This window comes from Neopsephotus bourkii, unplaced genomic scaffold (assembly GCF_033783945.1).
Source record: "Neopsephotus bourkii isolate Nb327-2 ecotype Australia unplaced genomic scaffold, CSIRO-AGI_Nbou_v1 NB_994, whole genome shotgun sequence".
NCBI classification, from domain to species: Eukaryota; Metazoa; Chordata; class Aves; order Psittaciformes; family Psittacidae; genus Neopsephotus; species Neopsephotus bourkii.
Window position 1 is genome coordinate 1,729,702 of NW_026901486.1, and position 60,948 is coordinate 1,790,649.

General features: G+C 36.7%; 3 protein-coding genes across 3 annotated transcripts; all 3 read right to left on the reverse strand.

The window, feature by feature from the left end:
* Positions 1 to 18,740: 18,740 nt before the first annotated feature.
* Positions 18,741 to 36,146, reverse strand: RNF212 (ring finger protein 212). Its single transcript, XM_061359850.1, has 11 exons — positions 35,808 to 36,146; positions 34,008 to 34,069; positions 29,896 to 29,970; positions 27,099 to 27,155; positions 25,063 to 25,121; positions 23,934 to 23,998; positions 23,775 to 23,844; positions 22,898 to 22,943; positions 21,708 to 21,771; positions 19,854 to 19,926; positions 18,741 to 19,104 (listed from the first exon to the last, which is right to left on the reverse strand). The coding sequence occupies exons 1-11, from the start codon at positions 35,917 to 35,919 to the stop codon at positions 18,900 to 18,902; spliced, it is 888 nt and encodes a 295-aa protein (XP_061215834.1). The 5' UTR covers positions 35,920 to 36,146; the 3' UTR covers positions 18,741 to 18,899.
* Positions 36,147 to 38,904: 2,758 nt separating this feature from the next.
* LOC133215658 (transmembrane emp24 domain-containing protein 11-like) lies at positions 38,905 to 44,818 on the reverse strand. Its single transcript, XM_061359777.1, has 5 exons — positions 44,581 to 44,818; positions 43,665 to 43,765; positions 42,722 to 42,847; positions 40,855 to 41,001; positions 38,905 to 39,380 (listed from the first exon to the last, which is right to left on the reverse strand). Exons 1-5 carry the CDS (start codon positions 44,708 to 44,710, stop codon positions 39,231 to 39,233), a joined length of 654 nt encoding a protein of 217 aa, XP_061215761.1. The 5' UTR covers positions 44,711 to 44,818; the 3' UTR covers positions 38,905 to 39,230.
* Positions 44,819 to 49,689: 4,871 nt separating this feature from the next.
* Positions 49,690 to 56,769, reverse strand: SPON2 (spondin 2). Its single transcript, XM_061359792.1, has 6 exons — positions 56,202 to 56,769; positions 55,181 to 55,406; positions 54,600 to 54,823; positions 54,128 to 54,319; positions 52,898 to 53,072; positions 49,690 to 50,717 (listed from the first exon to the last, which is right to left on the reverse strand). The coding sequence occupies exons 1-6, from the start codon at positions 56,367 to 56,369 to the stop codon at positions 50,539 to 50,541; spliced, it is 1,164 nt and encodes a 387-aa protein (XP_061215776.1). The 5' UTR covers positions 56,370 to 56,769; the 3' UTR covers positions 49,690 to 50,538.
* Between the last annotated feature and the right edge of the window lie 4,179 nt (positions 56,770 to 60,948).

Sequence of the window (60,948 nt, forward strand, 5' to 3'; positions counted from 1 at the left end):
TCCCCCAACATGTATAAGGACCCTTGCACGAACAAGGACTTTAATCTGCACGTTACTGCAAAGTTGCAAAGATGCCCTCTCACCTGCATAGAAATAAATGGAAGTGAACCTGGAAAAAATGTTTTCACTTCCTATGAAAGTCAATCCACCAAGAAAAGAATCCTCATAAAGAGGAATACTGCTCAAGGCAGGGGTTTCTCTGAATAAAGTAAGTGTCTAGATGCTCTGGAGGTGGATTTCCTATTCGTTGGTGCACACTAGTGGCTTTATAATGCTATGGTGATGCAAAGCACCTATTCTAACTTAAAAATACAAGGTTTAGGATCACTGAAGCAGCAGTGCAAAGCAGCTGCGTTAGACCAATATAACTGGCAGTGCTATATTGGTTGTAGAACCTAATTTAGACCATCTGTGGCTTCCTTACATTGGTCACTGCTCACCTCTTGCATGTTTTTAAGCTTGGGTGAGGAGAAATTGCACCACTATACCCCTCCAAAAGCAGGATTTTGTTTAATGACCACTTTTCCTCAGAGGCCCACAGTGCCAAAAGAAAATCTTCAGGTCTCTGATATAATTACAGAATGGGGGGTATTGGATAGAGTGAGGTTGTTTCTTCTTTAGCAGAAAACAGCAAGTTGCTGGAGGATGGCATTTCCAGACAAAAAATATCCCCCCTGTCTCTTTGACCTGGCACACTGTCACACCAGGAGAGTGATGCATTAAAGCCTTTATACAGTTCACTGCTGTTTCTGGGTCTCATCTTTCCACCAAGGGCTCTATTTCCCCATTAGCAAATGTTTTTATTTCAGTCAGACTACAGTGCTTTGTGTTTGCCATAAGCCATGGTTATACCTGGTCAAAGGAAGATGGAGATGCATCCCATCCCTTATTTGACTCTCTTTTAATAGCACTGAAATGCTGCTGATGGGCAGCTGTCACTTCTGCTCCCATGCTATACTTTAGACAGACTATTACTGAGATAAAACAATATAACGTACCAAATATCAGCTGACATATGGCTTTTGAGGGACAAAATCAGATAGGAAGGAGTTTGAATATTGGATCTATTTGCACAGACTTACAATTCCTCTGTCTGCAAAGAGGAACAACACAGAAGCTTGCTCTGAACTCAGTCAATCATTTCAAAATGCAGTCAATAAACCCAGTGTATAATAGCTGCTGGTAACCACAAGCATGTGTCAAATGAAGCATTGTATTTTCTAGGAAAGAGAATGTAAGAAAGTCTGGTTTTTGGAGCATTCTTTTTCCTGGAATATTATATGTCTAAAATAGCAGCTTAACAAAACACCACAAAGATCAAGCGACGTTTGCTGTCAAAGACCAAAGGAATCACAGGGTTCCTAAACTGAGGGGCCTTCAAGGCCTGAAGGAGCACTTAGAATGGCCTTTCAGCTTCTCTTTTTCTCCTTTCTAGTCTATTTTTTATTTGTAGAACCAAACCCTTCTTTCTCCAAATTCTCAGTTCATATTTTGACATGGAATAAGCTTAACATTTGTTCAAGACCTGTGACATAACCTGGCATTCAGAAATCCAAAAATATACACCCATATCTTTGTGCATACACAGAAGACATGAAGGGTAGGCAGCTACTCTCCTACCAGTTTCAGGCTAAGGATTTCATAAAATCATAGAATACTTCGTGCTGGAAAGGTCCTTAAAGCTCATCCAGCTCCAACCCCTGACATGGGCAGGAACCCCTTCCACTAGAGCAGCTTGCTCCAAGCCCCTGTGTCCAACCTGTCCTTGAGCACTGCCAGGGATGGGGCAGCCACAGCTTCTCTGGGCACCCTGTGCCAGCGCCTCAGCACCCTCACAGGGAAGGGTTTCTGCCTAAGAGCTCGTCTCAATCTCCCCTCTGGCAGGTTAAAGCCATTCCCCTTGTCCTGTCCCTACAGGCTCTTGTCAAAGGGACTTTGTAAAAAGACCCTCTCCAGATGTCCTTAAATTATGTGTTCAAATCGAATAATTTGCAACTTCGGTTGCAAAAGCAGAAAGAATCAGATGTAATAACCATTCATTGCATGGAATTAGGAGGTTTTACACAGCTTGGTTGTGTTCCTTCCTTCACCCCCTTCTCCTGCCAGATCCTCCCAAAAAGAGCTAAAATAATAATCTCTTGAGACTTTTACTGACAGATCATTGCACTAATTTGAATGGGGTTCTTGCTTTTAATTTAAAACTGGAGATGGTTTTGCCATTCATGAACAATTTCATATTTGTTATAAAACACAGCCCTGCGGGAGTATGGCGTTTCAGTAACAAACTGCTTTTCAACAACACTGTTGGCCCCTTTCATATTATAGTTAGAATCGCTCTCTGTTTTTATTTTAAAAGATAGGAAAGTACTTACAAGCTCCCTCATGCTGGGCTGCGCTTGACTTCTTGCTTAGGAGATGGGGCAAACAATATGATAAGACACAATTACATCAGGCAGACATTCATGTCTCTAGGACCAGTGTTAATAAATCAGTGGAACAGATCTTTATACATTAGTTTCTGCTTTCATTAGTGGGGCAATATTTTACTCTAAATTTGCAGAAACGCAGCCATGTTCAAAACTCTTCTTCCAGAGGTTTGCCAATTCATAAATTATTTGTAATCTGTAATTGTAGAATAGTCCTTTTATTCTACCCCTGGAGTGCCAGTATTTTGCATTAGAATTTTGCATGTCTGTGAAAGAGCTTGTATAGGTACGCACAGAAGCACATACTGTTGCATGACTTGTCTTTGAATGGAAATTTCCCATAAATATAAACTAAACTATTCCACACAAGTGCATACAGTGCAAACACAATTGCATCAGTGTGTTTCTTCCATATTTTGGCAAATTAGTAGGATCTGGTTATCAAATTTATGATGCTCTGCTCCTGTAATAAATAATCTGTGAGCCCATTAAAACTGTGTTTCTCATATGCCATTAGCTACAACAGACCCAGCACATGTGGAAGCATAATCTCCTTCCTAAAGCCAGATACTGTGTATCAGACTTCAGGGTTTTCTATGTGGCCTGTTTGTAATATTATCAGAACCAAGGGAATGAAAATGTTTGCTATATACCTGAGACCTATAAAAGATTGGGTTCATTCCTCCAAATGTCAAACAAGTTTTCCACTCAACAGATTCATCACTGAGTTTTTATTCAATACCTCCCGCCACCAGATCCAAGCCTCAATCTGCTAATTACCAGCAAAAAGCAACCCCTCCATTCTTAACTTGCTCAAAACTGCTGGGAGAGAGTATTTTCTGCTGCTGTAGCACCTTCCAGCTTCAGTCTCAACTCACAAATATCAGACCGCTTCTGTTGTCCTCTACCATTCTTTCTATCCATTTTACAGCCACGAGCAGGAGTTTCATTTTCTTAGCATCCTGCAGTAATTAATCTCCAGAGTATTTTATATCCTTTGCCTCCTCCACAAAATAAAATCAAAACCACCTTGACTGTGAAAAATACAAGGGACAGAAAAGTTAAGTGATTTGCTCATAGTTGCAGTGGAGCACTGTGAATAAGGCAACTTGCAGAGTGCCAGCTCTCTACTAAGCCACCCATCCTTGGGGCAATAAATACTAATGCTTTTGCAAATACCCATGTTTTCAAGCAGAGAACAGTGCTGCTCTTCCATCCAGCAGCACCAGCTCTCACTGTAAAAGAAGCAAATGGCAGTTTGAATAAAGGTTGGTAATTGTCAGCACTCTGTGCTATTGTGCAGCAGCAGAAGTTGTGCTCAAGCTTCCAAATATTCATCTCAACCAGATTCATTTGTGAATTTTCATTTGCGAGAACATTTTCACCCATTCTGTTTCTGACAAAGCTCAGAGAAGACACATCAGTGATATTGCAGCCATCTACCATACTGTTTACTAAATAAGCCTTCATCACATCCCAGTGACTGTTTTCTTTGGAGGCAAACAAACATTCTTACAAATACAGCAGATGACATATGAAATGATAAAAGTGTCTATTGTGTAAGTAAAAGATCTCCTTTATTCTCAAAAACCTCCAGCTTTACAAGTCTAATGTGGAGTGCTGCACTATGCCAGATACACTTGGAAACTGTCCCAACTATCACTTTGAAACTCTGCCTATTTAAAAGTTTTGGCAACTTCAATCACAGCCACAAAAGCTTCAGCAAAATTGCTGTTTTAATGAGGCCGGCCCTGCCAGGAAGCGACAAAGCACCCAATGCCATCTGTTTGCATCTACCCACATTTAATCTATTAATGGGAGCCAAACTTACAGTCCTCAGTATTGTTTTCCTGGTATCATTATCTGGCCTAAAAATAAGCTATGTGCCTTATTCATTGCTGAAGTAACAGAAATCAGCGCTCTTACACCAGATAGAAGCTTGACCATGGTTTTTCGGCCAGAAAAGAAAACAGGAAAAGTTCGGCTCCATATGCCATGAACGCAAGTGAACCTTGGCTAAGCAGCCAGATGCTTTTTTTCACATATGCATTACAAGCTGAGAACTAACTACACTTGTGGGTCACAGTCACTGTATTCGGAATCTCTGTGGAGTTAAAATACGTGGAATAAAAACAAGTTAAAAAGACGTTACTGTGTTCCTGTGTTACTATCAAGTTTCTATCCAATGATCCAACATGCAGTAGCTAAATAAATCCAACTGGCTTCTTCTCCAGGTCCCTGAAGATATTTTTTTTCCATATATTTTCCACAGTTATAAAACCTTTGGATAATTACAATGATAAAACATGAATATGGGCATTAGTGGCTTCCTTACACTTCAGTGGAAAACTTAAAGTCATGAATCAATCTGATGCTCCAAAGGAAGACTCTGCAGAGAAATGTCAGCTTACATTTCATGATGTCTCTGTCTACATATTAAGAATTGAGTAATCAGGGCTGAGCGTGAACTACAGGAACACAGAGTGACTCTTGGGTTCTAATTCTAAGTATGAGCTCTAGTTACTTCTCAGCTCCCATGCATGGAGTACCACTGGCATAAATCTCTGCTTTCCAACTCTTTACTCCACCCTTCCCCAGTTTGTCCTTATTTTCTAGCCTCTGGGACCCCAGAACACAGATTGAAAGGAAGCCAAAGCAAGATCCACCAGTATCCCTGCTCTGATCAGCACCAGGATTGTAGAGGTTGCCTTAAAGCACACTTGTCCTGCAGTCTGAGGTAGTTTAAAATGTTTCAAAACCCCTTGAAGAACATGCAAGGCAAAGGTGAAGGTTTTCAGATAGGGATGACGTGAGCTGGTGATGAACAGAGCATTATCTTCCTTGGTTGGCAACAACCATCCATGCTGCTGGAATATTTAAGCCCAGAAAGAGGAATTCTTTATTTCATTTTTGATGTTGTGAGACTGTACACACACAGCAGGAGATGGACAGACAATGTCTACATGTTTTTTAACAAGTTCTAACACAAAATAGGAATTATAAAAACAAAGGAAGAGAAATTGTAAGCTTTTTAACACCTGTAGGACCTGGAATAGGAATTTCTAGTGGGTAGAAAATGAATTTTTCCTGGTTTCCTGCTTGCTTCTTACACACAAGAATAAAGGTGTGTGAAAACACTGTTCTCAACACTTTTAGAGGTGATGTTAGTTTCATTGGCTGGCTATAAACATTCTCCTACAACAGGGATAATTCTTCCCAGTTCCTTAGGCCTTTCATGACTCTTGTCTGAAAAACTGCATATGATCACCTATATCCTCTGAGATAATGGTGCTACTTTTTGGGGTTTTTGGAGCAGCTCATGTTTTGATCTCTGAGGTTATACTGGATTTAGGGATTTCAGTTTGGTTTTCAGTGGCTCACAGATATCACAAATCTAATATATATCACAGGGCACAGGTTAACACAAACTGTGTAACTGAGGATGGCGTTTCTGTGAAAGCTCAGAGTGCTGTAGTACATTGGCAGGCTAATCTGTCACGACTAAGAATTATTGTATTCATAAGTCTACACCACTCAGACTGAATCCTCTCATCTAAATGAAATTACTCTGGTTTCATGGCAGTGTTACTTAGAATCCATTATAGTCCATTATCCATGGCCTTGTTCTGGCTATAAGTGATGACAGATTTGGGTACCTTATATGGTTTGCCCATTTACGTTCAGTGCTAGAACTATTGTTGTAAACAAGTCTGTTTGTCGAGACTTGGTACAGCTTAGTTCTCATATCTACCTCAGTCTTCTCTTTGGCAAGTAGTATATCCTACTTTTTGAATATATTGGTCTTCTCTTTTTGCAACACTGCTTTTTTTTGTGTGCCTGATTCTTAATCATTAGGATTTATTAAGCTATGACATAAGCAAATTTTCCAGCACTTTCTGCCCCTTTCATGCCAAAGTTCACAGTGGTTTATGGCTTTTAAATCACGGTGTTTACTTCACATTTCATTTATGATATTAGTATATCATATTCTGCCAGTGTAGAAGGCCAGGATTTAAAGTCAATTTCTCTTAAACACAATAAATCACAGTTCTCAAACCTAGATTACATTAAGCATCATGGGCTGGATGACCCCAAAGACATAAGCACTGCCGCACTCCTGGGGAGAAGCACAGTGACCACTCTGCCTGGTCCAGCTCCGACTCGTGACTCTTACACCAGCTACTGCAGAATAAAACGTGCGAGCAAGCAGATTTAAGGGAACCTCCATAGAAAACTTCCTCCTAACCATCCAGACCTTGGCATTAGATTAAGCTCTGAAGAAGATGCATAGCAAACAGCTATGGAGAGTGAGAAATGTATTTTTTGTTGTTTTAAATCCATATTATTTTCTTAGTGCAAGAAAAGGTTTGTACTGGCCTTGGGCAACATGGCAATGGGGTGGCAGCAGCAGAGGCAAGGGAACATCATGCAGTAGCTGCATTTAGAAAGGAAAGTAATGATGACTGATAACATATTTCTGCACTTTGGACACTATGCTGTTGTACAGGAACACATAAATAATTCCTCTAAATACATTGACACAAGCTCTTCTGTCTAACACCCATAAAACCAGACTTTAGCCTTCAAATGCAAAAAGGGAGATAAACTACGATCCGCTCGATTTTAAAATAGCAATTTAACAACTGTTATAACAGCCTCTGATATTTATTTTCCGAAGCTAAATCCAGACCACCAGCCATATTTAGCAAGCACTGGAGCATGAGCCGCCTCTCCAGCGCCGGTTCCTCCGCACGGAGCTGGAACGACACAGCAATGAATCAGTTACATGCTGCAGACCACACTCCAGCTGTCTCACAATAAACTTAACTGCAGCAGCTCCAGAAGTTCACAGTAGCGGCACTAATTTTTACCAGCTGAGGGCTTGAGCCTTTATCTCTTGTTTAGACTTCAGAGCAGACCTCAGCTTCCTGCAGCGTGGGTCTCCTCTAAACAAAGGGCTGATCGTTGGGTTTTCCCCTTCTGCTTGGCTGTCCCAAGTACACGAAAGCCCACAGGACCCTTTCCCCACAAGTGATGGGGTGTTTACATGGTTCACTGAGAGCAAAATCTCCCTCACACTGCCATAGCGTGCAGCTCTTGTGACAGAATGACCCCTATTACCTGGAACAATGCTGCTCTGGATGAGGCAAATGGAGTACCTACCACATGGGTGCTACTGAAATGAAACTGGCCCCATGTGCCAACTTCGCAAAAAAGAACACTTTGTTCCTGCCTGGCCTTGGCAAGCTTTTTACCCTGGCTAATTTAACATTAAAGCTACACTAGCTGTCTCAGATCCATATTGTTAAAGCCAGCTGAGTATGCCAAAAACTACAAAGAGAGGGAGCTTTTTGCCTAAACAAATAATACTGACTGTCACTTTGTATCAGGACTTAATCCTGTTAATGAACTACAGGTGGGGCAATTTCCCTGATTGAATGCATTTTTCAGGGACCATTTCCATTCACCGTATTGCCTGCTGATAGCCATAAGGTATGTACCGTAATCCGGACTTCGCTCTTACTCAGCAGTTCATTATTTAGAGTGCCTTTAACATCCGCTCAACCCTGTTATCTCCACCACGGCCACAAGAAAATGCTGTTCCCACTTACTGCAGGGTTTTGCAAGCTGTATTCAGATTTGCACCAGGCTGCAGATCCGTATTTTGTGTTGTGCAAAGGGTTTTGGGGAAGTTTCAGCTAGTTTCATGTTAGTTCCTTTCTGCTGGAACTGAATATTGGAAATCTAATTTGGAATTAAACTCACAGCAATGAAAATAAGGGAAATTCCTTGGCTATTCCTGTTCAGATTGTAAGATTTCACTTTGTGATGCATAGGAACACGGTTTGGACAAGTTTAGGTCTGAAAATTAGTCCAGAAATCCCATTTATGTTAATAACACAAGATATTTTTGCTTTTCATGTATGTTTCTTTAATTTGGTCCCACTGTGTTTTCATGGATGTAGAAGCAACAAGAGAAAGTTTTTCTTTGCTTCTGAAAATGAAAGTTTGAATTCATTTCACTATTTATGCTATATGGAGATCCTTGGAAGGAAAATCCAGCACTGCTGAGTGAAAAGATGTCACCTCAGCCCCTAGTAAGTAACAAGTAACTGTTCTTGTATTGATCCTGTTTAGGTGATATGAGTAGTTCTTTGATCAAGTTTTGCTGCATAGCATCCTGACTTTCTTAGTTCCACTTACTGTCCTGGGAAGAAAAAGATGGGAGAGGGAGAAAGGAGGTTGCCAAGATATCTGTTTACCTGTTCTCTGAATATCAGTGCACTATTTCAGGTAAAACGTTTCAGGTTTCTGATCTTTTTTGGGTTGACAAGTGGCCAGGTTGGACAGAGCCTTGGGCACCATGGTCTAGTGTGAGGTGTTCCTGCCCATGCCAGGGGGTTGGAACTTGGATGATCTTAAGGTCCCTTCCAACCCAAACCATTCTATGATTCTATGAATATGAAAAGCCTACATGCTTTTCACTGAGCACGATTTTTTAAAAGATCACTATCTTGAAAAACACACTTCCCTAAAAAACAGTTCTGCTGCTGAAAACCACAGAAAGACTGGTGCTATTTCCAGGTGTAGGGCCTACACACTAACTTCCCTAGGCTGTTTTGCAGGTCACTACTGCAAATGATTTGCTGTTTTCTTTTAAACTAAGTGCTAGACAAAAAGGGCTATTTTGGGTTAAATGAACAAGCACCTCTTTGAGTACAGGAACTAATAAAAGGCTGGCTTCCCGCAGACTGGTATCTCATGCTTTGTTTGTTTTTACCTGAATTAGATTAGTGCTGCAGTGTGATTTCACCCTTATTAGCCACTAGGAAGGCTACACAATGTAGCACTAAGCTCAAGGAAAAGTTCAGACAGAGTTCACAGCTAATTAGACATCCCAGGCTCCTCATAGAAAAGCAATCTGGATGGTGGAGCTGCACAGGCTTTTCTGTCACCAGCCCGTCGAGCTTCTCAGGTGCCTGAACACTGTTGCATCCAGCTGATTGCTTTCCCTCAATGGTGAACTAACAAGTGCTGTTTCTTCCCTCCTAGTTTGCATGCAATGTTTATTGGAAAACACTGAGAATTCTGTTAAAAATGAGAGGTATATGTCATAAAATCATAGAATAGTTAGGGTTGGAAAGGACCTTAAGGTCATCTAGTTCACATACTGTTTATGACAGAACAACATAATAAGGCATAACTGGGGCCCTACGAAAAGATATATGTAGCTACTACCAATGAGTAGAACTTTTTGTCTGACTTCTTTAAATAAATTTTAAAGCGAGTTGGTATTTTTGTTCTTTTTAAAAAACTTATTTTTAGGCTAAATAATCAGAAGTTAAGGCTATATTTGGTATTGACAAAGCAATAATACCAGGTTTACAGGAAAGAATTCAAACATAACCCCCACTAATTGTGGATCAAACTTGTTACCTTCCCAATTATAACAATGTGATTGCCAGAAGTTTGGTTATTTATGAAACCATGTGGCAAAACACATACATGCATCCCTTTTTAAACCAACAAACCCGGGATGTGGGTAGGAACTATGACCATGGCTGGTGGTGTTTCACCCTTGCTTGACTTTTATGGAAATTGTTTCTTTCCCTTTAGTATAAAAGAGAATTGCTTCTCTATTTTAAAAGCAATTGTTGGCAGCAAATAGTTATATTCCAGGCACCTTTGCCCAAAAAGCTTCACAAAGAACACAATTCCCTCTTGCTCAGATGGTCAGGCTCGCGTATCACTTCTGCCCTGCTTGGCTGTATTTTCTGGGTGAGTGGGAGACCACTGGCTCACAAGCTGTTTGCTGATGGTCTCTGCTGGGCTCTTCAATGGCAAAGTCTGGCCTGTGCCCACTGTCGTGGCTTTATCCATGCTGTGTTAGTATACTCTTTCAGGATCTGCTTATTACTGCTTAAAAGAAAAACATAAGGGGTTGTATTCCCTGAATAGTCACAATTTTCACCGTCTTGGGGTATAAAGATTGTGGATTAAACACTATGTAAAGTTGGGAAAATATAGAACTAGTACAGCAGTATCTCATTAAGTGTGATCTAGACATTACATATGGTGTATTCAAAAAGTTCAATACTGTTGAACGGCAATTCAGATAAAAGAAAACATCCATTAGCATATCAGAAGAAAGCTCTAAACCGCTCTATATAAACTTCTGTGGTTTGATTTTTACTCATGAACTAAGTAATTATTTTTTTGAAACAGGCTGCACTTAGGAATTTTGGAAACTGAACGAAGCACGGCAGGGATTCCAGTTTATTGCCTAACAAAAACTAATACTCTTCTAACAGCTCTGACAGGCACAGCTGAGTCTTACAAGAGCTATTCCCTTCTCTCCCACCCATTATTTTTTGTCCCCTCTAACACTCTGTTGCCATATTAACAATCACTGTAGAAAATTTGCAATTACCTCAACAGCACATTGTAGGGAGCCGGTTTTTGTGATTTATAACAATCCCAACTGATTCTCAAGGAACAGTGTCTGAATTAACCATTGCAAACAATGGGGAGGCTTTCAAGGCGCATGTATTTTGTACACAGTGTATATGTGACATCGCATAGCTTGCATCTTTAGTGGTAATATTTATAGCTCCATCATCAATAGTCTAGCTAAGAGTTTTAAGGGAATGGTAGCTTAAAACTAAGATTGTCCTAAAGAAAGAAGGCTCAAGTTGCAATGCATTAAAAATGTTTGCACATATGAAAAATGCTCATGAAGTCACCCCTTGGTCTATGTTACAGAGCCAGAATGCGTGGAGCACATTTCATTGCTGAAGTGTTACAACAATTAATCATAGGCTGTAGAAAAGTCACTCTTGAGAGTTATGGGAGGAGAAGTGCAGGGGCACCACCATGCAAGGACTCCAAAGAGGTTTCCATAACCAGCACAGAGATGAGTTTCTGCCCCATCCACACAGTTCCTACAAAGACTGTCAAAAGCTGTCAATTCCAGCTCAGCAGTGAGACTCTGAACTCCTTATTGCTGAGCCCCAAAAGGCTGCTGTTTCATCCAGTGTGCAAAAAGGCTTCAGCACGCTGACGCCTTACCATTATTATTATTAGCTGGCTGTGATTTATGGTGTGAAGGAGAGGGACTGTGGCTGGGAAGTGGTTTGCTAGTTTCCAATTGGAGCTGAACTGGAAATACACAGCTGCTTTCCTCTAAATCTGCAACCACAGCATCAATATTTACACGAGCAAGTGAAGATACAGATCTTCCATGTCCACGTGCATCTATGGCAGGGTAGCAACTTATGCATGCGCACATCCATCGTTGCCTCACAAGTGTCCTGTAAAATGTGACTGGATGGGCTCTTTAATAAAGAAATCACTTTGGGGTTTGTATAACTATTTTTAGGAGGGAAGATTGTACTACCCAGCATATTGTATATGGCAAGGGCTGTGAGAACACCAGTTAGGTTGAAGGAAAAACCCTTATTATACATGAAAGCTGATTTATATTTCATTTGCACATTTTCCACAAGAACTATTGAAAACCCTGACAAAATGATATATGAGCAAATAAAATGTGAGTTTACTGCAACCAGACTCACACTTTCTGATATATTTTTTTCCCGAAACTCAGTGCCAACTATTTCCCTTGCCATTTTTTCTCAAAACCCACTGTGCCAACCAAATGTCACTGATATGTCACTTTCCATGCAGACAGATAGTATTGCAATTTTTCAGAGTCCTAGACTAGGGCTATTAAGCATATTGCTTTAAACTAGCACCAGAATCAGAGGATATGAAGGAAGCAGACAACTGGCAGATCTAGCCTTTCCACCACATATGTCAGCAAGACCTATAGCTCCTGAAAATGTTGCTTTCTGGAATATAACACTAATGTGTTTACCGTATGCTGTGCTAGAGGCTTTTTACACTCATGCTAATAATCTGCAAACTCGGTTATTTCACACACGCACAGACTAGAACTCTATATGTTTCAGCACAGATTTAACGTATGTGCTGTAATGTTACTAGGCTGTGTTACTTTTACCCACACACGCCACAGACTGTACTGGTAAGCTGTGAAAGGCAGTGAGAAATAACAGTAACTGCACTATTCTTAAGAAAAAGTGCAACTCCTGTATATTATGAAGGTTATGGCCTTGCTTCTTATCCCTTCATCTATTTATTCCTGAGAAAAGCTGCCTCAGTTGTAAATTTGCTAGTCATTATTAGGAACTGCAGAATTTCTAATAGAAGGGGAAATACTTAGAAAGCTGTAAATGCCTGTTTCAGAGCTTGCAATGAAAGAAATAAATAAAACAATCTAGGTCTGCATATCTATTCCAAGAAGAATAATAATGAAGCACAAAAGAGCAGAAGTCTTGACCAGGGACATTCAACCAGCTCTCCTTTAGGTATTCCGGTCTCTATAATCTCTCCTTGCTTTTAATGCCTTCCAGGATCAGTCTACCACTAAAGTTGCATGAGCGACAGCAGAAAGTAGAACATGAATGAACACCTGAGTACACACAAGAAGAAAGCTGAGCAAGACTGGAACGAGATTGTTAACACTGAAAACATTTCTGATGCTCCTGGCTGCTTTTGTTCTTCCTGTCTTTATGCTTCCCTCTATCTCCCAGCTAGGCTTTTCTGCCCCTCCCTAGCAATGTTCCCAGTTTATAATGCTTCCATGTTACAAGAAACTGTTAGCATAACAAAGAGCTATACCCCTTCCAGGCTTGGTCCTCTTGGCAAACATAGGTCAAAACCATAGCTGAAGGCTGGACTAGGTAGTCCCAAATGGCCCATCTGATCCTTGATCCCATCAAGGGAAGCCTTCCCTATCATCACCCACTGTGACTCTCAGAGCTCTGACTTGCCTGTTTCAAATCAGCTGAGCTCAAAGATGATGCAGATGACTGAAAGATTGTTTTCACCATATTCTGCACAGTCAAATACATAAAGGCACAGGTATTTAGACCATCTTCAAAGTCAGCTTCTGTTTGGCTCAAACTGAGCTGGGTGAGGATGTCGAACATGGCTAAAATGTGTGCTTAGTTAAAGGCAGGGACCAGAAAAAGCCTTTAGGAATGTCTAGTGGGACTGATTTACCCTCCTCTTTTGTATTTTTTCCTCCAGATGCCTTAACACAAGGATAGACAGCCCTTGATTTTGTTATGGAGACTGCCCTGAGAGCAAATGTATTATATGTCTTTATTTGAGAGGCTCTGTGTTGGTTAGGACAAAATACCGCCTGCATGGGGTGATTCTCTAGAGTGCCAGAAAGAACGCAGATTCTCTCAGCACTGCTGATCTTCTGCAGAGATTTTCTTTGTATGTGGGCCTTGGCAGCACAGTCGGGGTGAGTGCCTGGTTTCAGAGTATTGCAAGGTGGACCAGGATGTAGAACAGCCTCTTTTCAAGCTTTGGTGGCTTCTGAATAGCTCTGTGGTAGCAACGTCAGGGACTGCTGCTTGCTATGGTCAGGGCTGTGAGGGACCTTTCCCACATCCTGCTTTGAAAAGGAAAGCAGCTCTTTTCATCTGCAGAATAGAAAGAGATTTCTTCCTTTGGTGGTGGTAAATTGTGAGTAACTTGATAATACAGCTTGTTCACTGACTCCTAACACTGAAAAGCTTTTAACACACACAGTCATGTCCCTCCCCACCTCATCACCACATAGATATCACTTTGTCCCAAGAAAGTTCTTTCCCTACCACCTCCAGACAGCTGGCACCCCAGTCCCTGGTACTACTGCACTCTCATGAGTCCAGGATAAATGTTTAGTGTCTTTTCAAGGGGCAAAGTATCAGGGCTGTAGAGGTAAAAGCTGACCAGAGTTCATGGGGCACATCGGCCAAAGGATCCCTGTTGTAGGACATCACTAAACTTCTTCATGAAGACATTCAGCAAGCTCGTCCTTTCTTTACAAAGGACACTGGTGCATACTGGCACAAATTGGGCAGTTTTCCCTGCAAAGTGCTGTAGCAGTCAGGGGTTCTAGTGATATCAGATGATTTAGTGACTGCAAAGCTTGCTGGAGCTGATGGGATACTAAAGGTGCAATATGAAAGATCCTCAGACGCTCACAGCATGAACATGAACAGTGTCCTCCTGTCCTCACACATGGTTCTACCTGCATAGAAGAGATTTATAGGCTGTCTGGCACAACAGCATGTCTGACCATCAGACAGCTCCAGAGGCACACAAAGCTGATGTACAGATTGAAGCATGTTGGCACGTTTGACACAGATACCACAGGGAGATAGAATTATCAAATAACATTTCCTTAGGTCATGAGCAGGTTAAATTTGAGAGGAAAAATAGGACTATCCTAGACAAACCAGCAGTGCTGCATCTTGATAAGTTATGGCATTCCTTCCTTACTGCCAGAACATGAGAGTTCAAAAATAAGTGGTAGCAATTTCGCATTTTAATTGGCACAATTGTAGAAAATGCTACTTGGCAAGTATCAGGTATTATGTCCAACATAATATAGCATTTGTCTGCAACAGACTTCCTTTGTGTTGCAAAGCAATAAATAGACATGTTACCTTACATAGTATAAGTGTCACCTTGTGAAAAAGAGAAGTGATGACTGTGAAATGAAGCTGAAGCTGGCAACGACAATGCAAACAAGAGGATGCCTTCAGTGTTACTGGTGACTATTGTATGAATAGCACGATTCTGACTTGTAATAAAATCTCATGCTATTGTTTATATGTGCATAGAACACCCTTGTAGTGAAATATATACTCGTGTTCTCTCCCAGAAAACTGCAAAAGGTAAGTTACTGCCTTCTTATAACTTAAAACCACAAAGCCGCAGACAGAAACACTGGAAAGAACTTCAGTTCAGGCTCTGTATATAAAGCTATACACCACGGCTTTAGCACCGGCATCTTAACACTGAAATCCTGAACACCCTCTGTGATGGTGCATTGACCCTATCCCAGAGATCAGCACCTTGCTGAAGTAGAATCATAGAATCATAGAATAGTTTGGGTTGGAAAGGACCTTAAGATCATCAAGTTCCAATCCCCCTGCCATGGGCAGGGACACCTCACACTAAACCATATCACACAAGGCCTCGTCCAACCTGGCCTTGAAGACTGCCAGGGATGGGGCATTCACAACCTCCCTGGGCAACCTATTCCAGTACCCTGTTCATAAAGTGTCCTAGTATCAAGCCAAATAATTTCTTCCTTCAGACCATTACCATTTACCCCACCAGCATGACTAATCCCTGCTACCATTTTTACCCTTCACATATTTGTGGACACCTCTATCTGAATTACTGTTTTAACATCCAGTTTAGTTCATTCAGTCACTCACATTTGTTGCTCATCTTCAGGTGCTTTTCTGATATTTTATCTTCAGACTCTGCATCACTTTGTTGACCTTCTTTTTATTATCTGTACCTTTTCTATATAAATTCCAAACTGAAAAGGCCACAATAGTACAGATTTTACTCAGCCAAGAGTGCTATGTTTAAATAAATTTGTTTAGAGGTAAGTTAGCACCCTCTGGTGTATCATTAGTGTACTGCAAAAATCCTTAAAGATTAAAGGACGTTGATTCCTCATGATAGCAAGAAAAAATCGGTGAAGATGGGTGTCTGAGAGATGATTATGGAAACTTTAGTGATTATTGGCAGATAGAGGAAACTGTTCTTCCATTTCTTTCTGAACTGGGAAGAAGATGATGCTATTCAAGGGTGTTTCTATTTAGCATGTATAGCTCCTGTGCCTTTTCTTTTTACTCAAATTACATTCTATTTTCTCCTTTAAATGCATTTCAAAGCTGTAACATTTCTGAAGATGAGCATTTTTTTTCCCTTCAGGATTGGACTGTGGGCTCAAACAGATCAGGTAGATTACCTGTTAAGTAGAAGATACTACTAGATAGCACTAATTAGCTCAAACCAGAAGTAAATCCTATAAATACTCATTTTTATGTTATGCTTCTTTCTTTATTGATGTGATCTTCCAGGCTCTCAATCTACAGCCACAAAACACACTCTGCCTTTGTCAACGGTCTACCACAGAAAAGGTTAACTGGGAAAGATTACCAGGGCCGTCAAGATTGTTACTGAATGTGTGTGGAAACCACCGTGGTGAGCAGCAATGCAGAAATCATTCGTCTCTCTGGGTCTACTTATCCACATCTTTGACTGACAGGGTGCATTCTTTTTTATTACTATTTCTGCAGAACTATCATACGTGACTCCTTCCTATACCATTCCTACCAGGGAAACTTCAGACAAGTCCCATTTATAGACACAACTTTGGAGCTTTATCAACCTTAAATTTTGTCTTCCTTTACAACAGTACAATTGATAAGAGTGAGGGGGGAAACAAAGCTAATAAGCCCCAGATATTTCACCTGATAGTGGAATGCAACTTTCAGCAATTATAAACATATGATATGACATTACAGACTTCAGTGATGATTCTGCAGTATGATAAAATGGAAATTAGAAAGAACACCATTTTGTGAACCGAACCAACAGGCAACCACTGGGGCACAAGTAATGTGGAAGCTGGCAATCATATTTTACTACCCCCATTTTTCGAGCTATTGTAGCTCATAGGGAACTAAAGGAAAGTATTAAAAAGTTACACCACAGTCCTTCCCTTGTTGATATCTGTGGTATTGTAAAACTAAACGTTTCAAATGGAAGTTTGCTTGAAAGGAAGTTAACTTGTAAATCGCATCCTCTAATACTGTACAGGCACGACCATTTAAGAATAGAGTTCTGATAAGGCTCAATACATTCACAGCAAAAAATGCTCATTGACTGTTTTGTCTTAACACTTATTTAATAAATGTTGATCATTTATACAATGTATATTAAGCAAAATTTTCTAAAAAAAACAGTAAAATGATTTTGTACTCCTGTTTAAAACTGATGTAGATGTTAATCAGGAAGATCTGTGATGTTTTAAATATATTATGCATGCTGAATAGGCAGCTGGTTTATGCCAATCTGACACTTTATAGCAACTACTTTGATACACAGAGACTGTTTAGGGCTTCTCCAGATGCTTCTTGACCAAAACAATTCACAGATGTTTGCTTATCTTTCTGTTGAATGTCCTCAAAAATTAGTTGATCCTAGAATAAGAATATGAGCACAAATGGAAAAAAACTTCATAAGACTAAAGGAAAACTTTGTCCATATAAATTATTTTGGGAACTTATTTAAGGAAGAAAAAATTATCAAAAATTAAAAATACATTTTGATGACGTCTACTGAATAGCTCTTTTTAAGAATCTGAATATGCCTCTTTTTATTTCTATAAAAGAATTATGTTTCACTTTCTGTAATACATTTTTGCCGTATTCCAATTTCAGCTACACAGGTGAATGCCCAAACCATTGTTCTGCACATGAACTGAAATTAACTTGCAAACGTATAGCTCAAAATATTTTTTTTTCTTCCTATCATTTCCTTATTCCTTGCTTTTTTGTTTGGTCTGCTTGTTTTAACTATCCAGAGATCCCTTTTCTGATTTTCTTGTTTCACAGGAAAAATGGCCTTTATTGTCCTCCCATCTTTTTCCTTTGTTCCATCCTGCTTCCTATTTTATACTGATTTTCTGCATTCTTATCTTCTTTCTTCATAAACTCGTTAATGTGTTTCCTCAATAGCATGCATTCTGTCCCATGCACTGTTCTGGGCTCCTTTTCTGATCACAACCCTTAGTATCCTCATCTCTTTTTAAAATTCCTTAACACATTTACCTTCCTGTTCTCTCCCTCATCATATGCTCATACTCTATCCTTTCATTTCCTGAATGACTTAATTCATTTATTCATTTCCATTAATATTCCTTAGTTCCTAATAACCAAGTGACTAATAGTTCACTTCTTAATCTCAAAATACCGCAGTTCACTTCTATGTTCATTTTTTCTCTGTTGGACATACTGAGATGTCACCTGTCACCTGCTTTCTCAGCACACCATTCGGTCATACAGGAGCTGTCTCCAATTCATTCTTTTCATTACAGATATTTTTTGTCCTTTTCCATGTGCCATCTCAAGTATTCTGCTTTATTAAAGGACTCATGTTGACCATCTCAGTCTTATAAATCCCACAGAGTTCATTGCACTTCCTCCACTCATGTTTGTATTTTCTCTACTCCTTACTTGAGATTTGTTGAAAGATTATTTTTTGCCAAATTATTATATGGTTTGCAGTATTTACAAATGATATTTTTTCTAGGAAACAATTATGGACATTATCAGCTTTAAATCTCTAATAAAATATCACCCTGATGTGAAGCAAGAATATATTTTCACAGCAGATATTCCATTACCCATCAGACTAAGGAAAAATACTGATCATAAACATTTTTCATGTTTGGCCAATAGCCCATTTCCAATTATGAAATATCACTTTTTTGTTTCTTAATTTATTTCTCCAGTAAATAAATAATAAGCATATGTTATGCTGAATATTTTGCAGGAACTGTTAAATGTTGCTGCTTTATAAAATTCACTTGCCTAAATGTTGTCTTTGCAGAAGTCCAGAGATGGTGATTGGATGTCTTGTTGCAGATGGCTGTGGGGAAGGTGATGGGAATGAATACAGATGAGGGGTTCTGAGATCTGAAATACCCCATGTCCCCATTCTACTACTTTGTGATCCAGATGTTGATGTAAGTGAACATCCACTATGTGGTTGCCTTATAGGTGTGGACCTGTTAATGAAAATAATTAATGGGTATGATTTCAGGCTACTTTCAAAGTACAAGAGATTTCAAATCACCTTAAATTTATACTGTTAATATTTTAAAAGCAATGTTATAAATTACTGTATTCTACATATTCCTTATTGGATTTTTACTTTAGAACTCATATTTTCAAAAGCAGAAACACAAATTATGTGCGAATCAGAGACAGAATAAAAGAAACATTTTGTTATGTACATTTTAAATGTGTGCTAGGAGGATGTAATTTGCTTAATGATTATAGAGAAAAAAAGTTTACTTTTTCTGGAATGATTATAAGTTCGCTCTTGATGTTAATAATTTTCATGCTTCAATGTTTAGATAAATAACCTGGAACACCTCCTGCACGCTGCATGAAGTTGTTCAGGTTATTCAGAAAACAGCTTTTGTGTAGATACTGTGCTGTCATCTCTGATTTTTAGAAGAATTATAAAGCAGACACATTGTTGCACCTTCTTACTATAAAATTACTACCCTTTTTTTAAAAGTACCGTGGCTGTAGATCTTCACAGCTACAGGAACTCAGAATTTTGAAGAAAGTGATTTCAAAATAAAACCTTCCAACAGTAACACGTTCATATATATATATGATGGCTATTCTGCACTATAACATTTCTTCAGTTATAGAATATAACCTTTAAATGTATAGATTAATACAGGACAGACAAGAAAATTCAGTCTCTTGTAGGAGACAGCAACATCTTAATGTGTTTAATTACCTTGTAGATCCTGCTCCACTATATTGACTTGAAGTTATTCCAGACGACTGAGAACTTCTGTAAGATATACTACCTGTAAGAATTGAATTTTTGAAAACAGGACCAACATGAATTACCCATTTCACTAAAGAGATAACTTTGGAAAGAAAGATTAGTACTTTAATTGCTTCATTTGGGACAAATTCGTGATCAGTCTATTCAAGAATTAAAAATGGTGCACAATTACAATAGACAATGAAAGATAAGTACTTGGCTGATGAAATAAAGTCACCATGTCACTTAAGAAAGGATTAAGATAGTCCTAAAAATTCTAAATGTATTTTTACAATTTAACAGAGCAAGGCATTTGCTGAGGCATGAGCTATCTTACAACACTATCTCTTCCTGGAAGAAGATCCAGCAAAAGTAAAAGCTATCAAAAGTCCTCTGCAGTACTCCAACAGAGAGTGAAGGTGAAAAATTGTCTTCAGCCTGAATAGCTGATACCTACATAGAGCTTAGCCATCACAAAAAGACATCACATTGTGTCATTCCTGAAAATCTTTTTCCAGTTGAACAAGTTACTGTCTTTAACCTCTTCTCATTTATTAACAATTATTAGATTATCAATATAGCTCTGCTGAGGTCCTTCAGTTCTTCAGCTATTATGTTTTGCCCTGCCCATGTCTGAGAAGGAAACACCATTAACCATTGTTTCTATTTGCCCTATTGCAAGTATGCTTTGATTTGTTCAACTTTGTCCACTGCAAAACTTTATGGGTTGATTCTGAAATGTGCTGAACACACAACTGTTCTACATATACTTTTACTACCTAATTAAATATCTATTTATATTTAGACACAAAAAAAATACAACAACCTCACTCACAATCTCATTATCTGTAAATTCATAGACAAGTATGCAGAAGTATCTGAATATATAAATCAGACGTAGCATTGAAGAAGCAGATTTTGCTCCTTCATTACAATTGCATTGCAATTGCATTTGTCTTTGATTCAGGACGTTTACACCATGTGAAAACACGAGTGTTAAAAGCTCCTTTATGTGGCTGGAGATGGATTCTATTAACTACTGAAGCCAGGTGAATGACTGCCTGAGAACAGACTTTTGCGGAAACATGCTGAGTGGAATACCAAGAATGGGGGACACACATAAACTGCAGAGCATTAGGATTCCTGCAAAACTCCTCACAAATAAACAGTACTCATGAAGACTACACTAATTTCAACAGGTTATTCATGCCTTAATTGTATCAGAGTGTTATCCAAGTTCTGTAACAGCCCAGGAATGAAAGGATGTACAGGTAGAAAGTTTTATACCCTATGAGAGTAAGATAGTGAAAAAAAAAAACACTTTTCTGAAGAAATTTTTTACCTCAACTTAATTACCTCACTTTTAGTATGAAATACTTTGATAATTTCTATTTAGTTTCCCCACTTTCCTCATGTAATTCTAGTATGACATTATGGACAATGCTAATCTCTGGTAACTATAAACAAATATAATTATGAAGTTTAATAGAAGGTCAACAACATAAATTGCAAGCATGCCTGTTCTCTTCAACCATCATTACACTATTTTCTTTGTAATTTTTGACTATGATTGCTCAGCAAAAATTAATTTGGTTTCAAGTTATTATTTACAGAATCGAGTAGGTCAGTACTAGAAAGACTTATTTAATTTTACATTTTCAACCATTTCAAATCTGCTGGAATGATATGTACATAGTAAGTTCCTTATACTTCAACACAATTCAAGTTTGCTCAGTAAATTGCAAATATATGGGTTTTATTTTATTAATCCTTCAAACATAATACAAATGTTACCCAGTTGCAAACGTTATTTTTACTCACCCATACGTCCATCTTGTGGTGGAGTGATTAATGATAATCTTGTTGGACCAGTTGGTGTCTCAGGCTAAGGGAACAGAAAGTTATTAATTACAGTGTTATAAATTTGTTAATTATTAAGGTATTTTATGAAATGGTGTTACATTCTTGAGGTGTTTAAAACCTGCAAATTTCTGTTGCTCTCCACTGAGAGTTTTGTTCATAACACTAAAATGCAAAACCTCAGAAATAAGGTACTGCTTCTCATATATGCTCATCAGAATCCTAACACACTGAAAAGCTCCTTCCTTCATTTTCAACTTAAAGTTGTCATTGAAGGCTTGCAATTCACCACTCAAATATAAATTTCTAGCACTGATTTCAGACCACTGACTTCTACACTTAGTTTTTAACTAAACATGTGAAGATATCGTACACTTCTTCTTGCCATGTCAAAGATAATGACTGGTTTGATTTGTGGGTTAAAAAAAGAACTTTTATCCATCATAAATGAAATCTCAGGAAAGTTTTGAGAATTGGTGTGATGTGAAGTTTACTAAGTGATTCATCTCTTGTAACCAGACATCTGCAATGACAGGGTTTACATACAGGCTGATCCCCTGAATTTACCTATATGGTGAGGGAAGAGAAACAGTAATGAGACAAGTAAGTTTCCTTTAGAATGAGATTAATTGCAAATACTAATCCATAGGTATAACCTATGGATATCAGTCCATCAATGGGCATAACCAATCCATAGGTTATAAAGGAAACCCTGAGAGGTTAGCTTGAATCTGCACCGCAGTTATCTGCACAAGGTTTGGTGAAGGTGAAGATCTTACTTGTATTTTCATTCCTTAATATATTAGAACTTAAATTTAACTATAACTCTCAGTTTCATGTGTTAGCAACATTTATTTTGGAAAGAGTTTTATAACATAAGCATATTGTGATCTCAACATAGGAGGTTTAAAAGCTCATATATGGCATATGGAGAATATAATTCTAGAAATCAATGTTGTGATTTGTTTCTTTTTGGTTCCTTTGGGGAGCATCTGACTTCTATTACACATTTAGCATAGCTGAAATCAGGATGTACATAAGAATTGCTTTGAAGGGGGGGGGAGTATTAACAGCAAGAGAAATCAAAAGCATATACATGTGCGTGTGTATATATATATATAAACATATATACAAAAAAAAACAACACTTACTTTCCTCATTGGTGAAGGTATAGGATCAATCTCCATTGGCTGAAATCTTACAGCAAAAGTCAAAAAAATTATGACATTGTAATAAAACTAATACATTCATTATAAAGATTTAAATCATGTTACATTCTCATGTTCATTTTGACTGCTAATGGAAAAGCATAATATATATAATGCATAACACAGAGTATTTAGGACTTGCATTAAGAAAAATCTATTAATTGATTCTGAGCTTTGGTTTAGACATTTACAGAGAAATTCATTTTATGATTAGAGCTGTTATTCTTGTATTTAAGTCAGAACAAATATGCATGTTTATATATATGTCACTTGTCTTCACAACAAGGGCATTCTGTGATTTTTTGTCTTCACAACAAGGGCATTCTGTAATTTTACTTTTTATTAAAAGTAAAGTCACAGCCACAGTTACAAAAACCTTTAAGCCTGTGCAAGCTGTATGTTCAATTTCTTTAAAAGATAATGAGCTTTACTGGAGTTCATTTCCATGTAACTTTTGACTACTACAGTATACATATAGATGTTTGTATGAGTCATTCAGGTTTTCCCTACAATCAGTGGGAAGCGGTCCTCACTAACTCATCAGCCTATCTATCGAAAAAGTCTTTAGATTAAGGTGCATCATGCCTTAGACATCTTTCCAGTGAGTACAAAGGCTATCTATGTAAGTAGTTATTATGTAAACTTGGATAGGTAAGACCCTTCCCAGTTTTTCCATACTTACTTAACACATTTGCAGAAGCAAAACACAAAATCTGAAAATATACTCATTTTAAACTCACTTAAAAATGGCTTTGTCTATAAAGTATCAGTATATAGTCACTGTTAAGCTTTATATTGAAAGTCAACAATTTATACCTACATGTCAGAGGTGGAGGCATGACTAGAATGAAGAGAATATGAAGGATATTCATTCTGTTTTCTTGAAGGATCTAAAGCCATTGATACATTTTAAATTAGAACGTATCTACACCCAGTGATATGTATTCCATATTTAGTATCTTAAACCAACACCTCTTACTGGAAAACGGATTTCTGCTTGTACTGGAAAATGGTAGTTGTGCAGTTTGTTCAGGAGTTTTCATACTAAGGGGGAGAAAGAAGAAACAACAGATGAATTAAGAGCTAGTTTGGTTAGTTCACTTGTCCAGCTGATCCATAAGGTATAATATCAATGCATTTTATCCATCCATAGCTGGTTTTAACACTACAACATCTGTCATGAAGCAAAATAACGATGTATTAAATATAATGTAAAAAATGTAATAAAGCCATTAACTTCTTCATATTTTAATGTCAGTATCAGCCATTACCTGCCCAATGAGATCAATTTAGGATAACATTATGGCAAAATATATATGGAATAATAGATGTTAAAATACAACTATTAAATACAGTTGAGCCAAAAATCATCTTTTCAATTTCCCAACATCTCCCAAACTTTAAAAAATACAGTTATCAAAAGAAATGTTGGCACATTTATGCTACTTACTAAAGCTATGTAAAACTGCTAAAAGTGGCATATTCAGGTAAGTATAACATAAATAATGTTAAAATGGAAACAACAGCAAAAAAGCGTTGAGTGCAGAAATGTTAGTAGTGATGCCCCCATTCAGTTTAGTCTTGCCGCTGATCGTGTTTGATATACTCCATGATGAGTCAGGAAGAGCCTGCAGGCTATGAAATCTGAACACAAAAGTTCTGAAGATAGAAAGTTACATCAGTATTGAGAACTCAGAATGTGTTTAAAAACGTGACTTTTCCCAACAATAATTAAAATAAGATGTAATTAAATGAAAAACAGTAGCATAGTGTGTATTTAGGGATCAACAAGATCTGTAAGTTGGAAATAAATATGATAAAAAGATTAGGTTGTATCAGTCAGTGAAGAGGGAGATAAGGATGCACTACCTCTTGGCTCTCTCTTGCTAAAATTTCACCTTTAGAGTAACTCCTAAGTTTTAAAATAAAGGGATTCTTTCCTGACAGGATTGATTACTAAGAAAGAAAATGCATCTTCTATTTATACAACAGAACATATGAGAAAGTCAAAGCAAGCTGAACTTTTATACAGCTTTATCAATTAAACTTACTGATTTCTGATTACAAAGACTATTCTTCATTTACTTTTGCTGCATTAAACCCCTTACCGTTGTAGCTGCTGAATTTGCTGTGTTACTTTCTGAAGAGATTCTTCCAACTTTAGTGTCTGTGAGATAATCATAGATTTAAACAAAATCTGTTTATGTGATACAAACTTCATTTTTATACAACTAGTATTTGAAAGTGTTGAAAGGCTGTTTTCTATTGGTTTTAATCTTAGATTTTATTGCTACTGCAGAGTTTTTGAGGGCAAGACTACAGCTGTTATAATGATCCATTAAACAGTCCAAAAAAGATATGTTTCTTTGGGGCAGTTATAGACTTCGTTTGTTTACCTTTTGTTAAATGTGCTGGTAACATTGGGTAAATAAATACTATGAAAAGTGCTTAAAAATAGTTTGTTTTTTTTTTTCTTCCTCTTTTTCATATCCGATATAAAAGATACCAATAACTGTACAAAGTACTAAATACCATGTTCCTGTATTTCTCATTTCATACTCAAAACTTATTCAGTTCTTTTCAATAGCTCTTTGAAATAAGCTTATGAGAAGAGTATTTCCTATTATGTTACAGACACAACCAAAAATATCTCTATTAAAGAATGTTATGAGCTTGCAAAATTGAAGAACATTAAGGTCAAGAACATTAGGTCATCTCCCTAGTATGTGTATTTTTTACAGTCTTTCATTACATGATCATACATTATATTTTATGAAGGATGTAAAACTTTACTCAATAGCCTCAATACTGCATCCGTATTTTATCATTGCCACTGTGTGACCTTAGTCCTTCATTACTTCACATATCTCATATTTTGATTTGAAGATAAATTATGAATTTTCTTGTTAACTTTTCATGCTTCTCCTTTAAGTATTATTAGAATTCTTTAATAACATTACCTGTTATACCTTTATAAAATAATATTTTTGGTGGGAGATAGTATGCATTTTGTGTGTGTGTGTGTGTGTGTGTAGATGTGCAACTCTGCAGAACAGATTAAAGACAAATATAATTTATGTAAGATCTGGTCTTTGGTACTCTTTCTTCTGTTTCCTAATGAAAACTAGGTTTGATTAAGAAAGTGACCAGTACAGATGTCAGGAAGAATGTACTTTACCCTGTTGCTCTGTAGGACTGGATCATTTTAAGGCCAAAATGCTTTAAAGAAGATGAATAACCACTTGGTTATCAGTATCTTTGGGTCCTATCATAGCATACGGCCTAGACTTGCCAGGAGTATGGACATCAACACCCACATCACACACCATCCTCTGCACCCCAGTATCTGTACAACTCACAGAACCAGCAGTAAGGAAGTTTTTATCAAAATCATGAGAGCTGCTGGTTGACAGTGACAACAATGGCATACTAGAAATAAAAAAGGGGACCAGAAAGAAGTTAGCTTAGCATGAGAACCCAGCTGTGAGTTTCCTTATACAGTACTCCATCTTTCCCAAAGGCCAAGACCTGCAGAGTGGAGACTGGCAGTAAGAAGCACCAGTGTCAAAAGGGTAAATTTGTGCATCTTCACCTCCTCAGGGGTCATTGCCATTCACCAAACTATTTATGTTGTAAATCATTCTTGCTCCACCCTCTTCCCACTCACCTTCATCTCAAAACCAGTGGCAGGAAGACTCAGAAAGAGATTATAGCCCTCAGTGTGAGCATCTACTCCCACTCTCTCATCCTGTGTGACTCTGCCAGCTGTGATCTAGCCTTCCCCAGCTCCTTCAGATTCCCTCCCAGTAGCCCTGAAAGAGGTAGCATTGCTAGCTGAAACCCACAGGCAGGTATATCATTGCACAGGGGAACTCTTCTCCTCGTTCACCTCAGTTCCACTGTCAAAATATTTCTCCACCCAAACAACCTCACCAGTACTAGCCATAGCTCACATAGGGTGTTTAAGACAACCAGCCTTTTCTGACCCTGACACAATGCTGTTTTAAAGCACTTACAAATCATAAATTATTCTAAGCATTCCAATAAAAGGTGAATTTATTTTCTAAAAATAAACCATAACAACAAGGCAAACATAAGAAACAAAAAAAAAAAAAAAAAAAAGGAAAATAGAAGTTAGAGTTACCTTTTGTCTCTGGTATGCTAATAAATGTTTACGATGTTTCTCTTGAAACTCTGAAATCTAAATATAAATACAGTTATATCAAGCTTCACTTAATGACATTCATGCAGACTCAGCAAAAAAGTTATGGAGAAGAACTATTTCACGGTATTCACATATTTCTATATTTGAATAAGTATTTAACATATCTTTAAATCTTCTCCAACAAAACTTTCTAAGTTGTTATCACCACAAAAGTCTCATAAAGTTCATTTAATCTAGTATGACCTACCCCAGAGTTGGCAGATTTATTTCACTGACTTTAATATTTTAGCACTATGTTCAATAACAAGATAAAGACATTGGAAAGCCAGTTAAACTGTGGTGTTTCTTATTCATTAGTGTTAAGCAAACACATAAAATTAATGGCAACATAAAAAGTAATGTGTCTTACTGACAATTATAACTTGCCTTGTAAAAGTACCTTGTTAATTAAAAAATAATTGTTAGGCACACTGTCTGGTGGTGTGTAAGCACTTCTTGGGTCCAAATGAGGATCATAAACCACAACAGGCTAAAAGTGAAAAAATACAAGGTAGGCAAGACAAGAGCTTGAGCAACAAATTACAATAGGTAGTAACTTACTAGTAAATCTTTCTTCTCATGTGTAAGAAATCTGACAGAAAATGTGTAGGATAGAGACAACCAAGAAGACACACTCTGAGAAGATAAACACATAGTGGAGTACCTAATTGAAATGGTATCTAATTATTTTTATTTCACTGTAGAAGAGCCTGAGAGGTTCCCATGGGATACTCAACAAAGGATCAGAAATTTCTTCAGAAGAACTGATGGAAGAAATAGCTACTCAGAAAGTAATGGCTCTGAGCTGCATCCCACCACTCAAAAATGAGGTCTTGGGTCTACAAAGGAGAAATCTGTGAAAACATCAATTTGGTGCTCAGTATCAATCAAAAAAAGCAAATTAGAATTGGTTACAAAAGGAGTAGAAAAGGGAGCATCATTATTCCACTTAAAAAATAAAAATGTTTGTTATTATATCCTGAGTCTACTTAACACCAGGAAGGATATAGTAGGTCTAGAAACAGTTCAGATTAACCAAAAGTATGTAAGATCTTCATTAAAAGAATGACCACATAGAATACAAGTCTTCATGGCTGTAAAAAGACAGTCAAAGGAGGGCTGCATTAGCAGTTCAAAACCAGTGACTAGCACAGATGAAGTGCATGGGAATGGCTACTTCTTCTTCTAAAATGGGATTTCAGAGTATCAAATTAAACTAGCGTGTAGCAGGTTAAAACCTGAAAAAAAGAAATCTTCACCACACAGTGTATAAACTGTGGACCTCCATTCCACAGTATGTGATAGATGCCAAATATTCAGAAAACAACCTGACAATTAAAAGAGGAAAATTATTCACCAAAAGCTTTTGAATGCAAAGGTAATAAGCCCACCTAGAGAAATCCTTGTGCCACAAACCATTGAAAGCTAGGAGGCTGCTCTGAAGACGTACGTGCCAGCCTTGCTCTCACATGCTTTCCTAAGCACCTGCTGTTCTAACTACATATGAAATTAAATATTAGATCAGGTAAACCTTTGCCCTCACAGGGTATAAGCTGCTCTCACGCCTTTTTATGCTGGTAGAAGTTCTGAACATACTTTAAGGCCCTAATTACGCTTCAGTATGTTTTCCACAGGTTATCTCAGGCTACAGAAAACCCACCTTAGTGTGATTGTGTCCTCTTTTTCTTTCTTTGACACATTACAGAAGTTTGCATTCGCCTGTGATGGATTGGTGGTATAGCTGTTTGGATTTGTTCAGAATAACTGCTGATCATCATGTATGCTGTTAAAAAGTGTGTATGGAAGGACAGAGAAAGGCTTCCTGTTTTCCTTACTCACCTATACATCTTAGGAGGAGGAGTGCTGAGGAAAGGAACCATGCTCAGGTTTGGAGAAGTTTCTGAAGCACAGAGTAGAGCAAACGTGAACCCATAATCAACACCGAAGAAAGCAGGTGATGTTCCCTAGGGTTACTTTTCTGCTGGATCAGGAAGCTCACCACAAGATCAAACAAGGACCAGCCCGAGGGAGATAAGAATACACAATGAAGGTTGCAGGGGAGTTCAGGGAGAATGTTCTGCAGTTCAACCTGGAGTACTTGAAACTGGCACTGAATCTCTCAGTAACGAGGGACACGGGCAAGCCCAAAAGCCAAGAAGAAGAGATGAAGAAAACAAGTAGTCAATGGGAGTTTATATGTATCCTTTTAACCCAGACAGCTACTAAAGTTCCGGGCTGGATACTCAACCTGAAGGAAAGGATCCTGCCTGGAGTTTACGAAAAGAAGGAAGGAAAGTTACCTTGGAATCATTTATTGCTTCTGTTTGAAAAAGCAGACCTGGTTTGATGAGAGAGAGGGAGCATTCCGCTGAGGACTTTAGCTAGCTCAGGTTTTTGCTGTGTGACTTTTTATTGCTACAATTAGGACACACTATCTAGGCATGTTTAAGGTTGTGGCAGATCTAATTTGTCATTGCATGGCGTTGAAAGTGATTTTACACCACTAAAATAGCCAGACTAGTGGTCCTCAGAGAGAGCTTGAAAACATAAGCAGTAACCGTGATGAATAATTTATGATTTCTTAAGAGCTTTGAAGCTGTGGAATTAAGAAAGTAAAGATAATAATGGACATACATTCACTTTCAAGCATTCACTCATATATTTTTCCCATTAATATAAAAATCATTAGAGGTTGCTCATTATTTAATCGAGTTAAAAAGTTTTAAGACATATTCACCTGCATTATTTCCTTTGAATATTTCTTGCATAACGTATCTATCCCCATGAACAGTGATTGAATATCAGGACTTGTCTATCAAGAAAAGAAATTATATTAAGGTTAGCACTTATATTACCAAGTTATATTAAATAAATCATTTTGAGAAGTGTTCCTTAAATTGATAGGTGTATATAAATAAAAAAAAAAAAGACAGATCAAGAGTAAGCTGATCCAAACACGGTAAAAAAAACTGAGTTTTATTTAATGCCTTACTAACCATCTGGAAGGTTTTCTGCCTTTGAATATATTACACACATATGTATTTATTGTAACAAAGACAATAACAATTTCCAGAGGACATTCAGGCCAGATGTTGTGGTCCTCTGGAAGACACATTGCTTTCAGACAGACAGGTTTCTGCGAGTCCCTTTCTGGGCTTTTTGGCTCTCACCATCCCCAGCCACATGGATGTACTTTACAATCGGTCCTTTCAAAGTCCTTGTTCAGAATAGTTCCAATACTGACTGGGGGCTCTTTCTCTCTCCTGTCTATCCTAGTATAAGAGAAAAGCCCTAAAATGATAACTGAATTTTCCAAGTATTTTATGAATGAGTTTTTCAATCAGAGATCATGACGTGGCCTCACAAATGGTCATTTGTGTTTTTAGAAATTGCTAAGTACTCTGTACATAAGCTATCATTGTAATAAAGATATATTCATTATTCACTGTGAGAAATAAATGCTGCAAAATATTAAGTATATTTCAGAATGATAGTGACATTTGGATAGCTATCCAAATCTACAAACCAATATGGATAAACTAGTTAAGTGTTACTTTAGTCCAGAATACATGCATTCTTAATTTATTCATAAGAAAAATAAACAAAATACAATCCCAAAATGGTTATACTAGTTATAGTACTAAATTAAAATAGTACATTAGTAAGAACTAACAGTGCTCCACTTTCAATTATCTTCTACAGTAACAGTGAACAGCTTTTGAAAACAAGGAATCTAGCAAAAAAAAAAAAAAAATCCCTACATCTAAAAGTCCTTTTTAACATATTGTGACTGTATGATAGGAGGTAGGTTTACAAGCAGACTATTTGAATAAAAAGCAAAATCTCAGCATACTTAGATGACAAAAGAAGTTTTTCCCAGAAAAAAAAAAAAAAGGCATCCTTCAAGTAAGAAACTACCTTTCAAAATCCAGTCATAAAAACCTGAAAACTTTGCAGGAAAAATGTAAATTAATCCCAGAAGTACTGAGGAATCTCAAAAAGTTTTGAAAACTAAAAAAAAAGTTAAAGAAAGGTCAATTTTTGAAAGAAATAAGAAGTGGGCCACCTGTGAATGAAGCAACAGTTTTCTATGGTACTAAGAAAATAGAAAGAGCAGTGCAATCATTTAAATTAAAAATATCCCATTGAAATAAAAAAGAATTAGGAGTTGCTCCACTTGGAAAAGCACAAACATACAGAGACAGTATTTTTACCTACTCCAAAAATAGTATGGTAAAAAGTCAAGCATGAAAGACTAAATAACTGCTGCATTTGTCACACCGATTTTTAATGTGTGCTAAAATTATATACTTACATGTTTATAGTGATAAGAGGAAACTGTTTCTCATATGTATGAAAAATAATTATGTGAGGAACTACATTGGCAACAGATTTATATCATTTGTTCTTTATATTCTGACATCAGCTGCTTCGATGTCCTGTATAGCAATTCATCTCAGCAAAGATGGGATGCACTTTGGTTAGCATAGAACTGTGTGGCTGTAAAATACAGTTCTGATTATTGATGAGCTGTACTTGCATTGTTCTCACTAGGGGAAATAAACTGCTTTTCCTTGCTTTCCCCAGCTACTAATTTTTATAGAACTCAGAGGAGAAATTTAATTGCATTTGAGACTTCCTCCGCCCTTTTGAATCTGGTTGACATTAGCCAAAGCAGTCAAAAATTTCCACAGGGTGAATTGGCAGACAGAGAAAGAGAAAAGCAGATAGACAGACAGACAGTACAGTCTAACTTATCTGCAGTATTTCAGTGAAGAAAATACAAACAAGGCAATACAAGTTCATCATATCCATAAAAATACATTTGGCACCTTTAAAATGCTTTCATGAGGAGGCAAGCTCTAGAAACCTATTTAGGGTCCTAACAAAGAAATGACCTTGGTTTAAGTACCTTTCCTGTATGAAAACAAAATATATAAAAGCCAGCAAGCTTCACTGCTTATGTAAAAAAATCTTTAAAATAAAGGTTTGTTGAACACTATTTATATTTTATCTGTTGCACAGAGGAGAAGCAGATGTTAATATGATATTCTGAAGTAATGAACATTGAGATTCTGATTTATCATAACACTTAACCGTCCTCTGGGAAAAAGCAAGTGTGGATCATGAGACATAGAAGGAAGATGTAAAGGTGACAAGCATGCATTATGATAAAGATGAGAATATTTAACATGTAGATGTTGAGTGGCCCAATATACAATTTAATGAGGAGTTTTAATACATTTATAGGACCTCCTACTCATTAAGAATTCTTCCATTGCATCAAGCTCATAAAGCTTACCAGGCATATTTCCACTTGGGCCCCTGAATTATAGAGTCATGACTTTTTTATATGCACCTTTAATTATCATTCCAATCATTTTATCTGTTCTTAATCAAGGCTAAGCAATCATCATTAATGTCTTTTTTAAAGAATATGGTAATTTGCTTCCTTCCAGTCCTCCAGAGCAGTAGCAGGTTCTAATGAAACATCTAATATTTTTGTTAGTATCCCAATCGTTACATTTTTTATTTTCTTCAGTAATTTTGAAGTAAATTATCAAGGTCTGCTAAAATGCTGCAACTTAAGACTGATCTAACTTGAAAATTAGCTTTGTTTTGACCAAGGTGTTAGACAAGGTCCCTGGCAACCTAAATGATTCTGTGAGTGAAATTCATAACAAAACTTGCAGGCAAGTTAGGCTGATTTTGAAAACTTAATAAAAAAACTCCTTTAGGAGTTTTATAAGGGTTTGTTGTTTTGTGTTGTTTTTTTCTTTTAATTTGATTAACATGCATTGTTCCTTTGTATTATGTTTGCATTCTGCTGGTTTGCTGTATTTTTTTACGTTTGTTAGCATTGTCTTCTTCATCCTGTTTCAGTTCCTCAAGATTCTGTGTCTATAACAATGAAATATAGTGTAACAGCTTTTTACTTCAGTATATACACTTTGTATACTTAAATTATAGTATGTGGAGTTAAAGATTTCAATATTTAGATATACAACAGCTCAGTTTTAAACATATCTAGAGAAATAATGTTTTCTTTCAAGGGCATCTCTGCAAGGTTAGTCCCAAATTTTCCTCAATTTTATATATGACTGCCTTGTAGAACATTATGTGCTAGCTATATTGAATGCTCTTGGGATTTTTCTTCTATCACTGTAAGGCAGGCTTGTCTCTTAGATAGGCATTAGTCTAAGAAAAAAATTTTTTTTTTCCCAATCCACTTATGAAATTAGCAAAGGAGAAGATAGTTCCTGAGAGAAACAGGAAAATTCAATCTTTCTGATGATACTCACGAAAGGGAATTAAAAGCTATTCATTCTCTAGTGAATAACAAGAATTCCAACAATATTTGAGATCCTCTCTTAATCACATGGCCATGAGGAAAAAAGTTAAGCTTAAGAGAAAACAAGAAAAATATCACAATACACTTGAGAACATTGAAGCACCACCATACAGATTTTCAATTCAGTCCATTACTAGAAATAATTCATTACAGTCCACTTCCTCTGATGCATAAATGCCAAGGTCAATAAATATTTTTCCTAATTTTTAAAGTAGTCACTGGTGTTACACTGTAACCAGTCACATTTCTGGAAAAGGTTGAAGTGATTTACAATCCAGCAAAATCTGAAAACCTAAAAAGTCTCTGTAGGCTTTTATTTGAAGAAATCCATAAAACTAAAAGCTGCATAGTGCATAAGTATCTTAACTCTACCAATCTATTATCAGTAAACATTCGTGTCACAGTGGGCAAAAAAAGGGAAGTATTTTGTAATGCAAATAATTTAGCTGTCAAGCAAAGTACACATTAATGTAATAGAATACTAAAGCTTCATTTACCTGTTTTGAAAGGACTAATGTACGACAAGGAGTTCTACAGATCAAACATTCATCTTTTTTGCCTGCAAGGTAAAGACAAATTTAAAATATATATCAAACTGAATAGATATTGAATACATTTTTAATAGAATGTGACACCTAAACTTTTCTTTGGAGCCTGTGGAAGGAATCTGAAAATTATACAAAAAATACAAATACACCTGAATAAAGAATTTGCCTCCATAACCATTACACACAGTTGCATGTGAACAGTGTGTGCGAATGTCATCAGGTCTTACTTTTGCAAATAAGCATTCAGGTAAATGCTTTTATGAATATAATTAGTATGAGTGAATGCAGATGACTTTCAGTTTTGTAGATTTAAACAGGACTACTTGTCTGGCCTAATTAAATGCATGCTTAAGTGCACTAATAATGCAACCAGATATGTGGCTTTAGATTGGGACCCAGTCTGGCTCTCTCAACAAACTACATGAAAACTTAATTTCCAAGAATTAATAATTTTATATGGTGAAATTTTCCAGCAAAAAATTCATCAAATAACTTTTTAAAACATTATAAGTTTTTAAAATGCCTCTTTGATTATTTGCAAACATATTAACAAATATTTCTATCAAACTCATATTATTACAATAATTATAATTGATAATTATACCAGCTGCTTCTTTTCTAAAAATTCCAGGGATCAATGTCCATAAGCACCTTTAAAGAATAAATATGTTTAAAATGTGGTATTATCAATATTATTGAATTCACAGCAAAAGAAAATATATTTCAGGGGTCTTTTTCTGCTAAACAATATAAAAAGCAGAAAGAAAAGCTGGTGTTCACGTTCTAGGATCCTGAAAGTTGCATTTAGAGAGTGCATTTTATGATATGCATATTTTATGATATGATATGTATTTTAGTATGAGGTGACTGCCATGGCAGGGGGGTTGGAACTAGATGATCTTAAGGAACTTTCCAACCCTAACTATTCTATGATTCTATGATTTTCTCTCCTTAACAGTAACCCTATGAAAATTTTCAGCCAAATTTTTCTGAAATACAGACTGATTTTATCCTGTGTGCCATTAAAAAACCCCAGAGTGTTTAGCATAGCCACAAAGGAAGAATATTGCTATTTGTCTGCTATATTTTTTTGGTTTTGAAAAGCAGCTCCTTTATTCTGCTGTCTTTTCCACAGCTCTTCATCTAAGCACATCACAGGAGTCCCAGAATATGACCCAGGAATTGCGCACAGCACACAAGAGTTTCAAAACATCATTTCCAATCCTCTTAATACTGCTGAAAATGTTCTGTTTGTGTCACTGACACACTGAAACTGTATAAGTGACAATGCTGAGATACATAATGTCTTTAGACTCTTCACAAAACCTGCCCTAAACGAATCCTATGTTCTACAAATTGCTCTTTCACTAATGAAAAAGCATGCCTTTTCCAAAATTAGACTAAACAGAATGCTATCTTTGGGGTTTTTTTTACAGTACAATCATGCATCATTAGCACCCAGACTCAACTTTTATTAAAGCCTTCAGTTTTCTGTGTCTAAAAGCTTGCTCTCAAAGCCACATCCCTCCAGTTAAATCCATCTGGAGGCACACAGCTAGTTTTTACTCTTTAAAGAAAATCAGTGACAAGAGCTGAAAATGTTTATCAGTAACATTCAATTGACAAACAGAAATGCTCAGGCCTGTCTTTTTCCCACAGTGATTCAGGAATGCTAATGGTTAAAGTTAACATGTACACACCAGCAGCTGAAGCAGAGGGCCAAGCCGCCCTGCCTGCAGTAGCCATTACCTTTCTGGAGGCAGATCTCACAGATAACATGCCCACAGCTTGTGAGGCTGAACTGTGGGGTGGGCTTGTGGGGCTCACAGAAGCAGACATTGCAGAATATGGTGACAGACATGGGGTGCAGGGGCAGGAGGGCCCGGCAGGGAGCAGGCAGCTGAGGCAGGTGCTGGGGTGAGGCCTACAGGCCTCCTGCAGCCATGTTCCTCCTCCTGAGGCTCCTCCAGGCACTGAAGTGAGGGTGGCAGTGCCCCTCCCACCGCACAGGTGCCTCCTGTCAGCAGGGTTTGACCCTCACACACCCATAAATGAGGCTTTCTGGCCCTTCACTACCAAACCAGAGATGGTGCCCACACAGGGGATTCTCTCTGAGAGATTTTTTTTTTCCATTTTCTTCCCAAGATGTGGGCAACTGAGGTCAGCCAACATTCAGGGCTCTGGGTAGGGGCCTCCCCATGAGCTCTGTCCTCCTCACAGGGGCAGCTATGAAGCAGGGGCTGCTGACAGGACAGCAGGCGTGTGGAAAACAGTGGTGCTTTTTCACTCTTATAAATGCAGGAATCATAGAATCACAGGTTAGGGTTGGAAACAACCTTAAACTGATCAAGTTGCAACCTATCATGGGGAGGACATCTTCCACTAGAGCAGCTTGCTCCAAGCCCTTCTAACCTGGACTTGAACACTGCCAGGAATGGGGCAGCCACAGCTTCTCTGGGCACCCTGTGCCAGCGCCTCAGCACCCTCACAGGGAATAACTTATTTCTTTTATTTAACCTAAACCTCCTCTGTTTAAGCTTGAAATCATCACCTCTTGTCCTATTGCTACAGTCCCTGATGAAAAGTCCCTCTCCAGCATCCATGTAGTCCCCCTCTAGATACTGAAAGGCTGCTCTGAGGTCTCCACACAGCCTTCTCCAGGCTCTGTGATGGCTATTAATCTACTGTCACAGGTTTCTTGTTGCTTCTTGGAGTGAGGAAAAAGAGCAAAACAAGGAGTTTTGAGTTTAATTTCTTAGACTGTAAAAAAACCCCAGGGCTTGTTAATTTCCCTTGATGAAAATTTTATGGGAAAATTCCCTTGCAGATCTACTTGCAGTGCAGGCTGTAGCTCTGGGTACAACAGACACAGGCTGCACAGGAGCAACCTTCAGCTTTTAAGTGCATAAAGAATACTGACCCCAAAGTGCTTCCCAAAAGAGCTATGAATCAGCTTCTACTTTATAGAGTTAATTAAAAATCTTGAAGGAGACTGAAAGCATTTCATCAAAGCAAAGATATTTAATTATTATTATAGATGCAGTACTTTCAAGCTATAGTCGAGGCTCCAAGTCTCAGTGCTTGTTTGAGTATAGACCTAATTAATATAGAGGAACATAATCAGCTCCTTTATAGATTCTGACATGGTGCCTGTCCTTTTGATTTAAAGCTTAAGCGCATTTTAAGTGAGCAAAGTTTGTCATTGGGATGTAGTCAGATGTTCTTTACTGTAAGGGTGGTGAGGCACTGGAATGGGTTGCCCAGGGAAGTTGTGAATGCTCAGTCCCTGGCAGTGTTCAAGGCCAGGTTGGACAGAGCCTTGGGTGACATGGTTTAGTGTGAGGTGTCCCTGCCCATGGCAGGTGGGATGGAACTGGATGATCTTAAGGTCCTTTCCAACCCAAAATATTCTATGATTCTATGTAGTTACACTAAATAACAGCTAAATTCTGAACCACAACCTTGTAGCAACCCTTTATTAAGCTTTCTTCATTATATTCATATACCATATATTTTTAACACATCTTTCCATATTTCCCAGCAGCAAAGATGTTATTACAAGACATATTGTGTGTGAGTGCTCTACAAAAGTGAATGTAATAACACTTATTTCAATTTAATCACACTTATTTCAATTTAATAACACTTATTTCAAGGGCATTTCAAGTGACAACTCTAAAGTCTCAGCATTTTTAAATCTAGGACACACCTCAGTGAGTAGCTTTATGAGATTTAATTTTGATTGATGCAGTCCGTAGAGCATTGTCTTTTGTCTCTACTTTTTATCAGCTTTGTGGATTCTCACATACACACAGCCGCACCTTAATTCTCATGCTGGAAATGTAAGTGAACTTAAAAGGCAAAGTTATTTCCTTGCTAATGAAAACAAAAGGTGAGAAGATAGAAAACAGAAAAAAAACAGTGCCTTTGAAACAATAATTGGTGTAGAGATATTTCAGCTTTTACTACCTTTTAAATTAGTGAAGGGTCTGGAAAGAGAAGTAGGAAGTCAAACCACAATATTCTAGTATCACAGCGCTATCAAGAAACTTTTTCAAGTTAATTATATTTTAATCAAGTGCTGAGGTGAGTGATGTTATAACGACCTCCAACTCCTTCTTACACTACTGGTGCTTTATCTGAATTACTAACCATAGCTTTTTATTTTTAATTACATGATACTGTAGCTTGTTCTGATAGTTGTACATAAACTACCTAAATTAAGGCCTAAAGATATATTCAACAAAGTTGCGGTAAGTGAAATGTAAATACATGATTAAGTCAAAAACTGGCAAGCCCCTTAGACAGTCATCATATGGTTGCTGAATAATTAAAATAGAAATAATTCTCCAACACAGAAACAGACTGAAGAATTCAGTATGGTAATAAAATAAAAAATATAGTCACAAATACAGTGTTTATTAAGAAACCTGTAATTTGACTTACTTTGGCATACTTCATAAATACCATAACTTACATAAACAACTGTGGGAGAGGTCTGATCTCAACTCTATAGCCTAATGTTTAGGGTTTATCTGAAAGTAAAAAGAAAGTGAAATTTCAAATTGTCTGTGTGGGTCTCTCTCTTGCATGGTAATCGCTGCAGCTGCTGGTTATAATTTTAAGGATGGGCTCCACTGTCACTGAAAACTTTGAATATTTTAAAAGAAAACATTCACAATTATATTTGAGGAAAAGGTAGGTGTTACAGCTAGGTGGACTTCAAGACACTGGCAACAAACTAAGCACCACAGGGAATATAGTTGTTTCTTTGCCTACTACCTGAACCATAGTCAGTCTGAAATGCTGAACTGTTTATGGTAGTATCGAATAAGATTACTAAGTAAGTAGAAAACCTCAAAATATTAAGTTTAGTTTTCTTTAATTTATTTCTATTTTAGATATAACAATCCTGATTTGAACTTAAGTGCTGCTTTAGTCACCGAGTTCCTTTAGATTTAGCTTTACATCTGCAGGGGGGATGGAACTGATAAAGCATGGGGTTCAAGGAGTAAAATGTAAGGGGAAGCCAGTGGTTGTGATATAAATAGAGAAAGCAGAGTCAGAGAAGCTTGAGAGTTATATACAACCAATTTTCTCATAGGAGGGTTTTTATACATTAGGTGTTACATGGTGTGCAATTTTTGAACCTGGGCATTTACTTTATAAGACTTAAACAAGCTTCTTAGAGATAAAGAAATCTCTGAGTGATTTCATTTGCCAGATTCCAATGGAGATGAGGATCAGTGTTTGTACAATAGCCCACCAAACAATATTGCTGTTGGTCCCTTCACTTGTCTTCCGAAATTTTTCTTCACGCTCCTAAAGAAAAAAAAGAAAAGCATCATTGCTACCTTTTGGCATCTGTGTGTTTCATGCTGCTGTGCAGGTAACTAGACAGGCAACCCTCTTGTGCACAGTAGTGAGCAAATACTTTTTTCATGTTGGTAAAAATGAAAGCTTATTCTTATCCAGAGGGTGGGTATCTTTGAAAATAAAAAATGAGAAGCAGACACTGTATCCTGAAGCAGAAAGGCAAACAGATTTCCCTTCTTCGCAGAAGATACTCTGTGCTAAATGTGTTCCATTAGCGCAGCTTAAGCTTTACTGACACTTCCATATTGCAGTCAAGAAACTTTTTGCAGCCAAATTTCTTTCTTTAGGTAATTAGTTGATGTACTTCAAACATAGTCTGACAGGCTGCATACCTATAGGAAAGTGAAAATGAACATGAGCAGGCAGTGTGCACTTGCAGCCCAGAAAGCCAACCGTATCCTGGGCTGCATCAAAAGGAGTGTGACCAGCAGGTCAAAGGAGGTGATCCTGCTCCTTTACTCTGCTCTCGTGAGACCTCACCTGGGGTATTGTGTGCAGTTCTGGTGTCCTCTACATAAAAAGGACATGGAACTGTTGGAACAAGTCCAGAGGAGGCCACGAGGACGATCAGGGGACTGGAGCACCTCCTGTATGAAGACAGGCTGAGAAAGTTGGGGCTGTTCAGCCTGGAGAAGAGAAGGGTGTGTGGAGACCTCAGAGCAGCCTTCCAGTATCTGAAGGGGGGCTATAGGAATGCTAGGGATAGACTCTTCATTAGGGACTGTAGTGACAGGACAAGGGGTAATGGGTTAAAACTTAAACAGGGGAAGTTTAGATTGGATATAAGGAAGAAATTCTTTCCTGTTAGGGTGGTGAGGCACTGGAATGGGTTGCCCAGGGAAGTTGTGAATGCTCCATCCCTGACAATGTTCAAGGCCAGGTTGGATGAAGCCTTGGGTGAGATGGTTTAGTGTGAGGTGTTCCTGCCCATGATGATCTTAAGGTCCTTTCTAACCCTAACTATTCTATGATTCTAATAGATGTACACTTGTTTCAAGTAAAGCTTTATTTCTAACTGCAGGGAGATATATAAATGTATACACTCAGTCATTTGTGCCCACTCTAATAAAGATTATGCACATGGACCAGCATGGAAACAACAGCTGGCAACATCACCAGCGACCATACCTGGCACCTGTTCAGATCCTGTTACTGACTCTGACCAAGAAAAACATATTTGGCAATTCCTGTTTGAAAATAACACCTGCTACTATAAGCTTGAGTTCACAGTGACTAGTTTTTATGTCGCAGCTTAAAAATACTTTGCAAAGCAATGTAGGCTATTTTGGTTACACACCTCTAGATTTTTATGAGTTAGTTAAAAATAACACTGTAATGAAATAATAAACTTCGTAATACTTTATAAATCAATAAGCCTATGTACAATATTTTTAACATTTCCAATAAGTAACATACATACTCTTTCATAGGTTTGCTCTTTGGATATGTGATGAATTTGCTCAATTAGGTGTTCTAGTTTAATGTTAAGTTCATTCACTTTGTCTTTTGCTTGAACAACAGATTCATCCAAAAAATGTTCTCCAACTCTAATGTCCAAATGGATACGCTGTGAACAGAGAAGATGTTCTCATTACTGTGTCTTGTGTGCTTTCAAAATTCCTTAGAAAAAAAGAAACAATGGATAATTTCCCTTTACTCATGACAGGAAACCAGTTTTAACTGCTTACAGAAATCCTTCCTAAAATTAGAATCAGGTGTGGTATTCAAAGTGTTTCTTAATTTTATTTTAAAATTAATTATATAAATTTGCAGTCGTCACTAATGCTAAGGCATTATTTTATGCTAGTACTGATTCAACAACCAAGAAAATAGTTTCTCTTCTTCGTCAATCTAGTTAAATAAATAAGCAGCATTAGGACTGCTCATTGTGTTCCACATTCCATCCTAATATTACAGAAATTACATTCTTCAGGAGTACTGCAGGAAGCTCTTTACAGACGCAATTCTAGGTTTTCTGCACTAAGAGGAATATAAGACTGGAGACCAGCTGAATCATTATTTGCATGCAACATAGGTGTTAAAGCAGAACCATTCATAAAGTGTCTTTTTGTTTCTCCACACACAATATATCCAGTATGAAATACCTCCCAATAACCTGTTAACTGTTTTACAATCTATAGCAAAAATGCCCCAAACCTGCCAAGCAATAGACCCGCAGAAAGAAAAGAGGAGAATGGAGCTCGCAATATTATGCAATTTATCTTGGCATGAATGAAAAAATTTACTAAAATAGGAGAAATTTTTCTTAGAAGCCAATTTGTACCTAAGACAAAATAAAAACATTTTAGCAAAACAGATGACCTGCAGAAATTTTAGAGCTTGGTATTGCCACGATAGGATTTTGATCTACTCGCACATCCACTGCAAATGAAGAGCACATCTTTCAGCTCTCTTAGAGTTAGTCAACTCAATATCCAGAAATCCATCTCACAACCTCATGGTAGCCTTTGTTTAACCTTGAAGCAGTTCAGATAAACACCACTGCATCTGGTTCTTTTTTTTTTACTTTCATGCCCTTACACTGTACAAAATTCCCTATTTGATATCTGTGCTGTTAGTGTCCTCCTTCCCTTCATCTGTTCACTTCTTTTATATAAGATGACCAGAACTGCACATGAGGCATGCATCATGTACAATTACATTAATACAGCTCCATCTATACAAGATAAAAATCTTCTTGTGTATCCTCAGAATCACATTCATGGAGTGTAGTTAACTATGATCAACCAATGCTTTATCCCCCTTAGCCTCTCTAGCTGATGAGCTTTGTAAATTTTTTTATTATTAGAACCAAAATACTTTTTCAATGTGTACGATTAAATTTCCATTCATTTCTGTAAATCAGCCTATAAGAACACCTGCTAATTCCAGTGTAACAGTCCCACTTCAGTACTGTTAACTCTTCTTGGTTTTGTGTCATCTACACATTCCTAAAGCATCTAGGATGAAATTTGGCCTACCTCAATCTTACATACTTATATTTTGAACCAAATAGTTCTTCTTATTAATCAGAATCTTTCACGTTCAAAGTACTGTACAAACGTTAAACCACTTTACAGTTATTAGTCTTTCCTCATTAATCTTGATTCTTAAATAGCAGAAATCTATCTCTACATCTTCATGATTCTAGGTTTGTCTTTTTTAATTACTAGGAAAAGTTAAATTATCCGGTAGAAGTTAGACCAACTTCTAATCTAGTTTCTAATCTCTGTAGTTTGTAAACAATGGATACTATTCCAACAACAAATATTTAAAGAATCACCTACCAGTTTACTTCCTGCGAGTGCCACAAGTCTTGTGGAGTTAGACTGTAAACAGATAAAATGCTCCCCAGAAAGGTAGGATGTAAAAGAAAATGTTCCTTGAGGCCCATACAGTTTTGACAATTGTACCTGTAATTTAGATATTATATATGTTGGGTATGTACATCATAAATGTCAATGAAACAATCAAAAAACAGTACTCTGAATTGGATGTGAAATGTAATCAATTAAACCCCCTGAGATAATTAAATTTATCTTAATTTCAGAATAAATTTAGAATAGAATTTAGAATGAATTTCAGAATAAATTTAAAATAGAATTTAGAATTCATTTCGGAATAGATTTAGAGAAAAATCAACAATTTCGGCTCACAACATTGAAATGTTATAGATTTCTGCAAGGTACAAAAGCCAAGACTCCCTAAAGCACTTAACATTTGAAAACTAAGACTTACTCTAGGCATAGATCTAAGTTGTCCATTGTTGAAAAAGGTTGGGACCTCATAGCAGCGCAGGCAGTTGCTATGCAGGATGACTACATGCAGCCTCATGGCAATCTTGAGTTTTGCAGTTTGGTTTATTATCAGCTTTCCTTTCTGCTGTTTAAGTACATTCTGTAGCACCTTACTTCATTAGTGAATTTTCAGGGTTTTTTAATTTACCCTGTTTTCTCAGTTGTCACATACTTAATGACAGTTTCCCAAAGCCAGTCTTCATGCAAAAATGGTCCACCCACATCATTATCAAACATTTTCACTTCTATTTACCTTGATAGAAATCAAGAGGTGTTTATAACATTCAGCATCAAAATACTGAAATAGCTGGTAGACTGAAGATCTACTATTCCCTTGAAAGTGTCTATTGTCTATTATTTTTTGATAGTGTTGCCTGCTAGTACCAAAAGTGAACTCATAAATCATACAGAAGCATTCATAAAGTATATTTACCTCAGCAGAAGGAGATTTAACAGTCACAATCATTCCTAAACCAGGAGCAGATTCAAGAAAATCTTGCCTCTGTATATCCCAGCGTTGTACTTTGTAATTCCCTGAATAAAAACAGAGGCAAAAGTGTGTTAAATAAAAACAGAGTTTAATATTAAACATCTTTATTGCTTTTTCAGCAAAAATATAAAGATAAATGATTAACAATAAAGTAGTAGATGTATATCATATGCTTTTGATTAAAATCACTCAAGGGGCACTTTGCAGCAGTGTGAAATGCAATAAATTTTTACTACACAAGAAAATGTTCTACAATATTACAAAAATGGTCGATTAACAAGTAATACTTTCTGATTACTCTTACTGATGCTATGGCAAGATAGTATACAGAAGACATGGTAAGACCTCTAAAAACATAAGTATGCTGTATTCAAATTCCATTTTTAAGATGGTTTTACATATTTGTCAGTAATTTAATGTGCTTGTCATATCCCATGTGAAATGGAACTTTTGTACATCTTGAACTGATTTTTCCACGCCAGTATTAATCAAAAAAGTAACTCTCCCATTCATATGCGGAAAAACACATTACAGAAATTCTGGTATAAATGAGGAAATCAGACTGTACAAAAGCACACACTGAAGCATGAATTCCACTGCTGTAGAGTTAGAAAACACTCTTTTTCTTTGTCTAGTCAGTTAAGCACTCTAGAAACCTGCATTTATTTGTGTGATAGACACACAAAATATGTGAAGATGTTATGACTAGCGTCTGCTGTGGGGGATTATTTTCAGTGTACCCTTTTCTTTAGCACCATAGCTTTACCATATTCATCAATCACAGAACATCCTGTTACATTACAAGCTACCTTTATTATTGCATAGTTTAGAACATCACATAGCGTTGACAGATACCTACCAATTACCAACGTGTCCCTGGGAATATCTTCAATTATACATTTCTCTTCTCTTTCTCCACTGTGAAAATACAAAGCAAGTGAAAATGAAATCCAGAAGTTCATAAGAAATCCTATTAAGTGGTTTTTCATGTTTTTTATGTATCCCAGTTGTACTGCTTTTGAAAGCAACTATTTACAAATGCAGTCTTGTGGTTGTCCTCTGTTTGCTGCTTATCAGTGTATTTTTGAGAGGAAAAAAAAACCTGTGAGAAAAGGCAGCTGGTGGTTACACATTTATAAATAACTACAGTATGTTCTGCAGAATGAGATAACATGAAAAAGATAACTTGCAAAATCTCTCCCCTTTGGCAGCATCTAGATTAAAACTTTATATTATACACGTAGAAGTACATGAAAGTGGAAAGGACCTTTCAGGTACTTGAGATCAGTTCCCTTGGTTACTGTAAGCAACTGCATTGGTTATCTCTTCCCATAAACTGCTCAATTTTCAACTAAAATGACCTTGTTAATTTATCTTTCCCATTTATTCTGGATGATTATTCCAGGGCTTCACTCTTCTTTTATTAGGAAGTCTTGTAATTTGCAGCCTAAATCATTGAACATACATGTACATCTGTACTAAACCACCAGGGAATAGATAAAAGGGCTGAAAGAAATATGAAGAAGAAAGTCAATGAAAGAATCTGAAACACTAATGAATAGGATGCAGCAGGAAGAAAACAACAAAATTAGCACTTTCTTAATAAGATTTATCTACATAAGAATGTCCTATCTGTAGATACTGATTAATAAATTCTCCAAAGAAAATTATAGTGTAAATTGATGATTGAAGCCTTTCTTTTTACTCTTTGTACTAATATAAACCAATCTGTATATCAGATGATGACTTAACTTACCATTCAGGTGCTCCTTGTCTTATAAACTGAGATCACTGTGTATGAAAGAGTGTTTCAATGTGAGAGGATATGCGGTCATTTACCAGCAAGGAAGGATCCACCTATGGGATCATTCCCAGTAGGAAGAATTCAATTTCAAGCTCATTTTTCCCCTTCAGAAGCTTGCAACACTCCTGTTGAATGCACTGACTCTTTCCAGCACTGCCATGTTCCTCAGCAGCATCTGAGATTTGATAATGAAAATGTTCAGTGACGTCGTTGAATGTATCTTCAAGAACCTCTCAGTTTACTTCAGAGTTGACATCCTGACTTCAGATTATGGGGTATAAGCTTCCTCTACTGCACACATGCATGCTATATATGCATGTAGACAAGGAAAACACCATTTCCTTACTGGAAGCTTATCAGCATTTATTTTTCTTGAAAAGGTAGAATTTGGATTTTATGGGGTTTTTTTTATATAGCTGGCAAATGTTCAGCTGCAGAAGTTGCATCCTCAAAACAATCCGTATACCAAAGGGTCATGAGTAGTCCTTTTCTCATATTATCTAACACCTTCTTCCAAGTGCCTCTTTAAATGTCCCATTTGCATTTACTGTTATTTGGTTACATCTATAAATAAAACTATGTTGGGCTTCCTATCCAATTCTATAAGCACAGGCTTACAACTATCATTAGTGCAACCCATTTCACATCTTGAAGTATCTTCACTGAAGTTCTAGCACAAGTACTAGTTCACCTCCAGCAAAATACAACATCCCTATTCCGATAAAGAGATTATGAGAGAAGGAGAAGTGATTCCTTATGTATTTCTTCTCTTTCTTTGACTCCACATGGTTAAGGATAGGGGGATACAAATTGCATCTTCCGGCCATTGAATCCTTAGGAGTCTCAAGGGTGATATTAGGACTCTGTTACTGCTTTAACATTTATCCATCAGAAATAATTTTAGATTACATAGTTTCTCATCATATAATTGGACACTCATGCCTCCACCACGGAAGATCTTAACTGGTATGCACCTGCATATATTCTCATCCCCTGCTACACCTGAAAGAAGTAAATATTTAGCTGCAGTTGGTGAGCTACTTAAGCAATCATCCTTTTAGCTCTTTATTGACTACTTGACGTTTCCAGAATTCCATTTTCCAATGGCAGAACACAAGATATACGAGGGGACCCCACTTTATCCTTTACTCTGCCCAGACCACTTGGGACAGACACATTGCTTATGTACTTTTGCTAGCAAATACTGACACAGTAGGGCTGCTGGACTTCAAACAAACAAAAATATACAACCTCCGAGTGATCAGGTTGTTATGTAGCATACTGAAAGCTTTTTGTCTCAGGCATGCACAGTACTTGTAAATTATGACAGGCACAACTTCTGCATGCAACATCCCATTAAATAGGATTCAGCTGACTCTAGAATTACTATATCAAGTGCTAGATTTATTTTCTGAGCATGTTAAATATTGCCATGGATAGTCTGAGTTACTTTATTATGTTGGATCATTCATGACAGAGCAGATATTCCCAATGTACTTAATTACCTGGGACTTGGAATACTTTGAAATGGGATTATTTGCCTTCTATACCATAAATTACTCTCAGATCTTTTCTTCACATTCCAGTTATGTCCTACTGGGGACAGTGCTCATTCTGCTCAGTGATCAGAAAGGCTGCCATACACTTTCTTTTCCCTTCTAGATAGGCACACATTAGTTTCTGTGACCATGCTAAACTTAGGGTATTAGGGTATTAGAACTGTTTTTCAATGAATCCAAGACTCTTCTTCCCCAAAATGATCTTTAACAGCAGACCCTGTGCCATTTCGACAATTGCCTGCAACTTGGTGGATGAGACTGATTAATAGAGCTGGCCCATTTATAATGTACACTTATATAGTATAGAGGTGGCCTTCTGATACAGCTTCTCCTCAGTTATGGGAACACAAATTTACCTAGGAAAATAGAACAGGGCTACAAGCAGCAGTTAGTAAGTTTGTTTCACACACACATGTTGGGCATCCATTCCAATCATTTTAAAGGAGTTGGTAGAACAATATGTCTGACCTCTCCTTTAGACTACCTAAGGTTTTAATAGGTGACGTTTATGGTATGGTACCGCCTTTTCTATTCAGTTCAGTTCCATTCATAGATCACATCAGTCCTTCCTGTACCATGACTTATCTACGATATTGCCCTGTATTTTCCTTAGCATTAACCACCAAGCTGCTGTATTGGATATTCACAGAGAAGCCACAGCCCATAAAAAACACAAATATATATGCAGCTTCATCTGGCATTCCTAGCAACCACAAGACAATAGGAAGAGCTTTCATGTGTTCACAGCTAGCTGACCTTAAATTCCCTAAGGTACTGGACAAGTTGTTCTCAATAATGAGGTACCCTGTTCCACTACACAAACTCAATTTGTAGTTTATGGTAGGACCACAGTTCAAGTCTATGGTGACTTTTTTGCTGCTACACTTACCTTTAACCATCTCTTCCATTCTGCAAGAATATCTGCCAAGGCATCAAATCTGATTCTTCCTACAAAACATTCTTGCTAATAAAATTGTCTTTACAAAGCTATTTCAAATTTCCTTCCAAAGTGTTTTCTGAGATTAGGTTAACCCAGGAATTAATTTACCTATTTCCTTCCCTAAATCTCATGTATTTAGGCCCACAGTGTCTTGGCTGCCAGCCATCTGTAGCACTGAATGTAAAGGAAAAGGAAGGGCTTCTCAGTGTTTCTTCACTGTCCCAAATTTTTTAAGACAAATCCAAGACTATGCTGAAAGTAAAAGCTACAAAGGCCTATTCATATTCACACAGGGATCACGTATCTCATCAATCAGTTTAATTGAAATGCATTATAAGAAATGTCTCCATCATTAGAATGTGCTTCACTAGATTTCACTGTAGTCGCAGTCTTGCCAAAAAAATGTCTCTATCTCTAATGTTTGCAAAGGCAATACCTGGAACTGCATTTATGGCCAAACATTATACAGCCACAAGGGCATCCTTAATGCCATATTTACCAAGGTCTCCTGTAGTCACTGCTTACAAAAATCCCACATCCAGGTAACTGACTGAACAGGAAACTTCTGCTTGAAGGATTATTCATGTATGTAAAAACTCTAAACCAGAAAAGTTATTTATCACTAACTGGACTTTCCTGAAGTATGTTGGTTTTTACATATTCAATTCCCTTTCTACTCCATCCCCCCTTCCCATTCCTTCTCTTTCACTGTCCTTTGGGACAGTGGCTTCAGGGGTAGAGTAACCACTGGGACTGATCCACTATTAAATCATGTCTTGCAGGACTAAGATCCTAAATTCAGGTCATGTATACAGTAAAAACATGGCAGTGCTTATGTTTTCTGAGATGGTGATAACCATTTAACTATATGGTAAAAAAAGCTACCAGCAAAGAAAACACAGAATGAGTAAAATTAATATTAAAAGAAAAAAATTGAAAAGGTGGAGAAATTAACTAAACACAAAATATGAAAATGATAATGTAGTAAAATTATTTCCATTATAGAATGGAGAGGAACCTGAAAAAAATAGGTACAATAAAAAGAGTAACTGAAACCATTTTGAAAACCAGGCAACAGTGGGAATCTGAAGAATGCATGATGCATAAGTTCCTATACTTAGCTCTAACAACTGTGTGCTTATCAGCATGTGAAGGACCAACTTAGTCTAGTCTGATAAAGTTTCAAATTCCTTTGGGTCTTTGCAAGACTTATCTTTTGAAAAAAAATATATAGAGAGAACCTTTTATGTGTTTCAGCCCTGCAGAGAATAGTGTGCTCCTTTAAATTCATAATACATTTTCTAATATTGGCATATTCCAAAAAGAACCAACTCAAATCAACTCTCCTCTTCAATATCTGTTCAATATCAATTCAGAATATGTGTAAAATTGCAGTGTGCTATAAAAGTTTTGTGGCCTGACTGTAAACATATTCTATTGAACAGCTATTCCAAAATTCTTTTCCTCATTGTTAACCACAACCCTTTATAAGCCATATGTTACACTCATTGTGTAGCAGTTATTTGAGCATTAGAATTTGCAGTCAGGAACATTTTCAGACATACTGTGTTTGTTATATCTGTGTATACCTTAATTTGTATACCTTAATTTTAGATAACATTATAACACTGGTAAGATTAGGATGACACAAATAGCAGCAAACACTTAAAGAAACAAGGACACATTTACTGCATATATAAAGATAATATAATTTATGGTATGGTCAATGGTGTTAACTTTGAGCTACTTGTCTTATAAGGGACACACACAAACAATCAGTTAGGTTTTAAATCTCAGATAACACTTTTAATTAAGTTCAGAGGTTATCTACTAGTATCCACACTTCTGATTTTTCTACTAATTTTGTTGGACTAATGTCCTCATAACAGATATTCTTCTCATTCTTGAGAGAAAAAGACATTTTCATATATTCCTAAGTCTCAAGACAAGCTTACTCAGTTATACTACTGTCTTAACCGTACTGCAAACATCTGATCATTCTGATTTATGTAGGTAGTTTCTGAAGAAATGCACGTTAAACACACCGTTTAGAAAGACTACAACAATGCCAATAAATTATAAAAACATAATTTAGAGACAAAACTAATGTCTAGGTATAAATAGCTGTAGATCAACAAATTACAGTATCTAAGAACGTTATAGTTTATATTTTGTGACTGAAAGGTTTTTACGTGTGTGAAGTATAATCTTTCCAAATGTCTTCTTTTCTGCCGCTAGAGGGTACTCCAAGAACTTGCAGTATATTTATAGCAAGGATTGATTTGGGGTTTTTGGTCTGTAAATGATCAAGTACTTTTGTCACACCAAACCTTAGGAATTTAATCCTTCAAAATCTTGATATTAAACAACAGCTTTCAAAATCAATCTAATATATCTTTTCAGCAAAATAGTGCAGCATACCCGAATTATAAAGAACATTGATTGACATGTAGTTGAGATTTAGTTAAACTTATTCTACTCTTAAATTAACTAAATTATTATCTTTTCTTTATTTCAGATACAATTCTCCGGTTCACATCCTATTTCTTCATCCAGATTCGGACAAGGTATTCCATTGTTGGCAGGTTGAAGGATTACAAAACGAGTTCTGATCTTGGTCCCTGTCTTTCTGCAAATACCTCTACAGAGACCCCAGGAAGACCATTGTGAAACCTCACAGTCCAGTGGTGTTTCTGCAATACACACAATAAAAGTGTAACATTACATAAATTTGTGCTTATGTCAAATACATAGTTGGCAGAGCATTAAGGAGCGATGATCAAATAACATTTTCTTGTACAAAAATACATGTGACATTAGCAAAATCCGTATCTCACAGACAAAAATGTCTGTTTTCAGCTCCTAAGCTCATCAACACTGTTATTCTTATTGTAGTCTACAGACTGTCTGAGATAACACATAAGTAGTGCAGCATATTATCTACTGAACTGAAAACATAGAATTCCTATCAAAGAAAACTATGTTTTAAATAATTGTATTCAAAAGATTGCATTAAAAAAGCATTTACTATTGATTTTGTTACTCATTTGCCTTTCCATGTCTTACTGAAAACACTGGGATTAAAGGTTTTCTTTGGTTTATTTAGGTATATTTACATTCCTTTGCAGATAGATACTGTTCTTACAGTTGTTCACGTAGAATTCCATTTAACATTTTTCCCTATTTGCTTCAGGATTAGAGAAAAGTCACATTTTTTTATCATTAAGTCATCTTCCTATTGTGTATGTACACTGCAGTTCCCTTTGCCAATACAGATATTCTGCCACTAGAAGCTTTTTAATACTAAAAGGGATTTCAATACAGTTTTAATTTACTGCAAAAATAGAAGTCAGAAACTCCAAAGTGCTTTTCATAATCTGTACTTCCGTTGAAAATATCTCTCATAAAAATATAGGTGACTATTCCTTAGCAGGTTAAATGAAAACTTTGCTTGCCATAGGAAATTGCATCAAAATTGTATTATAGCATCTGTGGGTAAAATAGGTGAGCACAAAAACAGCTTTAAATGCAATACTATATGTGACCTCTGGCACAGATTTCTAGTATTACAGTGGAACTCACTATCTCTTTGGTGATCACTCATCCTCATGTTTCTATAGGGAATGAGGGGGACAATTTGATCTTTGGTAATTAAAATCTTTTTGATTCTGCAATATGTTTTTAAATAGACCAATTTGCTGGTTATATAGAGTAAAATGGGGATCTATGATTAAAAACAACTTTCGAGATATCATACTTTAAACGCATTCTTTTAAATTTGTATCCTAAAAAGGGCCAGATGTTCCTTTCAAATGTAGCAGGAAAGGCATATGACTAAAAATGAGATATGTAGCACTCATTTTGAATATAGTGTGTTTAGTAATAGAAATACATTTAAATGCTATATATTGGTAGAGAAATACATTTATTAAAGCATAAATCATGCATTTTTAACAGTGTAGGGAATGAGTTTAATTTCACTGACTGTGAGGTGACTTCAGCATAGATCTAGAGGCATGCAACCTTCAAACATCCTGGAGAAGCTTTTGGACATGGAAGCTCTTCTAGGAAAACACTGGGGATTTAGCCTTTTGTTGTCTCACAAGTAGTATTTTGGATGTCAGTCTTATTATTAACCCTTCTTCTTACGCTTTGTAAAAATCAACTAGAAAAGTGTAATGAGAAAATCTCAGTGGACACTGTCCAACTGCTACCTTTCCCTTTGAGCAACTATTATGTTAAATACATATTTATTGATTTGGAGATTTGAAAATTACCCATAAAACTGATTTGAGTCCATATTTGAGTATTTTCCTACCTAAATGAGATGATTAGCCAGTATATTTAAAAAAAATGAGAGAACATTATTTTTGCTGTGAGGGTGTGTGTTTCTATCACAAAGATGCCCAGACCAATTGAATTATATCAATTCTTATTGCATATAACCATCAGACCCTCTGACCTGGAAAATGGCAATAGTTACTTTGCTTGGTCAACATGTAGAAACTTAAGGATGAATATTTACTTCAAAGTTGCAAAGAATTTTGAAGCTCTGATTCTGATCAGTATTTCTCATAAAATTCCCTGATGTATGCAATACTAAGGCTTGAGAAGTGATCATTGTGAATAGAACCCAAAACATTGAACCATAGCTCAAATATGGAATCCTTATTCCTCTTTTTTTTTCAGGAATTCTCTTTTGTCAACTGGCTTGTTTTATTTCCCATGGGTGAGTCCGGAAACCATTCCTATGCAAATAGGAGAACATTCTGCCTAATCACCTTTTTCATCTATATCACTTGCCAGATTTCCCTATATTTTCTGAACGAATGGGAATAACAGAATTGAGCATATTGAAGAACTAATCACTTACCTAAGACAGAGTCTATTACTTCATTGCTTTTAGCTGGAGGATTAATAAAAGGTGCAGAAAGACCCAGTTGGGTTTTCTTCAATTTCACCATCATTACTTGAGCAATAGGTGGCAAAATTTTGAGTTTGGGATAATAAAATGAGTTTGCTGGGTGGCTTGGAGAGGAACAAGTGATCTGTCAAATAAAAAGGAGAACCTTAAAGAAACTATATCCTACTAGTAAGAAGATAACTGTAAAATCATGTTTATACATCATACTAATATTTTTTGGCAGGTAAAATGCATATAACCAGGTTATATGAACCTCTGTTCACATAACTACTGCTGGTAATCCTAGACTTTTTGTGCATAATGCTCTGAGACTAGGCACAATGAATTGTGCCAACCTTTTACAGAGGACTGAAGTGGGAAGTACTGAAACCACAGTAATGTATGGAATGGTTTGATGGAAAGAAGTAGATGTTATTACAAGGAAGAATACAAGAGTATCATATTGTGCTAGGTATGCTATAGCAGCTATCATATGGTTCTAGAAGGTCAATTGTATTGTTTTCCAGCTTCTCAGTCCTCTTATTAGCAGAGCATTTGGCTACAGAAAACCTTAAAGAAAGGATTAACTGAATGTTTATAGTATTTAAAACATTTGAATCAAAATCCTTTGCTCTCCACCACCCTTAAATAACAAAAGCAAAGATGAGGCATATAGAGTATCAAGCAATAAAAGAGATTGAAATTGGGGTCACCTCAGTAGTGATGAAGTTCTCCTCTGCTTTCCCTTAGCTCCTTTCCCTCAAGTGTAAGTTTCAGGTTTCAGCAATGCTTTTAACTGAAGACTCCTCCCCAAATCAGTATTCACTACTAAAAATTTTCCTGTTTAGATACATATTTAGTAAGGCCAGGACTTTTGTCAGTACTTTTATTTTCCTGGTGGTTTATGAATTGTTAAAAGTGATATAAAAATATTCAGATTTTACAGAAAAACTTTAAATGTAGAGCCAAATTTTCATGAACCAGCTCCATTTACCTAATGAATTTGAATGATACAGAAAATAAACAAAAGCAGTAGGATTATCAGCTGTGTAATAAATCTATATAAAGAGAGCATCAGCAGTCTTCAATACTGAAATCAGATTTGCAAGAGCCTATTTTGTACTCATAGAATAGTTATCTTTTAGAGGGAGGACTCAAAACGTATAGGTATTAAGTGCTAACCTATGTATATACACCTACCTCTGTAACTGTGTCCTGTGGAATAGTGGCAAAGTTAGGGGAGGAAAATGTAAAACCACTGTCAGTTCCAGCATCATATGGAAATAGGTCTACTGATACTTCTTCCATCCAGCGGTTTCCTTCACAGAGATTTAGGCTGTCAATACCCACAAACCAGTCGGGGCTTGGAACAATTCGTACCACAAATGAAACCTAATGAAACAAAATGATCCATCAGGATTGCACCACTTTTTCAAATGCTCCAGTCCTGCTTATAGTATACATATATATATATATATAATAACTTATAAATTTTATAAGAAATGTCATTGTAATCTTCTACCTTATAGAACCTGTACAGTGCTCCCTGAAACATCACATGGTTTTTAGCTCATTGCATTACATTATTCCTATGAGTGAGAATTCAAATATTTAATTTTGGGTGCTAGTGACATAAAATGAACGTTTAAAATTAATATGTGTATTTACTTACTAAGGGATGTCTTGGATGCACTTCTAATTCAGTAGATGTTTGTCCTGTACCACTGGGAATGGCAGGAGCAGAGAAGATTCCATGTACACTCTGAATTTTCTCTCCAGCTTCTTCTATTTCTTTCATTAATACCCATGCTTCACCCTTTTCAGCAAAATCACGGACACCATTGCTGGCATATTCATTTTTTTTCCACATGCTGTAGTCAGAACTATGAGTAACACCTATTTGAGTGAATACACGGCATGACATAAAAGTCTGGTTTAGATTGTCCCTATTTATTCAATTTCTCTGTTTTATTTCTGAGGTTAAAAAAAAATGTGTATAAAAATGAGTGAACACTAAAACATTTGGCTTATCTCTGTTTATTTCAGCTGCAGCCAATTGAATACAGAAGTCAATTGAAAACAGTTGTGGATTTTTGAAAGCACTGTGGATACTTCACGTGTCTGCATTTCATTCTTAATAACTTGGCTATTTTTTTCCTTTTTCATTTGTTATCCTAAAATTGACTGTTAAATAAAAAGATCACAGTGGTCAAAAGATTTATTTGTTCTAAAAACTGGGCATACTTCACTTACCTAGCATTGATGACCACTGTGCTGGGGGCCTATAAAGTGGGTACTGCTTAGGGAAAGCAGTCTGACTCCATTTCCCTGTGAAGATTATGCTGTATTTAGCAAGTTCCTCTGTTGTGCAAATAGAATCATCACCCACAGGCAAGCTGCTGGCATAACCTAGTATTGTTACAAGTAATGTCCAGATAACTTTACAGGAGCGGTAGACAAACGTCAGGTTTTCCATTCCCTTCCACACAAAGAAGAAAAAATACGTTAGCAACATTAGTCACTCTAAACTCAAAATTGAGTAACAGTTACCTAATAAAATGTAATGTACCGTAAGTTATAACCAAAAAGAAAGCATCTGAAACACTAAAAACTGTTCTGCTTCTAAAAATATTATTATAATGCTTTCAGATTTGATCTTTTCATGCTTTATGCTACAAAACTCTAACTCTACCTGAGACAAGAGCTTCTAATGAAAATTAAAATATCTTAACCTTGCCCATAGTCCTACCACTGAGAAAAATCTGTTTCTGATTTTCTTTTGAAATCTTATTAGAGTCACATCTTGAATTAATTAGAGTAGCAACTGTTTCTGTGGAAAACATTAGTGGTATATTTATTCTTCTAAAGATTAAATTGCAGGTTCCCTTGCCAAAAGAAATGATTTATTTAAAATTTGTGTTCTACAAGGGCTGTTTTATGGCATAACATTTAAAATCAAATGCATTTCATATTTATATAAATTACGGTGCTGTCATAGCTTGTGCATTTAAAAATACGTTGTAATTCCTTCAGATTGTTTAACCTACACAGTTGTTAAAAACCAGTATTTTTTAAAAGTTGCTGTCATAGGTTGTGCAAATTTTGCTTTTAAATTAGTATGGCAATTGCATCAGACTGTTGAAATCCAGCAATTGTTTAAAATAGCAGCCTTTAAAACTTACTTTTAAATGCTTTTGTCCTTTGAGAAAACTATACAAATATAAGTAAAACACTAAGAACATATTAATTTGTAAAAAGAGCTGTGAATACTCACTAAATATTTCCTCTGGAGCACTGGTAGGGGGAGAGCACCTGCTTTTGCTGGCAGCTGAGTTGCTCTGCAAGAGAAGACAGTAGGAGTCTTGCTATTTATGCCTGAAGAGGGTCCCTTTGGTCCAACAATTATTGTAATCTTTACACTTTCCAGGTTTGCAAAAAGCATGCCATCTTCTTGTTTGCAGGCTTTTCGGGTGCACCATCAGAGGTTTTCTGCCTGTCAACTGGTCCAGGTTCCTATCAGAAGACTGTGATGCCGAATAGACGAAATGCTTTAAAAAAAGTACCTTGGATTCTTAGCAACAGTTTGAGTTTTCTGGTGCTTTTACAGTTCTCTGCTCTGATTAATGCCTCCAAGCTATACAAATGAACTGGTTCCAACGCTGGAATAGTTCTAGTGAATACACTTTAAATGAGAAGCATGTTTGCTTGTAAGTTTTATTGTCTGACAGATGCTCCTTCCAAACATTTACAGAGAGCTTGCTCACCCTCACACACCATATGTATGTGCTCAAATAAAACGGGTGAGGCAGCTAAAAAAGTCAAGAGGAAAAAAAAGTTACATTTCCTAATTGCACATACTCACAGAGACTGTCTCTGCTGCAAATATGAATTAATCTGAAGTAGTACAGTGTATATTTTTGTGTCCTACAGTACCATATGCTGGATGATGAAAGGGCTCTGTAACACTGTGGTTTCTTTGGAAAGAGTGGTTTTGGGAAGCTCTGAGATTTTTCTTAGCTGTCTTCAGAGTAAAAACCCCAAATAAAAATCTTATTCTTGCAGTGAAATCATACATCCTCTGTAGCACAGCACATATACTTATATCACTAAAATTAAATTTTCTATGAAAAACTATATATAATATAAAGACCCTATTAAGAAATAATGTTTAATATTGATTTTAAATTATTTTCCCCACCACATTCCAAATAAAGGGAAAGAGGGGGGTTGTGCCATGCCTATAAGGTTAATAAATGCTACTTGGGCTGGTCAGCAAAAGAAGTTAAGTTCGAAAGTTTAGAGTGAATCGTGAAGAAAGTCTTTCATAGGATTTTCTTTTGAAATTGTGAGGAATGTCACTTAAGTACTTCCACAGATCTCCAATAGGATGGTAGAGCATATGGAAAATGACCAAAACAAGCACACAGTAATTTTTTTCAGATGAAACTAGGCCATCACAGTTTTATATATATATATATATATATATATCTATCTTAAGTGACATGCCGTGGTCCACCAGGAGGATGTTACCAAACAACCAGATAACTTTACAGGCACTTTGTTGCAGCACTTTAACTGGAAACTTATCCTTCCCCTCTGCTCCTCACCCCATGGTAAATTAAGAAAAGCCAAAAGATGAATAAACTAGGATGTGTGAGTGGAATTTCCATTGATATTCTCCTGGCAAATGGAATTTATAACATGCTTCAACACAAATGGATTCAGCACCCATAACCACAATTCCTGTGCATCTGGATAGATTATGGGAATTCTGTGGCAAGTTAAGCCACCTAGACATGGACATGCCCTTTATCTCCAAGACCCCTTCCTTCATCCTGTGCTAATGCAATGTTTTCCATAACTTATTTCTGTTCCAGGAGCCAGACTCCACTAAGAAAAAGAGCAAAGAGACTTCATGGATACTTTTATCCAGTTCTTTGAGTGTTTCTTGAAGGATGATATTTCAACTACATCCAGCTCACTTCCTCTTATGCACAGAATTCCAGATCCATGGGTTCCTTAGGGAACTGAGTGTTATTTACACAAGCGGGTGATCTTTCCCACCCATGCAGCTACCTAGAGGAACTATACAAAGGTCCCACAAGTTTTAAAGTATGTTGCTCAGAGCAGTGTTAAAATTACTTAAGGCTTACTTATTTATTACTAAGTAGCTTTAAACTTCAGTAGGCTTTGATGTTTACCATCTTAATTACTGAATGAGCTAACTTCATATATTGAAACATACTGTGACACTTCCAGGACAACACTTAAAGTGAGAAAAAATAATTAACTCTGGATATAGCACAGAGCTATTTAGTATATCAGTCTAGCCTTTTCCTTTCGAAGAATAATTACTGGCAAAAGGCACATCACCAGACTAGATCATTCTGGTTCCATGACTACATGTTATGAATGTGTCCAGGCACAGGACAATACATGCAGACTGCATAATTTGGCACAGATATTATAAGAAAAACTTATTAAATGATGAAAGAAACTGAATCACTGGAAGTCATTAACTTGGGAAGTCATTTGAGGTTTCTAAGTACAGAGTAGACAAACAAATATCAAAAATCACAAAAGTTATAGTTGATTCTTCCTTTGGAATAAGAATGCATGATGTATGACCATCCAAGAGGTTTTCCAGTCCTACAATTCTTTTTAATCACTTTATCCTTCTTCTAGAGCTCCATTACTCCAATTTCTTGAGGTTATCACAGTCTTCAACATCAGATATGCAGTTAATGGAATACATAGTCTGAATATGGATCTACTGAGTCTAGATAATTTCTTTTTCTACCTTACTGATGTGGAGATGTGGTACTTTGAAGCTTTTTAATCTGAAAACTAAAGAGGGATTCTTTCCTCAAAGATTGCAGATACTTTCAGGGAAACTGTATTCTAGTCCTTATTCTTGTTCTCCAATGATGTTCAAAATGGAGATTTTCTTCCTTGCTATTCTTACACTGGACCTTTCCCTGTTTACATTTAGGTCTCTACCATGACAAGTTTCTCAGGATTAATATCTTCAGGAGCTACAGCCTCATTCTTATGTTTGTTGGATTCGTAATGAAATTGTTGGACAAAATACAGTGGTTATAAATTTATTTAATTATCTTCTAGCATCTCTCCACCCCCATGGCTGAATGAAGAGAATACAGAGAAAAATAAAGTAATACCGAGTAATGGTGTCAGAAAATACTAACTTGAGGACTCCCAGCCTTATTTCTTTACATAGAACTGTGCTAAACATAATCAGTCTCTGACATTGTGAAGGACATCAAAACACCAAACATATCTCATAGATGAGAAGGGAGAAAAAGAGAAAACAGAAGAAAACACCCAGATTTCCACTCAATGGACTACTTTCATGGCTGGGAAACCACAGATGCCAAATTTCTGTGGGCCAGCACCTGGAGAAAAAAATTGCTGTGGGATCAGAATCTATGCTTACATTCTTCCTTCAGTTTTGATGTCTCATTAAAAAGCAACTGAAAACTCATGGAAATCAGGAAAAAAGCTTCCTTTAAAAAACAGTCTACCTACATATAAAATCTTTCTCTTTTACAGCAAATTAGCTTTTGTTTTTCAAATTTGTGTCTCTTCATGTACGCCTATTTTCTATCCACATGCATACTGCTGTAGACCTTGAATGTTGAGGGACTAGGCATAGAAAGCTTGCTTCACATAAGCATCAGTGCCAAAGTGTGCCTTGTGTTTAGTTTTACTTGCAGGAACATAAAATTTCTTGTCAGTAAGTCTTACAAGATTTACCTACAGGCTTTAGCAAGACTCACAGGATGAAAGCTAGAACATATAAAACAAAAGTGGTATGCATATATTTTAGGGGTTAAATAACAGTCATAACTGTGTCTAAAATATTCTGTATTTTTGCTAAGCGAAAATAATAAACAAACAAGGAAAAATCTCTACTTAAAAATATAGCAAAACACTCAATAGGTTGAGTTTTTAATCTTTTACAATGTACCAAAACATTTATATAGAATCACAGAATCACAAAATCCCAAGGGTTGGAAGGGACCTCAAAAGATCATCTAGTCCAACCCCCCTGCAAGAGCAGCGTAACCTAGAGTACATCACACAGGAACTTGTCCAGGCGGGCCTTGAATATCTCCAATGTAGGAGACTCCACAACCCCCCTGGGCAACCTGTATGACCTATATGACCGCATTTAGGCAAACATACAGGAATATAGCGCTTTAAAAGGGTGTAAATTCCATTTTGATTAGTCAGAGAATAATTTAGCCCTTTTTCTGGTAAGCAACAAGATTGGCGTGATTATTTATGACTTTTCCAGTCAAGTGTAGGATTGAGAGAATGATGGCTCTGAAGTTAGTTTGCCCACCTTTGTTCAAAACAGGAGCTTCAGAAATTTCGTATGTGTATTCCTGAAGTATTACCCCACATTACAATTTTATTAAACCAATTTCCATTTTGCTGGTAAAGAGTATATGAGGAACTTTGATATTCACAGGCTGTTTAATATGCTTATGACTAGCTAGCATCTTTTGTCTATCAAGAAAAACGTAACAGAGTATTACTTAAGAAGGATTATATACCCATACTTTCTCTCCTGTAGTTACCATGGATACACATACAATTATGGACACTCAGCAGTACCAAAAGGTTTACACTCAGGTCAAAGCCCTCTGAGCTCTAAGTTGTAAAATCTCAGTACCAGACTGGCAAGCAGTAGAATACTTTAGTATGGAGAAATTGTGGTGTTGTCTTGAAGCTCGTATAAAATAAAGCATTTACATAATCAAATAAAGCACTTCCAATATTGGATGGTACAACAGAAGTGAAGGAAGCTTTAATCTCTGTTTAACTTTTGGGACAAAAACTTAGTTTGTAGATTAAGGTACCTAAAATAAGTGTACACATATGAACTAGATATGTAAACTACCACTACATATATATATTGGAAGTCTAATAAACCATCAATAGAATTCTAGAAAACTGCTTAGCTCACCCTTTAATCCATACCTATATTTGACCAA

Coding starts and splice junctions, on each gene's coding strand:
- RNF212 (XM_061359850.1), bottom strand. CDS start 35,919: ATGTCTGTCACCATATTCTGCAATGTCTGCTTCTGTGAGCCCCACAAG. Junction 23,999..25,062: donor CAAATTCAGCAGCTACAACG/GTAAGGGGTTTA, acceptor TCTCCCCCTTAG/TATGAAAACTCCTGAACAAA. Junction 22,944..23,774: donor CATGCCTCCACCTCTGACAT/GTAGGTATAAAT, acceptor TTTTGCTGTAAG/ATTTCAGCCAATGGAGATTG.
- LOC133215658 (XM_061359777.1), bottom strand. CDS start 44,710: ATGAAAAACCACTTAATAGGATTTCTTATGAACTTCTGGATTTCATTT. Junction 43,766..44,580: donor CAGGGACACGTTGGTAATTG/GTAGGTATCTGT, acceptor GTTTTTATTCAG/GGAATTACAAAGTACAACGC. Junction 41,002..42,721: donor CACTCGCAGGAAGTAAACTG/GTAGGTGATTCT, acceptor CTCTGTTCACAG/CGTATCCATTTGGACATTAG.
- SPON2 (XM_061359792.1), bottom strand. CDS start 56,369: ATGCTTTTTGCAAACCTGGAAAGTGTAAAGATTACAATAATTGTTGGA. Junction 55,407..56,201: donor TGCTCCAGAGGAAATATTTA/GTGAGTATTCAC, acceptor TTTGTGTGGAAG/GGAATGGAAAACCTGACGTT. Junction 50,718..52,897: donor AGTAATAGACTCTGTCTTAG/GTAAGTGATTAG, acceptor TGTGTATTGCAG/AAACACCACTGGACTGTGAG.